At 35.5% G+C, this 71,269-nt stretch overlaps 6 protein-coding genes across 9 annotated transcripts; 2 read left to right on the top strand and 4 right to left on the bottom strand.

Moving 5' to 3' along the window:
* Positions 1–4,063: 4,063 nt before the first annotated feature.
* LOC149384781 (mediator of RNA polymerase II transcription subunit 11) lies at positions 4,064–5,144 on the top strand. Its single transcript, XM_089625555.1, has 3 exons — positions 4,064–4,174; positions 4,285–4,401; positions 4,776–5,144. Exons 1-3 carry the CDS (start codon positions 4,121–4,123, stop codon positions 4,950–4,952), a joined length of 348 nt encoding a protein of 115 aa, XP_089481681.1. The 5' UTR covers positions 4,064–4,120; the 3' UTR covers positions 4,953–5,144.
* Positions 5,145–7,129: 1,985 nt separating this feature from the next.
* LOC149384780 (uncharacterized) lies at positions 7,130–11,242 on the top strand. Its single transcript, XM_089625553.1, has 3 exons — positions 7,130–9,321; positions 9,421–9,839; positions 9,929–11,242. The coding sequence occupies exons 1-3, from the start codon at positions 8,880–8,882 to the stop codon at positions 11,027–11,029; spliced, it is 1,962 nt and encodes a 653-aa protein (XP_089481679.1). The 5' UTR covers positions 7,130–8,879; the 3' UTR covers positions 11,030–11,242.
* Positions 11,243–22,972: 11,730 nt separating this feature from the next.
* CYTC6A (Cytochrome c) lies at positions 22,973–25,927 on the bottom strand. Of its 3 annotated transcripts, none has more exons than XM_089626102.1 (6): positions 25,836–25,927; positions 25,593–25,761; positions 23,778–23,875; positions 23,646–23,677; positions 23,441–23,504; positions 22,973–23,357 (listed from the first exon to the last, which is right to left on the bottom strand). In XM_089626102.1, exons 2-6 carry the CDS (start codon positions 25,633–25,635, stop codon positions 23,214–23,216), a joined length of 381 nt encoding a protein of 126 aa, XP_089482228.1. In that variant the 5' UTR covers positions 25,636–25,761; positions 25,836–25,927; the 3' UTR covers positions 22,973–23,213. The 3 variants fall into 3 exon arrangements, with proteins under 3 accessions (XP_089482228.1, XP_089482226.1, XP_089482227.1); XM_089626100.1 differs by having other exon boundaries at positions 25,593–25,744; positions 25,836–25,921; XM_089626101.1 differs by having other exon boundaries at positions 25,593–25,751; positions 25,836–25,916.
* Positions 25,928–43,820: 17,893 nt separating this feature from the next.
* On the bottom strand, positions 43,821–53,215 carry LOC149384777 (early nodulin-like protein 7). Its single transcript, XM_089626161.1, has 4 exons — positions 53,145–53,215; positions 53,023–53,059; positions 44,225–44,387; positions 43,821–44,125 (listed from the first exon to the last, which is right to left on the bottom strand). Exons 1-4 carry the CDS (start codon positions 53,213–53,215, stop codon positions 43,821–43,823), a joined length of 576 nt encoding a protein of 191 aa, XP_089482287.1.
* On the bottom strand, positions 45,278–50,823 carry EMB2083 (AAA-type ATPase family protein). Of its 2 annotated transcripts, XM_089626098.1 has the most exons (11): positions 50,631–50,823; positions 49,250–50,540; positions 48,995–49,167; positions 48,781–48,882; positions 48,542–48,706; positions 48,308–48,448; positions 46,588–46,746; positions 46,389–46,474; positions 46,169–46,247; positions 45,928–46,050; positions 45,278–45,831 (listed from the first exon to the last, which is right to left on the bottom strand). In XM_089626098.1, exons 2-11 carry the CDS (start codon positions 50,277–50,279, stop codon positions 45,568–45,570), a joined length of 2,322 nt encoding a protein of 773 aa, XP_089482224.1. In that variant the 5' UTR covers positions 50,280–50,540; positions 50,631–50,823; the 3' UTR covers positions 45,278–45,567. The 2 variants fall into 2 exon arrangements, with proteins under 2 accessions (XP_089482224.1, XP_089482223.1); XM_089626097.1 differs by having other exon boundaries at positions 49,250–50,823.
* A 1,203-nt stretch (positions 53,216–54,418) lies between the features above and the next one.
* Positions 54,419–56,575, bottom strand: LOC149384776 (CASP-like protein 3A1). Its single transcript, XM_089626800.1, has 3 exons — positions 56,166–56,575; positions 55,067–55,202; positions 54,419–54,835 (listed from the first exon to the last, which is right to left on the bottom strand). The coding sequence occupies exons 1-3, from the start codon at positions 56,417–56,419 to the stop codon at positions 54,620–54,622; spliced, it is 606 nt and encodes a 201-aa protein (XP_089482926.1). The 5' UTR covers positions 56,420–56,575; the 3' UTR covers positions 54,419–54,619.
* Between the last annotated feature and the right edge of the window lie 14,694 nt (positions 56,576–71,269).

The raw sequence follows: 71,269 nt of genomic DNA, 5'->3' as shown, positions 1-71,269 counted from the left end.
TAAGGCAAAAAAGGAGATATTCCTGGAATTTTCGAGAATATAATATTCTTCTTTATTGTGTTCGCACTATGTGTTCACATTATTGGATTAATCTCGGTCTTTGGATCTCATTTTATGAATCCTACTTTTTCTCTCATCCATCAGATTAATATCTATGATATTTTATTTTCTGTTTAAATATGGAATATTTATTCATAAGAGAATAAATGAGAATATCGTATTTCCTTTTAAATATATTCTCTCTTCATATTCATGAGAGAGAATAAATGACAATATCTTATTTCCTTAATTATCATTCTCTTTCCTTTATATAAATAACTAAAGATAAAATATTGGTAAATACCAATATATAAAAATCGTTCATGAAGGCACACGACCAACATGAAAAAACGCAAATCCTAGTGCATGGCACTAGGAAATTCGACTTTCATCAATTGCAAGACCCAATAATTTAAAACTCAATTAATTATTCATTTACTTAGTCCAACAATAAACAAATAACTAATTAATTGATTATTTACTTGAATAAACGATTCTACTATAAATAAATTATTAATTCAGTGAATACCCGTTTTTTTAATTTAATGTTGTCAATACCCATTACAGCTTGTGAGATTGTAATAATGAAATTCATTATTACTAGAGAGTTCTTATTCGTCTTTATCAAAGCCGAATCGGGGATTATGGACTTAGTAATAGAAGCTTAACAAATCCAATGAAATAAAACGAAAAAGTATTTTCTCTTTTCCCATCGATTCGTCTAATCTTGGTCAAATACTCCATCATGTAAGTCAGGACTGAACCCTCCTTTCTACTAGAATTATATTTACTAATCGTGACGAGTGTCCACTGACCTAGTCAGTTCGTGATCAAGATCCTCCAGGTTCAACCCATATCGAGAAAGGTCAATTATTCCATTATACATTTCTTGATACATATATACCCTAACCATCGTTGCTTCCCCAGCGAAAAATTCTTCCGAACATTACTTACTTCGAAAAGTGCTAGTAATCTATCGGTTCTGGAATCAACCCTTAGATGAGTGCACATTAGCCTTCTTTCAGGAATGTTGGATTCCGTATCTGTCAACCATTTTCTTCTCAGATCATATTCCGAATTCCCAAGACATAAGTTTAATCAGCGTCTCAGTAGCCTGTAACGAATGAGTCAAAGAAACCAGCGATATGACCTAGAAGTTCATGATCACTTCAGGATTTAGATCAAGTCTCACTGTGACCAGCATAAGCGACCCCGACAAGTGCGTCGTAATGGTACATCTACAACCAAAGTCTGTTCGGGTCGTACACTTACTAAAAGTGTAGAATGCTCTCACGAAGTGATCAACCTTCACTCGTGTTCCACATATATGATTTTAGATACAGCTTTTCAAGCGTGTATCAATCATCGACCATGTTTTAGCTCATCGCTCGAACTCAGGTGCCCAACACGTGATTCAGTTTTATATAGAGGCTATGGAGATAGTTGTTACTGATTTTGATTTCAGAACTCAACCCACTAATCATATGATGCTAATAAAGTAAACTTCTTATCCAATTCAATAATCATTCATGTTTACTTATTATATTTCTAGCAATAGAAACAATTATATACTTGAAAAAAAAAATATAACGAAATTAAACAAGGAAAAGGCAATTCTATAATAGTACGATCTCAATTACAAAAGTGGAGCTCAAATTTTGAATGATGAATAGAGAGCTCAAAAAATACAATTAAGGAGAGAGAGAGAGAGAGAGAATGATGATAACGATAATAAGGAAAAGGCAAGTGCATTTATTTTTGTAATAAATGGATTTATAGACAGGCGAGGTGAAGTGCGCGATCCTCGGAGACACATATTGGTGACATCGTCATTCATTGCTTCTCGTCTCGCCATGTCATGTCATTGGTTGAATTGACTCGGTGAAAATCGTCAACATTCCGGTTCTCACTGCAAGATCGCACATTTTCTGCTGACATCAATTTTACGGACACTTCTAGGAGAATGTGGTCGGACTAGTGAAGTATATTTTGGATTACTAGGCTTTTCGGCCCATTATCGTTAAATTCATGGGGAAAACTCTACACCTATAATATCTACATTCAATTCCTAAACATGACATAATTATTCCGGTATTACTTAGCCTAAGCCTAATAAATGCAGTCTTGCCAAGAGGCCGGCCGAGATGGCTTGGCGAAAGGCCGAGAACGTGACCTTGACCATGGTGCCAAGAGCCTTAGAGCATTGTCTTCGCCATGTGTTTTTCCTCGTCGCATTCGTGTAATCTTAGTTGATGCGCCTTGGGATTTGTGCCATCTGTCATATATGTTTATGTGGTTCACGTCTCGGGACCCATGCCACGCGTTATTTTTCTTTTGGAAGGGTTATTTTTCAGTGCCGTAAAATGACGCCTTAACATAACCAATATTCTAACATCATTTAAAATATTCTCGGGACAAATAAAGAACGACGAGCCGAGCTATTTTTGGTTCAACTCATCATCTAGAACTTCCTAAGCTAAGCGAGTTATAACTTAGCTCGTTCCAAACAATCAAAAGAAGACTCAGTCAAACGGATTTCTTGATACAATCATCTCGAAGGCCAGTTGACCACAATCTCCTCGACTGTCCCTTCAGGATCACGTCAAGAGGAACACATGGCATACAATGAGAAGACAAAGAAGAATTCAACGCAACTTTTCCCTGAAGAAGCGGAGCTCGGAGATCCTCTTCAAGTCTATAAGTATAAGATCAAGGACATAAGTAAGGCACTTTTTCCTTACGCGGGCAATCTAGATTACATCTTCGAGTTATGTGAATCTCAAATCCATATTATTACTCCTTGGTATTTTCTTTTCAATTTGATTCAATAAAAAGGCAAAGCGCTAATATTCGTTATTTGAACTAGTTTTATTTATTTTTTTATTTAATAATTGTTCGAAGTTTACTTGATCTCGTAGCAAAAATTTGAGGCTCATTAAAAAATCTAAATCGTTTATCTCTTTCAAAACATCAAGATTACTTTAAAGTGAATTCTCATGTCAATAGTCCGTGTGAATCATATCATAGTTCCTAACGCACAAAGCTCAAACTTTCTTCTTTCTCTTCTCCTAAATTATCTTGACATTCATCATGGCCAATAACGCTGCATCAACTGCTGAACTTAGATCGGAAATGAACATCAAGCAAAAGGCTATGCTTGATGCCCTCCTCCAGAAGTCAAGAGAGAGTAATTCAATAGGCCCTTGCAAGTCAGCTCGAGAAGCCGAATGCAAGTCAGGCCAAACTAGAGTCTCGCGGTTTTAATCATATGACACATAATTTTCTGTCTTTTTTTGTTGAACACTTATTGACATGTTTATCAATAAATTCCTATATGTCAATACGTGTTCAAAGAATTTAAGAACTTGTTTGAAGATTCATTGACAGGTTTGTGAATAAATCTTCAAAGAATCTCGAAATTTCTTTGAAGATTTATTGACATGTTTGTTAATAATTTTCTACATGTTAGTGAATCTTTAAATAATCTGGTATTTTTTTAAATATTTATTAACATGTTTGTCAATAAATTTTTAAATGTTAATAAAAAAATAAATTAATAATTTTTTAAAATAAATTGATAGTATCATAAAAAAATTAATTTACAAATAAAAAAATTAAAAAATATCTATATGTATTCAAATGAAAAATAAATATTTAAAGTTTGAAAAAAATAGCAAATAAAAAATTAAAAAAAATAAATAGTTAATTTACATATAACGTTTTTCCTATACATCAATTTTATATATGAAAAGATTAGAGAAAATAAAATGAGAAAAGAGATGGAAAGAGAAAATAAAGTGGATATATAAGTAATTATAAAAATAGATAATCACAGTTTAAAAAATATGGTAATTTTTTTCTAAACGATCGTATTGAAATTATTCCATTGATTTGGATCAAAATCTTGGACTCTACTAATATCAACGTTTACCTCCCCACTATTCTAGTATTAGGGGCCTGAATTACGCAGCCTAGGCCCAATAAATGTAGTTTTATTAATTGAAGCCCGCCAACCCTTGGACTGTCCAAAACGGAACCACATCACGAGTCTTCCTTCGTCGTCAGAACGACCAGTTCGGTCATGGATTCCCAGACTCAAAACACGTCGTTGCAAAGACTCCAAAACGTCGAGAAGGTAATCGTCTCGTCTCAAATTCAGCCTAGCTGGTTCTTTATAGGTTACAGATCAAGATATTAAAAAACCGACCGTCTTATTGTTTCCGTTTAAAATTCGTCTTTGCACAGAGAATCGTCAAGGTTTTGGAATTGGCCGGAGGAGTAATGGACGAGCTTTCGAATCCCTTAGGTCCGAGAAAAGAATTCGTCAACAACCATTGCCTTGAGTTCATGCAATTGATAAAGGTCTCCTCATATTTCGATCTCAGACAGTATTATTGTGTGTGGTGGCTGTTGAATTGATTAATGTTGTGAATACTGGACACTTTTGTTCCATAATTGGGATTTAGAATATATATCCGGTATTTTGATTAAAGTGTTAAGAGTCTTGATTAACCTGTCCTGAACTTGACTGCAAAGTGTTTGATTAAAAGCCTAATAGAGTCAGAGATAACTAACATCAATTTTGCGTGTCTATAGTCTATCACATTCTTAATTCAGAAAAGTAATGAACGGCCAATACGAAGCCTGAGTTGTGATTTATTGAGTTCGTGATTTAGGAAAATGGGAATGGAAACAAAGAATTTCTGACATTTTCTGTAATGGGTATGTGAAATCAGGATATTCAAGTGTCTCTCAGGGAAGAAATAAAAAGCGCTTGCGATTACCGGCCCTTTGAGAAATGTGATTATGGTTCGAGGATTGCCAATGAGATCTGTTGCAAAAAACTGGAATACGTATTGTCTCAATTAGATGGAGTCAAACAAACCGTTGATGATTATCACGGCTCATCATGAAAACTCGGGTAAGAGAACCAAATATATATGTTAGCTTAATTCTATGTCGTTCTTATATGACTTTTGGTTATCCGTGTGTGATATTTTACGCCTCATATGTAACATCAATCCTGTCCTAGTTAGTAATTTTGCACTTTCGGATATTTTTCTTGGAAGTGAATACGCAAGCAAGTACTTCAGACTTCATAGGCAGAGGAGGCTTTTTACTTTAGGGATGTCATTGCTAAATAGCCAATTAAAATGAATAGAAAGTCAAGATTTGTCTAGTGAAAAGCTAAAATGCGCAAGTACTAAGTTTCAATAATATTTTTGACCGTGTGATTAATTTTGTTAAAAGTGATAAATTATTTATATAAATCGTCAAAAAGTTTTAATCAGTGTCAAATAATATTTTCACAACGTGACTTTGACTATTTTGCTGAAAACTTTTAACTTTTGAGTATTTTGCTATATCAAATTTGTTTCGAGTGGGTATTATATATAGTTTTTCTAAATTTAGTAGGACTTTATAAAAGAGAGAATGTGGAAAAATAGTAAGAAATGAACTTGGTACTACGCTATCTCATCTTTTTTCATCAAGTATATAGTCATATTTACACTTTTACATTGCTATATAGCCAACATTCCGTAAATAATAGGTAAATGCCACGTCCACGTATTTACACGTTTAAATTAACGTAAATATCTTACCTTTTTATTTCAATAAAAGGGTAAATCAGGAATACCACGTTATGTTTATGGTCTTTACCTAGTATTTACGAAAGGGTGGTTATATACTTAAATTGCCTAATTACCTAGTTTTTTGAAAGAAAAAAACAATTCTAACGTGATTATAAAATATTGCTAAAATTGATTGACGTTTTGAAATTTGAATCAAATTTTTGTAATTCCTCGTTCTCTTTACATATATGGATATATAAAATTGAGAGTCAGCATTGAAACGTGTAGAGTATTCTACCAAAAATAAAGACGAACTTTATATTTTGGTGGTTTACTGAAAGGAAAAAAAAGGTTTTTTATGTATGCCAAAATTGAATTGAATTTTTGTTGAAAATAAAAATTAAAGAATATTAAAAATAAAATAAAATAAGTAAAAATGTTCTATTTTAACCTTTCTAAATTCATCTTTGACATACTAAGGTAAAATCAAAGATATAAAAGTGAAAAATAATGAACGGTATATTAGGGTATGCTTGGAACTCAAATATGTTTTCTTTATGTTTGGATAGAGGAAAAGAAATTTGACAAGTGTAATTAGACTGTAAATTTCCATTATATTTACAAAATGCACTTTCTTTGTAGATAGATGATGCAAGTGATTAGGCATAATTCACCGTCACTTTATCTGCTGCTGGATCTAGAAGCACGTTTGACATTCGTATCTCTTTCTTAGTATATGCCAATGCTAATAGTTGGAGATTGGAAGGGAAGTTCCTTAAAAAGTGACTAAGCTTGCTACTGTTTCAAGATGACATTTTTTTAGAAAAGAAAAAAAAAATCTCAATTTCCGTGGCACCCAAGTGAGAGGGGTTTTAGTTTTAGATTCTAATAATTAAACACTGGAAGTTGAAGCCTCAAATGATCTTATTCGCAAAATATGTCGTGTTTAATGAGCGACGCAAAGTAGATAATTTCCAAGAAAAAACTCACGTATTTTGTATTGTCTTTAGGCTTAACTTTCCATATGTACGCGTCTTCATCTCATGCAATGGACTTAAAAGTCAAAAACGAAGCGTACGAGAGATTTCCCCTTCGAGGGGACAAATAAGCGTGTATGTTTTGGGCCCATGCCCGCCCTTATTTTATTTCCCAGCATCACGCTCTTCCATTTACACATAACTTCCATTTCATTCAATTTACATTTCAATGGGACTTTTGTCTTGTAGGCACGTTGGGCTAATCGCAACTTTGCCACAATGTATGCATAAATAAAAGGGATTATTAACAAATATCATTGTCAATAATTTTGGATCAAAATCTAATAAATCTATTTTAATTCAAAAGTATGATTATTCATTTTGTGTATTTACATTTTTAACTCTCTCTCTGCCCCTCGTGCATGGCTGATTTTTTTGTTTTTAGTCGCTGAATCCTCACGACGTTTACTTTTGTTCTCATAGAACCGTTTGAAGATTTCTTTATTTTTTTCATTTGAAGAATCTAGAAATTCATATGAAGATTTCTCGACATGGATGTCAATAAATCTTCAAAGATTATGAGGATTTCTTTAAAGATTTTAGAAATTCATTTGAAAATTTTGGGTCTGTTGAAGATTTATTGACATTCATAAAATTAATTGACAAATATGTCAATAATCTTCAAAGAAATTTCTAGAATTTTTATAAATTTATAGACATTCATGTCAATAAATCTTCAAATGGTTCTATGAGAAGAAAGTGAACGTTGTGAGCATTCAGCAACGAGAGAGAGAGAGAGAGAGAGAGAGAGAGAGAGAGAGAGAGAGAGAGAGAGAGAGAGAGATGTAAATACACAAAAATAGGTAGTTATATATTTAGATTTATTAGATTTTGGTCTAAAATTGTTGAGAAAGTGGTATAATCCCTAAATGAATAAATAAAATCGTCAATGCATGGATAAAAGAGGAAATTCCGTCACTAACTCAAAATGACACAAATTCCCTGAATAGTTTGCATTTGAAATCATTCATGGAACTTGATAAGCTAAATATCTGGAAAAATAAAATTATACTTAATCCCTACTAAATAAACTTTAAGCTCTACTTAGTTTTTGCGAATATTATCTTTGCTCTTGCATGGGAGTAAAGAACTTAATTTTAGAAAGAAAGGAAAAAAAAACGAATGTTAAGGATAGGGATGAAAATTTTACTCTTGTACTCACGTATCTGCAAGACCCTACTCGCCATGAGTAAGGTCTTACCCGAATAAATGTGTAATGGGTAAAGTACGAGTATTACCCTTTAAAAATTATATGGGTATGAGTAGCATATGATTTTTAAGTACTTTAACCGAGTCTCTACTCAGGGTTACCTTACTCGTTTAAAATTATTGCTATATTTATAAATTCTAAGTAAATTTTAGCATACATATTTATTAATTTAAGTATTTTTACTTTTTTTTATTAATAAATCTAATATTAAATGAGTTAAAAAATATTCATAAGTTGCTCTTCAGACTCATTAAAAATAGATGGATATGATTTTAAAAAATATTCATGGGTTGGGTAGGGTATAGTTTTGCAAGACCCTGTCCAGACTCCCTGTTGTCATTCTTATTAAGAACATATAAAAAAAATATTTACACGAAGAAGGTATTCTCAAAACAAAAATGAAAAGCTGACAAGAGTTGATCCAAATAATTTAGATATATGCAAATATAATGTGTGATCCTGACATCGCAGTGGAAACTCACGAAACTCGTCTGCAACACAAATATAAGAAAGTGTGACTTGAATCTTCTTTGAAGCTACTTGGAAGTTGGAACTTCATTATTTAGGAACGAAAAAAAAAACCGGAGGCAAAATCAACAACAGGTTTAACAACACACATTCGTGTGATGATCAAATACTCCTCGAAAGCATAGAGGCCTGGATTTAATTATCACTTGAGCAACAACGAAAATAATATCTCGTATGTACAAACTTAATGCAACCTTTTTTGTGGTGGGACCTTTCAGTAGGAAACTCATGTCCAAGAGCACAAATACAAGAGTTTTGATATGAATCTTCTTTGAAGTTGCTTGGAATTTGATTGAAAAATACTTTAAAAACTAAACATCAAGAGCTTCACTCACGTGGGGTTTGACAAAGGTGAACCGCCAAGATATACTCGTACGGTACTTTGTAGAGCTATAAAACAAAAGCAAAATCTGAACATTATAGAACCAGAAACATAATAACAACAACAACAACAAAAGAGAGAGAGAGCGAGAACAAATCAAGATTCGGATAATGGAGAGGAGTGTGGAAGAAACAATCCGGAGAAACGACGTGGCAGGTTTTATCAGTCTAGTTCAAGAGAATGAAGCGATTCTCAACCAGCGAGAACCAAACTCACTGAACACAGTCCTACACGTAGCCTCGAAGCTTGGCCTCTTTGACATGGCGACTTACATGATCGCCATGAGGCCCGACCTGGTTTCGGCGGAGAACAAGGACAAGGACACCCCGTTCCACGAAGCTTCCCGCTCAGGCCACGCCGGAGTCCTGAAACTCCTCTTGGAAGCCGATCCCGAGTCGGCCTCTAAGGTCAACACCGAAAACAGGACCGCCCTTTTCATGGCCTGCAGTTTCGGCCACGCTGACGCAGCCAGCCTTCTGTTGAATCGTCTGGGCGAGAACGACGTTCCCGATCAGAGCTGCATTCACGCTGCCGCGACAAATGGCCACAAGGGTAAGAAGCAAAAAACTTCATTCTACTTTTAAGGTGTAGAAATACAGATTCCCATTTATACATGTATATAAACATTTTGGGCATAAATTTGTATTGCAGATGTCATTATGAGGTTGGTAAATGCGTTCCCCGAGCTGGTGCAAGCGGTAGACAAGAATGGAAACTGCGCTCTGCACTGCGCGTGCGCGGCAGGGCAGGGGGAGGTGGCGGAAGCGCTCCTGAGGCGCGACCCGAGGCTGGCGGGAAAGTACAACGTGGCCGGACTCACGCCTCTTCACACGGCTGCAATCAACTACAAGTACCCGGTCGTCCGCGCATTCATCATGTGGGCGCCCATGTCTTCTTTCCAATGCCTCACCAAAGATGGGGAAACCGTGTTTCATCTCGCTGCAAAGCACGGCCACCGCGAAGCTCTCATTCTCTTGCGCCCACTCTGCAACACCCTTAACCTCCTCGCCTGTCACGATCGCCATGGTAACACCGTTTTACATGTTGCCGTCTCCGAGGGACACTATATGGTAACGAGCGCTTGGTGATACTTACTCAACATGAAGCTAAAAATTGAATTTTATGTCGAGCTTATCTCATGTTTCTTTTCGTTTGATAGATTGCGGAACATTTGATCAAGAACACAAAGATTGATATCAACGCTCGGAACGACAAAGGAGTTACCGCGCTAGAGATGGTCGAGAAGGGAAAGGGTTCTGAGAGCCGGTATCTCGAAGCCGTTTTCCAGCGAGCCGGAGGAAAAAGAAGCACGGAATTGTTGTTTCTTCCCCCAAAACCGCCAAGGCCATTGCCGCTAGAGAATGTGCCGCGGAGAATCCTCAAAGAGAGCGAAATGCAGCTCTTGTCGTCGAAGCGTCTCGTGGGTCGGACGGAAGAGGAGTTGCGTCACCGGAGTCTCCTTAACGACGTCAACTCTCCTTCATCGTCGACGACGTCTAGTTGCCTGTCAACACCTTCGCCCCAGTCGAGGTCCTCTTGCCTATCGTCGCCGCGATCACCGTTACAAGACCCAATCATTATCAAAGAAGATGCTTTCCTAGACCGAGCGCGACAAGAAGTCCTCATCGACATGCTAAAAAACGACACCAATGCGTGTGGGGCGAAGAAAAACCGCCGGAACAAGGTGTACACAGAGGCGCTCCAGAACGCGAGGAACACGATCACGCTAGTCGCGATCCTCATCGCGACCGTCACTTTCGCGGCCGGTATCAGCCCGCCAGGTGGCGTCTACCAGGACGATGATCACGGGGAAGGGATGAAGGGCAAGTCGATCGCAGCCGGGACAATAGCTTTCAAGGTGTTTGCGATCAGCAACGAGCTCGCTCTCTTCACGTCCCTCTCCATCGTCGTCGTCCTCGTCAGCATCATTCCTTACCGAAGAAAGGCCCAGATGAGGCTCTTGTCTGTGGCCCACAAGGCCATGTGGGCCGCGCTGACGTTCATGGCGATGAGCTACGTGGCAGCCACGTGGGTCATCGTCCGCGGGCCCGAGATGGTGATCGTCGTGGTTCTGGTGGTGAGCGCGGGGATGTTTGGGACGGTGTTTATCTACTTGGGAAAGAAGCTCGTCGACCACTGGCTAAACAAGAATCGATGGAAGAAGAGCCAGCGTGTTGGGGAAGAATCTCGAGACCCTGAATTGGGGAGTGAAAACTCCGACGTTGCGAGCTCTTACCACAAAGGTTATCACTCGTACTAGGTTTCTTTTTTCAAAGTCAAATGCATAGTCTTATTACCCGTTTGAAGGAGCAACATTGGTTTTAATGTTTTTCATTCTTTATTTCTGTAAACGAATTGTGTAGTATAAGAATTAGTAATTCTGTGTAGCATGTAATGATAATGTTTCAATACACTCGTGAACCATGTTTATAGTTATTATTCAGTTTTATAACTAAAAGAAATGTTATTCCCAAGCTAATTTTATCTTTTCGACAAATCACAACGCAAGATTGTGTTTGCTCTTTATATTAATACTAGGAATTTTTATTTTATATTTAATTTATTGAATATCTAACCCAATGGCATTAAATAAGGATGAATTCTCTTCTTTACTCAAGTTCACTACAATAATATTTTAATTCAAACAAATAGCATGACCAAGACTAGACATTGAACAATCTCATCAAGAGGACGGACAAAGTAAATTATCTAATTAGTTTACCTTCTTTAAAATTTGGGATTAATTGTTATCAAAAGGTCACGGTTCCTCAGGTTGCCCTCAAATTTTTTAATCTAAAGCTATTACATATTTTGTCTCTAGCGTTTTTGTAATGACTAATATTATTAGCCGTAATAATTAACATTATTGGGTGTTACAAAGGATTAACAATAGTGATACAAATATTAATAACAATGTAATTAATAAAATTAGGGTTATTAAGTTATATAGCCACACGGTTATAGTGAATTGGGATATAACCCACTTTTGGTTAATTTTTTGTAAATAGCCAAGTTAACTTATTAACATATTAATAAAAGACTTATTTAACTCAACCAAACATGTAAAAAAAGGTAGTTAATAAGCTCCCACGTATGCAAGTTGGTTATTTACAAAGTATTTATCAAATGTTGGCTAATTTACAATTCCTATAGTTTAGGTGGCTTACGTAGCCAATTTAACCGTAATTGTAACAAATCAACCGTAATGGTTAATAAAATTAACCAACATAGTTTATAATATTAAAAAACGCGATTTGAAGATTCATTGAGTTAATATCATTAATTATTTTGTTAGGTGCTAAACATTATTTTGAGCCGCTAAAATATGAATTGGATAAAGAAAATTGGAAGTTAAGCATCAATAATAACCGATAAAATTTTTTAAAACAAATTATGATATGGGCTATATTTTTATATCATTAACTAGAGGAAGAAGTAGAAGGTGGTTCCACAAAGAATCTCGGTATTGTTGGTTGTTGTTCGGTTCGTATTCTTTTCAAAGTCAACGTAGAGATTTGTGAAGGCTCGATGGCTTTAAAACAGTGGGGCTCATTATTGTTCAATTTTATGTTTTGTCTGAAAGGTATATGTATGTGTAAAAGCGCGCACGTGTTATGAGAAACCCGTGAGAAACCAAAAGAAAAAGAACAGTAACAACTAAAAAAGAAAAATCAATGGGAGAAAAAGAGAAAGTGATGAGAATTTATAATCTTTATAATCTCAAATTGATTTATTTTGTTAGTGAAACCCACGCAAGACGCACTGACGATCATGGCGATGAGCTTCATGACAGGTACGTGGGTCATCGTCCGCTGACCCGAGATGCTGATCGTCATGGTTTTGATGGCGAGCGCTGTGATGCTTGGGACGGTGTTTATCTACTTGGGAAAACAGCTCATCGACCACAGGCTAAAGAAGAATAGATGGAAAAACGAGCCAGCTGATAAGTACGATTCATTCACACTTATCTCCACCCTTTTATACGAGATGTAATGCTTGTTCTTGGGTTATTTAATAGTTTTTTGTAGTTTTAAGTGATTTTCAAGTACAAGAGAGCAAAAGAGGGTTATGGTGCGGAAACGGACTGATTTGGAGCTAAAATCACAAGAAACGACCCCCGAGAGCCATAGTCAAAGCTGGAGAAGAAGTCAAACACGTCTCGTGCGTCGCGCAGTAATCAGAGTGCGACACACTGGTAGACGTCAAGGGAGTGCGAATCGCATGATCATCAGCGCGACACGCAACCATTTCCACGCATCACCAGAGTCTAGAGCGATGGCCGCGCTGACCTCCACGAGTCGCGCAAAACGGCCCTGCGTGACGCACGGGACGACAGACCATTTTTTTTAAAAGAGCTCATTTGTGAGCTGATCTTGCCCCTTGGATCTCATCCAAGGCTTCAGAATGCTCCGAAAATATCTCTTTGGATACGATAAAGTTATAATCTGGACTAAATTTATCATCATCTCTTACATTACACAACACTTAAAGGTTTAGATCTAGAAACCCATTTTTGGATAGGAAAAAGCCATTGGAGCTCTTGGAGTAAAGAAGAAGAAGAAGAAGAAGAAGAAGAAGAAGAAGAAGAAGAAGAAGGGATTGATATCCCCTTCATCATCGTCTTCAACCTCACTCTTTGTAATCCCCTTACATTCTCCTTTATTTATTCTATTGTTTATTGAACAATCCTTTCTTGGTTTCTAAGTTTCTACTTGATTTTTATATTTTGGACTTTTGGATTCTAGTTTTGAGTTTGTTTCTTTGCTATTTCATACTATGATCTAGTTTTTATTGTCTATATGAATATTGTTGAAGTTAAATCTTGATTTGAGATTATGGATTGTTTATATTTTGAGTTTTGTTTGAATACCATGTCTCTTTACTTTCTAGCTCTTTTACTTTTGATTACTGTTATCTTGCTTTGTTTGATTTCATTATGAGTAACTAGACTAGTAGATGGACATGGTGTAGCTAGGTAGGTGATGTTGGTTAAATCTATGGGAATGAGTTGTATGTTATCTCTAGTTAGAGTAGCTTACTAGCTAGTGAATCCTTACGCGAGTTTTGAAACCGATAGGTAATAAACACCCGAGCTCTACCTCTCCCGTCACAAATCTACCTAGCTCTATAGAAAGACTAGGGGAGATAGGTGTAGTCGTTTGAACCCTGGGTGCAATGCGGTTCTGTGTTTTAATAGGACCCGGGCCGAGAGGTGTAAGTTCGTCACCCAATTAGATGCCTAAAGACTCGAGAAAGATTAGTGGATAATTCCGAAGGTTAAGATTAAGTTTCCAAGTTCTTTCCCAACCTAAATGTGAACCTAATAGCGAAACATATCATTGAACCAACGAAGTCATGTCCCTTGTACTTAACTTATTTGCTTGAATCATCTGAGTTAACTAGCTTGTTTTTATTTACATCAAAATCCTTTATTTACATCAAAACCCCCCATTGTTTACTATTATATTTTACATAATATGAAGTAAGAAAAAAGTGAAAGATTCCTGTATCGAGCGTCTAATTCTCGTGGGATCGAACCGTGCTTAGCACGCATATTACTTGGCTATTCATGCACTTGCAAAAGTATAAAGAGAAATCTCTCGTTCACCGGCGCGCCAAGGAAGAATCTCGAGACACTGAATTGGGGAGAGAAAACTGCAAAGTTGCAAGCTCTTACCACAAAGGTTATCACTCATACTGAGTGTTTTTTTTTCAAGGAAAAATGCATAGTCTTAGTACTTGTTATATCACTACTTTCGAAATATTTTTTGTACCAAAAAAAGACATCAACATGCCAAAAACGACCACTTAGAAATTACACAAGTGCAAACATGCTCAAAATCTACGGGCTCAAAGTCTATGGGCTAAAAATTTGATATCCCGATAACATCTCTGAAGAGTCCCCTCTGCCTGTCGGCGAACCATCTCATATCCCCAAGGACGAAAAAATATATGGCATAAGTGAGACAGAGTCCCTTCCAGCTGCCGGCGAACCGAGCACCCCTCCAGCCACCGGCGAACCAAGCATCCATCCAGCCCCCGGTGAACTGAGTCAGCCCTCTCTAGCCAACGGCAAACTGATGCAGGCGGAAGCTAAAGGCGAGGTGATAATTTCGATTGTTGATTCGGCGCACGAATACCCAACCAAAACTCTTCCAAGCCATTTTTGATTCGTCGAACGAATGCCAAAACTTGGGCAACAAAATTCGAATTCAAAGAAAACGAAAATTGGAATTTTTTTGTGAAATATTTCTTTCATTAAACTCCCTCCCAAGTCTGAAAACGGGGAGTAAATACAAACCAAAAGAGAAACCGAAAGGCAAAGAAAACCAAAAGACAAGAAAGCGAAAAGTCACACAATTAACACAAAACATTAAACTCGAATTAAGTGCAGTAAATGGTGTTTTTAGGAGCCGAGAAGTTATTGCCGACAGACTAAAAAACGGTTTCCATGCAGATAACGTTCGTAGCTTCAAAACAAATGGCGCCAATAGCAAAACTAATGCTCAAGTCAACCGGTGCGCCCCTTCAAAGTCGCGCGTGCTTGGACCATTTCTCAAATCGTTCCAGAAACGTCAAAGCATGTTTGATGTGGGGCTGGACTGCATCACGAACCTAGCACTACACTGCCTTCTCAAGGAGCGACGACGGCTCCATTATCAGATTACACGCTCTTGGACATGATGGACATACATTCTCCCATAAGGGTGTATAAAGGAGTTTGCAAAAATATTTGAGCATGTTTGCAATCACCAATCATTTTATGTTTGAGGTTAGAAAATCTATTACATAGTATCTCCACGTGATTTGTTATGATGTGATATGAACCACGCCGACAAGTACGACGAAACCTGTGGTTCACATAGTCTCCATGATCCTTTTTCTAGAATCAGATTCTCGAGGGGGTAAACCGCGACCCATAGCTTATAAAGAAGTAAGAACCTTGGTATAAGGAAGACGTCACAAACGGTAGTGTAAGCCCATTTGATAAGTCATTGTTGAACGCCACGGAAACTCTGATAAGTTCGACACGGTTCTTGAAGAACCCAAAAGAGACACACTCTTATTTTCTTAATTCATCATTATATATGTTTCATTATCAACTCATAAAATCTTTATATAGGCTCTTTACATCATATTACAATATGAAAAAAAAAAAAAAAAAAAAAAAAAAAAAAAAAAAAAAAAACTAATGACAATAACTACCAATAAAAACAATTTATAACAATAACATTTATTCATGACCATGATCACTAAAATGGACGTAACTTCTTCCTTACTCGAAATGGTCTGAAAATTCCACCATTAAAAACTAGACTTCAAGGGATTTAATTTGATATATTATATGCTCAATTTCATAACTTTTTCCCCTTCAAATGACGCATTAATGTGGCTGATCAGTTTTTTGTGTTTTGAATTTGACTTCTCTTGAAATGGAAGTTGCTCTTTGAAATGTCTTTGTTTCTCCATTACTTGGATCCCATCATGATGACTCTTGTAAGTGGACCATACGGTAGTTAGATTGAGAAAAACTCTATTATTTCATATAAGGTGCTAATATTGCCAAATTCAATATATTAATTATTTACATAATATAATGAATTATTTACTAGTTAGTCAAATATTTGTATGATTTAGTCACTAAACTATAGAAATTACTTACATGAATGTAACTCTGAATTTAGTTACATGAATGTAACTAAAATATGTAAATTAGTCACATGTATGTACATAATTGCTGTAAGCAATATTCGTTACACCATTGTAACTAAATTTTATAAAATAGTGACCAACCTTAAACTAATTAAACAGTATTAGTTACATTTATATAACTAATTTGTTATTGTGCCTAATGTTTGTAGGTTCGACTCTGAGCATATTTGTGCCTGATGTTTGTAGGTTCGACTCTGAGCATGTGTGTGAGTCTAACAAAATATTTTTCAATGTAAAAAGAGGTATCTCATGTAACCAAATGGATTGTATTGCAGATTCGGATACTTTGGAGGAAGATGACCATCGCAGAATCAACGGTATCGCATCGTCTTTCAGTACAGTGCATAATCTCATAGACTCCAATTTGGGTATGCACTTGTACGCCATACTTGCAAAGGCAGTAGAAAGGCTTCCAAATGAACCTTCTTGGTCTTCTCTTTTTTCACAAAGTTCTTCACGGTGACCATGAAGTGATCCCCTATAACAATTTCCCAGGGGAATCCGTTGAATGTACGGATCATCAATCATCTTTATGTATGATTTATTCTTCATGACAACTGTCTGTTGGCCCGAGAGAACCACATTGTATAGAAAGTGAAGATGAAGAAACTGGACTCACTTCTCGTCGTCCTTCTAGTCCTTGCTATCCTTAAATTCTGTGTTTTAGTTACATGTTTGTAACTAAAATCTGTGTTTCTATTACATGTTTGTACACATAATTTAGTTACATATAAGTAACTAAATTACTATGTAACAAAATCAAATATGAGTGTTTGGAATAAAAAAAAATTCAAAGTTATATTGACAAACAAATCAACTAATGATAAAGATTTAGACTTTATTATGCCTACATTCCAATTTCAACACCATCAGACCGATCAAATATGTAACTAAACAAATTCAACTAAACTCACAGGAATTGGGTTTCTTTGCCCTCGGCTCAATACAAAGTCATTCATGTCGCAAGGGGAATCAGAATCTTCACCATTGCTGGCTCTCAGACGCTTTGCATTGGGGGTTTTCATTACTATATATTTTTGCCAAGACCTAGACGATTCAGCCACGGCCTTCTTCATCTTTACAGGCTTCTTCTCCGGCTTTTTCAGTGGCGAAGACCCAACCCTATTACTCCGGCAGGGTGGAGTTTTGGTTTTTTTTTTTTTTAGTTTCCATGTTCTTTCGCATGGCTTCTTTTCGTCATTGTAGAGGCTGATTTGGGTAAAGTGTATAGGGTACAAGCTTCGGAGGATGGTGGTAGTTGAAACTTGCAATTTGGATGAGGTTAGGGTTTCTTTGTGGAACACACCTAGAAAAGAAGAGAAAGTGGAAGAAAAAGAAGAAGGAAAACATAGCACCCAAGATGAAGGACATACAAAATGAAGGTAAAGGGACATCTCGGCGATAATTTCCTAGGAGGTCTCTGTTAGGAATTCTTGACCACGAGAAGATTTTATTTTTTTAATTCTCGTTGAAATTATTAATAAAATAAAGTTCGACATTTATTATCTATTTGAATTGAAAGCGGTTATTTCTTATAAAAGATTTATCAAACATTCATCAATTCGAAGTCTCCGTATTAAACTGAATTGCATGTTGGGCTTCCGAGTTCGGGCGGTGAACTAAAACATGGTCGATGATTGATTCATGCCTCGATAGCTGAATCTAAAATCATATATGTGGAACACAAGTGAAGGTTGAATATCACTTAGTGGGAGCATTCTGTACTTGTGGTAAGTGAACAATCTGGCAGACTTTGGTTGTAGATGTGTCATTTTAGTACCGTTACGACAGACTAACTGTGGTCGCTTATGATGATCACAGTGAAACTTGATATAAATCCTGCAGTGATCATGGACTTCTAGGTCATATCGCCGAGTTCTTTGACTCATTTCGTTAAAGGCTACTGAGACGCTGATTAAACTTATGTTTTGAGAATCTGTAATATGATCTGAGCGGAAAATGATTCACAGATACGGAATCCATCCTTCCTGAAAGAAGGTAAATGTTCACTCACCTAAGGGTTGATTCCAGAATCGATAGATTGCGCGCACTTCCGAAGTAAGTAACGTTCGGAAGAATCTTTCGCTGGGGAAGCAACGGTGCTTAGAGAATATAAGTATCAATAAAGTTATAACAGCATAATTGACCTTTTTCGATACGGGTTGAACCTGGAGGATCTTGATCACGAACTGACTATATCAGTGAACACTCGTCACGATGAGTAAATATAATTCTAGTATAAAGGATGATTCAGCCTTAGCTTACATTGTAGAGTATTTGACCAAGATTAAACGAATCGATGGAAAAAGAGAAAGGACAATTTCGTCTTTTTAATCAGATTTATTAAGCTCCTATTACTAGGTCCATAGTCTCCGATTCAGCTCAGATAAAGATGGATAAGAACTCTCTGGTAATAATAAATATTTTTATTATAATCTCACAGCTGTAAATTGTTTAGCAGCATTCATTCGAAAATTTGTCTATTTGTCGAATTAAATATTTATTGTGGAATTTATTATTTATTGTTGGATCAAGTAAATAATTAATTGAATTTTAAGTTGGGCCTTATGGACACTGTAAAATTCTAAAATTCCTTGGCCCAGTACTAGCAATAATGGGCGCCTACTTTCGGTAGAAAAAACCCAATATTATCTCTTTAATTAGTTGCTAGATTTATGGAAAAGAAATCAAGTAACTAATTAAATAAGAGAGAGAATAATAATGGTAGAGATATTCTCTATTAAATAAGGAAATAAGATATTGTACTCATTATTCTCAAATATCTAGATTCCTTAGATATAGGAGAAAAATAACGAAATATAATATCATAGATTATGATCTGATGGATGAGTGAAAAAGTAGGATTTGTAGTCAAGATCCATTAGTTAATGCTTAACTACAAAATATGAAAGGATAAAGGATAATAAAATATATCTAGGAGATCCCTAGAATATTTCATTTCTACCATTATAAATAGGGGTCTAAGAGAAAGAAAAATCACTCAAGTGATAGCTAAAAGTTTTTACCAACTTCCCATGTGTTGGACTCTCTCTCTCCCTCTCCTCGGAATTCCGTGATTCCATTACCATAAACACGGTATGATCTAAAGTCATAAATCAGAGTCGTAGTGAGATTCAGAGTGTGCCCACACTATCTTCTTATTCGTGTCGGAGATTACGTTTTGGAAGACTACGGTGTCATCTTCTGAGTGCCATACGACAAGAGTGCTAAAGCCATTCCCAGAGATCTGATCGTGGAAGATAAAGCTTGAAGAAAGAGTCGAAGGAACTCGGAACGAAAGCTTGAAGAACGCATTCAAGATTCTGTAGCTAAGGAGAAACCCGTAAGTTTTTCCCAATGACTCTTATGTTTAATTCGGTTGCTTGATATTGCTCTCATGCTTATATTAATTAACGTAAATCTAGATCTGTTATATATGTAATCAATATTAATTAGCTTTTATTAGTGTAATTAATTTTCCGCATGGTTATATGGGTGCATAATCACCAACAGTCTCGGCGGTCGATTTTAGGGGAGTTCTGAGAAGATAGAGGGAAGCGATGGAAATGGTGAAAAGAAATGAAAAGTTATGGGTAATGAGTATTTGTAGGGGAAATGGTTGGAAAAAATAAATGAAAAAGAGAGAAATAATTAAAAAGGATGGCATATATGTAATTGTGCACTACTAATTCAAATGAGGAGTCTTAGATATGCCACTTTTAAAAAAAAAAATAGTTATTTGTCGATGATATGTGCGTTAATCACGCGTAAACTCCTATCTCCCGAGCTTAAATCCAACGACTTCCCAAGGATTTTTATTATCTCTAGAGTGTTTTTGATGGATTTGCAGGTCTATATGGGTTCTACTAGTATTTAGAGTCTCAATATGGAAGAATAAGCTAATCGGAGTCAAAACGGAGCGAAAACGAAGAAAAGAAGCGAAGAAAACACTTTTTCCAACTCCGCGCGCCGCGAGGTCCATTTCACGCGCCGCGCGGAGTAGGAATTCTGAAGCAAAAGCCACAGAGTCTTACGCGCGAACCGCGCGGAAGCGAAATGGAGGACCGCGCGGCGCGCATGGTGAAGCGCGCGGCGCGTGGTCATCCTGACAGACTTCGTGAACTTCAATTTTTTTAGCGATTCTCAGCCATTGGATGAGATTGGAAGGCTTAGATTGCTCCGAAAACAAGCCCAATATTCAACCTTAAAAAGACAAATCTATTCAGAAGAAGGCATGCATGGAAGAGGATTTTGTAGAATCTATCAAGAACACATTTTCTTTGTCTTAGCTTTTCTTTAGTTTTTCAAAAAATTTCCAGACTTGTTCATATTTTGTGGCTCGAATTTGAAGAGAAGGAGAGAGCTGCAGAGTTCTACCGTTGCTACAATCTAATCAAGTGTTCTATTCTCTAACTCTTACTATTTTTAATTCAAGTTTTTCATATGATCATGATGTCTCTTGATGTGTTGTTCTTGTGTTCATCTTTAAGTATTTTTATTGTCATGGTTATTAATATGAACTAGTCTCATGTAGGGCTATGGTGTAGCGGGTTCATTACGATGTAGGATTCATGATATTAGAATTGTTAGGTTGTTGTTTTTCTCATCACTTTTGCTTAATCCATAACTATGCTTAATGCTTGTATGAATGTCATGAAAGCATTGTTTTATGTTCAACTCTAATGCTTGAGAAAGATTAGGTTGTTGTGTTTTTGTGTGGATTACTAGAATTCGTTCCTAGGCTAGATATAGCTAGGTTGTTCTAGACTCGTGAGAATACTCTTGTTTTATGCTAGCCGTGCTTGTTAGGAGTTGAGATCGAAAGATGATATTCCGGTATCGGTTTAGGTTGTTAGATGCTTGAGAGAGATCTATCAATTCTATTAAAGTGAGTATGAGTAGTGAAAAGTATGAATCTCAATAGCTTGTTTCTTTTCCTAATTCAGCGAATCTAAGTTGTTTTGTGAACCCGTGAACCATAGTCCTTCCCTTTAGCCATTAGAAGTTTTTGTGCATCTAGTTATTTAATTTTGTGACATGTTAGTGAATTTTTGTGACAACGATTCCATCAACTATATTTAGTTCTATATTAGCTTGTGATTATCGGATTCCTCAATTTAGCTAGTCCTCGTGGGATCGACTCGTTCTTACGATTTATTACTATTGCGACCACGTGCACTTGCGTGTGCGAGAAAATTCGCAACAGTCGAATGACACTAATTTACTCCTACCCATGGCAATTTCTAAAACAACAATAACAACACTTTAAGAAAGAAAAATCAATGAGAATAAAGAGAAAGGGATTTGTAATATGAATAATCTCGGATTGTTTTTTTTTCTTGTTAGTGAAACCCACGCAGTACGTAGGACATTGTTTAGTTAAAAATAGGTAAAATTTCATGTTTTAAACTTTTTTTATTTAATTAGTTGTCTGAAATTTGGAGCCACATTAACTACCTATTGTTGTGATATTATATATTTCGTATTATGCAGGTTTCCGACCAAAATCGTTCCCATACATGCACTTGACCGAGATAGTTGTGGCGTTGACGACGACATCATTGAAGGTGAATGGTGGATGAGTGGAGAGGTACTAGCTCGGAAGCTGTACATTGGGCATCAAATCCTATATCACCGTCTTTTTTAGTGAAACCCTAAATCGCAAAAGCCAACCACGGCTAATAAGAGAGAGTTGAGTAAGGAGTTCGGGTGGGAGAGCAAAGACCAATAGTGGAGATGAGAGAGTAAGAGGGGTCAATATTTTGGATGGGAGAGAGTGAGAATCGTAAATAAAAAAGGAGTGAATTAATTTTAGTGGGTAAAGCTGTACAACACAAATTTATTTCCTCTCTTAACTTACTAATATAAGTGTGCTTTTGTTTTGTTGGATCTTTGGTGACATAGTTATATTTGACAAAACAAATTGTAACAGGCTTGTTCAAGTCGAAACATCAAGAAGTTGTTCAAGCAACTTACTGCAGGGTACTTATGTCTTTCCTCCCGCACGAAACAAAAAGGATAATTGATCACTATGATTAGTTTTCGATTTTCTTGATATATAAGATCAGATTTGAAAAGTCCGACTTATGAGTTGTTCACGAGAGATTAAGAAAACTCGATCATATAAAATCCACCTAGAGTTTATTTGAGTGACGAACACTTTTCTATTTTGGTTATTCACGTTACCATGGCTCTAAGTTTGCCTCTCTATTCTGGAGATCTTCGTCGAAAACAAACTCCGAGTAACTCATAGCTTTTGTACCGTCGTACTAAATGTGAGAACGTGTTTTGCATATTGACATGATGTGAATCTTCCGGAGAAGATTGGGTGAAAGTGAAAGGAGATCTCAAAGCTAAGAAGAGCATAAGTTACAAAGAACCCAGAACGTGTCAAAGGCGAAGGCGTTTGCGAAGGGGATTTTAATCAAACTTAATATTCATGTAATATGACAATTGATAGTGGATTGCTTTTCACCCGGACGCACCAATCTCTCTGAATAGGTGGTTTTCACCAAACATGATTACCAATCTCGTGTGTCTCTCATTGTTTTCATTTATATGTTTGATTGATCGCTAATCTTAATTATTTGGATAAAATTAATCAGTTTTCAGCAAGTAGTCACAACAACTTAGTTGAACAACCATTAAACTACTCAGGTTAGTTTTGATCAAAAACTTCATTTTCACTGATACAAGTATCCAATTTCCCAAAATATATCCAAAGCTTGAATTCAATCTTCTTGATTGGGCTCTAAGTTAGGCCAGCCTTGATCTGCTTGTAATTTCACAAACTCGGCCAGGAGCTTTATATCTTCGTCCTGCAGCCGAGCTCCAAATGTACATTGCCCTCTAGGCGTGCAATTTTCCCCAAATCCCTTTAGAATATTAAAAATATTATCAGCCAAATTTGTGAAAGAAAATAAAAGTAAAACAAAAAATTTAGCTAATAATTACTCACTGGCATTCTTCCCTTGCCATAATACGTGATACGGAAAATTTCTTCATCGGAGTCAACCCCATTTCTGTAATACAAAGTTGAGATTATGGGAGAAACAATCAATAACCAAAGGTAGAAAATGGAAAACTGATATATCGGTGTATGAAAAAGCACATGTTCTTCTTCATCAAATAAATAATAGAAACAAATAAACAAGGGCAAGTACCTCTGCAGATCTTTTAGAAAAAGTGTTGCACCCTGTAAAGAAAGAAATATAAAATTAAGAACATCAATAACTAAAAGAAATTTGGGCGGAAGATAATATATTGTATTTGAGCAAAAATAAGAGTGTTCTTACGGGTTGTATAATGTTTCCACCTCCGACATGACACCCAATGCAAGCTTTGCCAAACAATGAAGCTCCTCTCTGCACATTAATAGTTTGTCCCAATGAATCTGCGAAAAAAATAGTTAAATAATTGAACAAAAAAAAAAAAATACAACTAAGTAGAAAATATAGCTTAAATTGCATGTTACAAATAATGTTTTATACTTAAGTGGCAATCTAGAAATAGAGTTAATTGCAAGGTGTTAATGGATTCTCAATTTGATAACTGTCGATTTCTGCAGATGATTACTACAACAAAGTCTCATAAGTAATTGGGTACTTTGTTTTTCAGGTAATTTAGCAAAATAGCCAACTCAAATATTGAGAATTGTTAAATAGCCAAAGTTTTGTAAATATTAGGTAAATAATCACTTGGATGACGTGGACCTATCAGATTATTTTTTAATTCCGGAGATTTTCCTTTTAGATTTGAATCCGGAAATTATTTGAATTGTTCAGGATTCCCAGATATTGAATTTTGAATTGTTTCAGAATTCTCTAAATTAAGTGTGAACATAATTTAGGGTTTAATTTCGCTTCCTTATATGTAGCAACTGAAATTTACGTGGATGTTTTATTGTTATTTTGTTTCCTTATTTATTTCTTATTTACTAAATCCGAGTATACATTTTTTCCTTATTAGATATAACAATTTTAGGACTTAATATATTCTACAGTAAAAACATGTAAATAATCTCGTAAATACATGTAAATAATCTCGTCTGCAAATTTTTAGGGTTTAAGGCAAAAATCAAAGTTTTTGAATAATCAATACACGAATATTTTTAGCTTTAACCCAGATGAAGAAGATGAACCCAAAATCGATGTTATTCAATAATCGATCAAAAAACAAATAAGATTTTTTTTTCTTTTTGTGAGTAAATCTCTATCGAATATCAGTAAATACTAATTTAAATAGAAAAACTCTTTACATAAGCATACCAGTTATAACTTCGGTAGTCGAAATCGTTCGTCGGGGAAGATGAACGGATTTTCTCGTTGGGGAAAAAAGTAGAGCTTTCTTTTTTGGGGTAAACTCTCTTTTATTTTTTCCTAGATGTGAGAAAATGAACCGTCTGAAGCGGCTATCAATTTGAGTTTAATGACCTTGCATTGAAATCCCGATTCACTTGGATTTTTTTTTATATATTATCAGCATAATCGATTGGGCGGGAAAAAATTTGGGCATTTTAGTAAACTTAGATGTGTAATTAAAATCTGTTGGCTATTTACCTAATATTTACAAAACCTTGACTATTTAGCAATTCTCAACGTTTAAGTTGACTATTTTGCTAATTATTTGTTGTTTTTCTTTTATCCCAAGGACTGTGATTGAAAGTAACAGAAGAAGAATGTCCAAGCTCAGCCTGCAATCTGAACTATAAACTAATACTAATGTTAAAAGAAATATATATACTTTATCATGGACACTGTAATCTACACTTGACATTAAAAAAATTCTTTATTGTTTGAACTGGGTAAACAAAAAAAGATTGCATGATTTGGTTTGTTAAAGTTTTGTGCTTATTTATTGTTGAGGCATGGGATGGTGGTAAAGTTTGAAGCTTCTGCTCAAACCGACCAAAATTAAATACTCGTGTCGCGTGTGTTACCCATTCTCTAAAATCGGCGATAAAAACTGGGGCATAGCTACATAATCTTTTCGAATTGCCTTCTACACAACTAAAAAGAAGGTATTTCAATCTAAATATGTCCTCAAACATGGGTTTTAGGAAAATTATTCTGGTCAATTCGTCTAATAACAATAGGGTTCAGGACCATTACCTGGGATATAACCGATTGGAGAGAAAGTGAGAAGCGCAGTCATTAGAGGAGGAACTAAGTTTCTAAGAGGGTTGAAGTGAACATGAAGATCTTTGGGAAGTGGGACTTGGACTTTCTTCGCATCATAGCCTCCCTTTGAGAAGCTCACACATCTACACACTGAGCAGAGCTGAGAAAGCAAAGAAGTAAAGGAAAGAAGAAGACGAAAAAAAATGAGAGAGAGAGAGAGAGAGAGTTTGATACCTTGGAAAAACAGAAACAATGGAACAATTTGGAAGAATCTGCATATCTCTCTCTCTCTCTCTCTCTCTCTCTCTCATAGTGTATTTATAGAATAACTAAGGTCTGAAAACACAAAGCAATGAAGATAAGTGTGATGTAACAAAGCACACATAACTCCAGTAATTAATTTTTATTTAAGGATAACCCAAGTAATTAATTGCAATTGATAATTACAGCCATCTGTAATAATATATTCCTTTTATACTTTCACAAAACCATTATGATTTGTGGTAGCTAACTTGTTCAAACCCCAATGGCATGCAGAAATGCATGCCCCCTAGAATTTATTATAAAAATTATGTAATTTTTACTAATAGTGTCACCTACTTTATAATCTTGGCCGACAGTGTCACATGCGCTTTGCACTACTAATATACTAATATATTATGTAACCTTGATTGATAGTGTAAAAAAAAAAAACGTTATGATTCATGAATCCATGATGCATGAAGTGAAGACATAAATAATATCAATACATATTTTTCCCTTCATTGAGAAAAATATATCAATACATATTTTTGTATCATATTTTCTTGAAAATAAAACACACACAAAAGCCAATTTTTATATGTATCTAAATTTTCATGTTAATATAGAAAGACTCTTGAAAAAAAAAATTAACCTTGATTGATAGTGTCAAAAAAAAAAAAAAAAAAAAACGTTATGATTCATGAATCCATGATGCATGAAGTGAAGACATAAATAATATCAATACATATTTTTCCCTTCATTGAGAAAAATATATCAATACATATTTTTGTATCATATTTTCTTGAAAATAAAACACACACAAAAGCCAATTTTTATATGTATCTAAATTTTCATGTTAATATAGAAAGACTCTTGAAAAAAAAAATTAATTAATATAGAAAGACTGATCATAATTTGCAAAATACCAAAAAAAAAATTCAAATAATCAAAATTTGACACTATTAATAAACTTTGTAACACCGTATATAAAAGTTTAACGTTGTGTATGAGATATCTATTAAAAAAAAAAAAAAAAAAAAACCTGGCACCAATATTTATGAATTTTTATAAACTTTCCTTCTTCATGAATGGTAGACAATTATTTTGTTATTTTACAAATTTAATCATTTTCATTGATTATTTAATTAAAAGACCCAATTTATTAAATAACTATAAGTTATGTGTTCTGTCATTTTTCAAAAGCTGAACATTAATTAATGTAGTCAAAAGTCTAAAGAGATAAAAATAAAAAATAAAAAATAAATAAAAATACGAAAATTCATACTAAGTTCTAACTAACTACGTCACCCTAGAACGTTTAAATTGTATTTAGCCAATGTTTCAATTTTCCTTAAAAATTCTCAACTTTTTTATACGAACTAAATTTCACAAATCTTATGTTTTGATTTGGCTCGTTAGTAGAGCACTCATATAACGTAGAATATCTACAACTAAAACTCTCTTCAAAAAAGACAACTAGTAAACTCAAATGGTGTAATCAAATATGGGTTGACTATCTCCAATCCAATACTCCAAAATTCATTATATATTTTACTCTAAACAAAGTATCTTATATTTTAAATTGGAATATTTATCGAATCAAACTGTATTTTCCTTTTCCGATCCAATACTCTACTTTTAACACCAAAAAAATCATGTAACCCTGATCGATAGTGCCCCTATTAAAAAAAAAAAAAAAAAAAAAAAAAAAAAACGTTATGATTCATGAATCCATGATGCATGAAGTGAAGACATAAATAATATCTATACATATTTTTCCCTTCAAAGAGAAAATATATCAATACATATTTTTGTATCATATTTTCTTGAAAATAAAACACACACAAAAGCCAATTTTTATATGTATCTAAATTTTCATGTTAATATAGAAAGACTCTTGAAAAAAAAATTAATTAATATAGAAAGACTATAATCATATTTTGCAAAATACCAAAAAAAAAAAAAAAACTCAAATAATCAAAATTTGACACTATTAATAAACTTTGTAACACCGTATATAAAAGTTTAACGTTGTGTATGAGATATCTATTAAAAAAAAAACCTGGCACCAATATTTATGAATTTTTATAAACTTTCCTTCTTCATGAATGTTAGACAATTATTTTGTTATTTTACAAATTTAATCATTTTCATTGATTATTTAATTAAAAGACTCAATTTATTAAATAACTATAAGTTATATGTTCTGTCATTTTTCAAAAGCCGAACATTAATTAATGTAGTCAAAAGTCTAAAGAGATAAAAATAAAAAATAAATAAAAATATGAAAATTCATACTAAGTTCTAACTAACTACGTCACCTAGAACGTTTAAATTGTATTTAGCCAATGTTTCAATTTTCCTTAAAAATTCTCAACTTTTTTATACGAACTAAATTTCAGAAATCTTATGTTTTGATTTGGCTCGTTAGTAGAGCACTCATATAACGTAGAATATCTACTTACTAATTTACGAATCGTAAAACTAAAACTCTCTTCAAAAAAGACAACTAGTAAACTCAAATGGTGTGATAAAATATGAGTTGACTATCTCCAATCCAATACTCCAAAATTCATTATATATTTTACTCTAAACAAAGTATCTTATATTTTAAATTGGAATATTTATCGAATCATTTTTTCTTCGATCCAATACTCTACTTTTAACACACACAAAAAAAATCATATTTTCACATTCATTCTCTTTTTTTTTAAAGACTTTACAATTAAAAATAAAAATGTATAAATTTATAGGGTGAACTCCTTATAGAGGATTGTGAATAGTATAACTCCAAACTATGAATTAAAATATCTATACCGAGGTTCCGATTTCACTAGTATATTGACTATCAATTGGTAAGTTATAAATATTTCACTGGTATACCGAGATGTTTCTAGGCTAAATGTGTTCACTTTTAAGTTCACTTCTCATATTTACTTGTGACGAATTTTCTCATTTAAAATATTTTTTTACAAGAATATATTATTTCTCATTCCTATCCTATAAATTTCATTTAAAATATTATTTTTTACAAGAATATTTTTTCTATTAAAATTTCATTTAAAATATTGAAAAAAATCATCTGAAAACTTTAAAAAAAAAAAAATGCTTATAGAATATTTGAAATACTCAGAGAATCACTATCTTCAAATTATACAGTTATGAAATTTCCTCCTGAAAATAAGGAAAATTCATTTTTTAAATAAAATAAATTTACCAATATAAAATAAAATCCATGTCATAATTTATGTATATTATCTTTTCTGTTTTTTTCGGATGTTATTATTTTTTGATCAAGTTATATTGATAATTGTAGTTATATTTGTTTTAATAAATTTTACTTATTTTACAAATGATAAAAAAAACTATATTTTATAAAATACGCGCTTGGAAGCACGTTTGAAACTAATATATAGATAAATAATTCATTAGTCTAAATTAATATCATTTTTAATTTGTGAATGATCTATAAAGTTATATAGTAAAATGGATCAATATAAAATGTGATGATTTGTTGGGATTGAAAAATAATGAGTCCGATCATTTTTCTATCCACCCAAATTGTTAAAAATTACAAATTTATTCTACAAAAACGTAAAGTAATTTTAAAAATTAATCCATACTTATTTCTTTCTTTCATACCAATAATAAATATGTGAAATCCGTTCTTTTAGATTTCCTTTTTATTCCCTTGTTATAATCCATCCATGCATGCTAATTTCCTTCCATTACCAAACATTGTCTAAGTTAAGAAAAAAATAAGTATTTTTACACCAAATATGTATGTGCCTTTGATGTCACCTGATCAGTCAAGAGAAAAAGAAGTCTTAACTTAATTTAGTCTAGTAGATCTACAAACATAGCATATAATATAATATTAAAGTCAAGTAGTATTATATTAATTTTCTGTTACAAAGAAGCCAAGCTTATGATTTTTTTTTTCATTCATACATTCATATAGTATATAAAAACATTTAAGTTCATATAAAAAAATTGATTTCAAATACTGGCAACAAATTAATATTTCGAGAAATTGAACTCATGCACGCTCAAGATCTCACAAACAGAAAATAGTGCCACCCAAATTAAATAAAATTATACCTATGTTTAAATTAGTTATGGAATGGGGATTCGTCGATTTTATGCTAGGCGAACTGGGATATGGAGACCGATGGAGAAGGAATGTAATGGAGTGTATATCGACGCTGATATTCTCTGTTAGCATCAACGGCAAAATAGAAGGGACCATAGCTCCGACTCGAGGTCTACGACAAGGCTATCCTCTATCACCGTATCACTTCCGTATATGTGCGGAAGGCCTTTCCTCATTGATTAGGAAAGTGGTGATAGGAAGAAACTTGGCGGAATTTTCATGCAATCGAGGCCGTCCGGTTGGTCACCTTTTCTTCGCTGATGATTCAATATTTTTATGTCGTGCCAAGTTGGAAGATGTGGAGAATTTAAAGAAGATCGTTGAAAGTTATGCACGGGCTTCTAGTCAATGTATTAATTTTCAAAAATCATCTCTAACCTTCAGCTGAATGCCAACGCTGATTTGAAGTCACTAATTAGGGACAGGCTTGGCATCGCGGATATAGTTTCTCACTCCACCTACCTCAATTCATCGGCCAACACAAGAGACACACATTTCAGTCAATCAAGGACCGAGTGTGGAATCGGCTATCTTCTTGGAGGGGACGTCTTTTTTCTTAAGCGGGTCGGGAAGTACTATCAAGATGGTTGCGTTGGCTCTCCCAACATACTCGATGAGTATTTTCCGACTCCCATCGACACTTCTCCATGAAATAGAGGGATTGATGGCAAGATTTTGGTGAGGCAGGGACGCGCAAAAGAAAAAGCTTCATTGCAAGAAGTGGGATACGCTATGTAGACCCAAACAACACGGGGGGTTTTGACTACTTGTAGAGTTTAACCAGCTGATGTTGGCGAAGCAAGAATGGAGGCTGATGTTGAGGCCTGATTCATTGGTGCCAGAGTGCTAAGAGCTAAGTACCATCGCCATGTAAGCTTCCTAGACGCCCCAAAATGAGTATCAGCGTCTTATTTTGGAAATCTGTCTTATGGGGGGTTGTGTGATACTAGGAAAAGGGATACGATGAAGAGTTGGGAAAGGAGATTCTATTCGAATCTTCGAGGACCGCTGGATATCGAACACGTCGTCCCAAAAGCCGATTACAATCCCAAATGATGAGGTACGGTTGCTGACAGCTGCAGAGTTTATTACTCAGTCTTGAACTTGGAATGTTGATATGGTAGAGAGTGTGTTATGGCCTATTGATGTTCCAAATGTCTTGAGTATCCCGTGGGGAATGCGGAGAGCCATGATGTCCCTATCTGGCATTCGGATAAATTTGGCGAGCACTCGGTGAAATCAGGCTATGAGTTGATAACGGAAATCTCAAGTGTCATGATGTCGTCGATGGGAAGTGATTCCTTCTAGTCCTCGTTGTGGAGAATGAATATTTCGTCGAAGGTAAAAAAAAAAAAAAAAAACAACCTTAATGTTGCGAATGGATAATGACTCCATACCTACTCGTTATTCTCTTATTTGAAGGGGAATCCGCGGATGTGCGCAATTTGCTGTCGGATACGTGAGCGTGTCTCTGCAAATTTGTTCCACGTGAAGGAAATAAGGTGGCCCACAAACATTCCCGCGGAGCTTTTCTTTTCGTTACCGATGTATGCTGGTTATCTGAGTGTCCTTTATGTATTGAAACCGTTGTAACGACATGTTTTGTTGGTACTACTTAAATGAAAAAGGTTCAATTATTATTTAAAAAAAAAACAGCTCATATTAGTAAAAAAAAAAAAAATAGGGACTAAACTAAAAGAACCAAGTATCAAATCGGTATACTCGTTGAGGTACCATCAGGGACGAAGTCATGAATCTAAATTAGGGGGGCTAATTTGCAACAAAAAATTCAAGGGGAGCTGATTTGTAAATTTTGGAGGTAAAAATGTAAAAATAAAATAAAAAAATGAGTAAAAAATGCCAAAAAAAAAAAAAAAAAAAAATTGAGAGGGGGCTATAGCCCCCTCTCACTCCCACGCGGCTTCGTGCCTGGGTACCATGGACTATAGTCACAAACTTACAATGAAGAATATGTTCTAGCTAGTCAATCCCTTAGCGTTTTTCAAGATTCTAGTCAAAGTTTAATTTTATTGAAAAAAAATACCCCAACAGACCGAAGTAAATTAACTTAACTAAAATGGTTAATTTAATTTTCTTCGGCCTGATTAGTTATTTTCTTAATAAAATAAAACTTTGACTATTTTTTTTAAAAGAAGATGGATTATAGGCCACTGAGTTAATTGTTTCAACTTACAATAATTATTTAAAAACATAATTTTTTAAAACATACGCAATATATATTATTAAATCATACCTGGGTATGATTGTTGTCGAACAATTTGTCAGTTATGTCATTCTGAATTCTATTAACGTGTAGATTTTTCATGTAACGTTCATGTTAAGAGATTATATATAAATGAAATTTCCATTTATTTATTAAAAAAATTCACAAAATATGCATCTATATTTTCTTCAGTAGTATATTCGTTGTAAACATGATTTTAATTTTTTTTCTTCTTCTAAAAATTATCTCCCTCTAGAAGCAATATCTCTAATAAAGAGCACTGCTATGCATCAGCGCCAGACACATTTGTGGGACTCACGTATCAAGTGGAGCCCACTCCATGTGTCTGCATCAGCTCACTGACGAATATCATTAATGTAAAATAAAACCAGTGATATACGTGTGATTTGTATTGATATTTTAATCACATATCTCTGTCATAAAAATAACTTAGTTTATTTTATTTTCATTTTTATAATCGAACTCTTAATAATATATCCATAAAAATTAAAAAGATTTTGATTACAATAATTAAACTCCATGAAAAAAATTCAAATTTTTTTCAAAAAGAATATGAAAGGATAAAAAACACAATCAGAAATATGCAACAACAATAGCGAGTTACTAGTCTTTTTAGGTAACATGAATCATCACTTGTTGCCGATCGCATTCTAAGGGATCTTGCCTGATTGAGATTCACTCTACTTCAAATTTAAAGTTAATATGTAAAGAATATAATTAATAAAAGGGTCAAGCGGCTATATAGCCAAATAGAACTTAAGCTTTTGCAAAATAGCCATAGTTTGTCAACTATAAGCAAACTAGCCAAAATAAGATTAATCTAGGCTGGATTAAATTTAATCTCAACGAACTATAAAGACAGAATGTAAGCTTTATGAAGGCTGGATTAAAATTAATCGAGGCAGGGTTAAAAATCGTAGTACTCTCAATTGGCTATTTTGCTATACCTAATAAAACTATGGCTATTTTGCAAAAGTCATAGTTTGAATTGGCTATTTCATACCATTTTTCCTTAATAAAAACCACTATGATCAAAAATCCGATGATACAAAAATCATATTCATGTCTAGATTATAGAAACATGAAACCTAGAAAAATGAGAACGATAAAAAAAAAAAAAAAATTATATTGGAGACACTCGATCGATTTAGTGTGCACGGGGGCTCGTAGTGGTGGGAATGGCGACGACTATGAGCTCCAGATGACGACTGCGAAGAGTCAAAAAGTTCTATATGAAGACAATCTTGACGGGAATCGACGAAAATACATAAGAAAAAAAAAAGATAAACCCTTCACTTAGGATGAGAACCCTCTGATGTTATCACCGGAGTCTCAAGTCCCAAAGAAGGTGGCAACACTACAAATATTAACTGTAATAATTTTTTGGGAGGGAAGAGTGAGTTGGTTACCTTTTTTTAGAGGGCGATATGAAATTTTATTTATTTATTATTATAATTATAAAAGATAGAAAAAAAAAAAATATATATATATATATATATATATATATATATATATTCATTTCAATAAACCTCAAAGATATATATGCGTTACCTTGTTTTCATTGTCTATTTATGTATGCTTACTTTTATGTTCATTACGTATATTATCTTTCATATGCTAATATTGTAACGAAAATCTAGCCTAATTTTTATTTCTGTATATTAACTATCTATTTAGTATTGTAACGAAGATCTAGCCTAATTTTTATTTCTGTATGTCTTTTCTCTACATGTTTTTATCACAGAAGTTGCCTTATGTCGTCTGAGCAAATTATACATGGCATCGGAACTTCAATATATATATGCATATATACCATACTTCTAAGTTTTTCTTAAAAAAAAACCTTAAAAGATTACAAGTAGCCCACCTAAAAGTTCTTTTTATATCAGTCCCCTTAATTTATGTACGGCTTCATCTCTTATTGCACAATGTGTATGTTTAGTTTTAAGTTCACTACTCACATGGACTTCCGAAACACGGAAAAAAATCATTCACAATCATGGATTAAGAGAGAGAGAGAGAGAGAGAGAGAGAGAGAGAGAAAGAGATGCTTTAAGAAAATAATTAAATATAAACCCAGCCACATTAACTATATTAATTTCACGAAATGTAAAGAAAAGACAAAATAGGAGATAGATATAAAAGAGTCGGCGGATGAAGATCACCAAGCAACCAATACATATATGACTCTTCCTCGCGTTCATATATATACACACTCATGGTTGGTCAGTGATCTTCTTCACATGTATACCGAAATCTCTCTTTATTACAACAACAAAGCAATAAAACAAAACGAAAACCTAAGAAAAAAAAAAGTAAAGAAAACAAAGATTAAGACACAAGACTTATTAGAGCTTGTGCGGCTGGTTGTTGTCTGTGTATAAGGAATCTGGATCCTCTCTCGCCTTTAGTGTCTCACTTTGTACCTCCAATCAGAATGTTCGGGGCCACTTATAATGAGACAAAAAAAAATTAAAAAAAAGGACAGAGAGGATCTGGATCCTTGTGTGTGTAGGAGGGTTCTATGATTCAGCAGAACCCATGGCCGTGACCGAATCCGATATGGCCACCGCGGTGGTTATTGTTGTTGTTGGCGGCGGCGGGGGGGAAAGGCGGAGGGATTCCGGCGAGGATGCTCGCCATGTCGAGGGTCACGTCCCTGTTGCTGGTGTTGGTGAAAGTCAACACCTGGCTGTGCAAGTCAACCCCCTCGACGAAGTTGAAGGGCGGGGGGCCGGAGAGGGCGAAGGCGGCGGCGCTGGCGGCGGCGGTGGTCTGCATCATGATGCGGTCCGTGTGGTCGGCGACGGCGCCCTTCAGGTCCTGGAGAGCGCGGCCCAGGCGCCGCAGCCGGGCCTCGCACCTCACGCCCTCCACCGGGCCCCGCCACCACTCCCCGCCGGCATCCACCGCCGCGCGCCGCGCCCGCTTCATCTCGTCGCCGCGGCGGCGCTCCGACTCGACCTCGGCGGTGAGGCGCGCCAGGTCGAGGTTGAGGTCCCGCAGCGAGGCGGCGCGGTGGGCCTCGACGAGGCCCGGCGCGGCGGCGGGGGCGGGGGCGGGGCGGCCGGAGTAGCGGGCGAGGATGGTGTCGACTGAGGGGTGGCCGAAGGAGAAGACCTTGTTCCCCGGCGAGAAGACGATGAGAGCCATCTCGGCGGCGCAGAGAGTGCAGAGCTCGCTGGCTTTCTTGAACAGCCCGGCTCGCCGCTTCGAGAACGTCACCTGCAGATTGCTCTCCTTCTCCATCTTCACCATCTCCACTCTCTGCCGCCCTCTGTTCACCCTCGCCGGTCTCTCCCCCTGCCCCGCCATTGACCAATGAATGACTGATATTTGGCTTTCAGGAGTGTTTTGCCTTTGCTGTGTGTGTTCTTATGGAATATGGCTTCTCTTTATATAGGCAGTCCCTCATGTCACAGGATATCAATTTCAGTTTCTTTTTTTTTTTTTTCTTCTTTTCAATATCCTGACGTGGATATTCTGTTTCTAGATGGTTTTTATGCGTTTTGAGATTTGATTTGCTTTGGGGGGTGTTTTAGTCTTGTACTTTAAGGCGAGAGACCAAAGAATGTTTTTTTTTTTTTTAATATTTTTTATTTCTTCCTCCGTTGCTCTACTATTAATTATTCTTTTGTTTTGTTCTTTAGCCTCGCCTGCAGTATAATGGTGGTACAGCTTGCAATTGCATTGGAGGGATGTTTCGTGATGAATAGTTTAGTTTTCAAAAAAAAAAAAAAAAAATTCAATAGTTTTTTTAATTTTTTTTTTTGCACAGCTCTATTGGTTTTTTTTTTCTTTCTTTTTCTTACTTTTCTTATGAGGGAGGGGTTAAGAGATAAGAAATGTACCATTAAAGAATATATGCATGAGCATTAGTTTTTTTTTTTTTCCTTTCTTAAATTCTATTTTTCGTATACATACGCATACACACATGTACATGCATTCTCGTAAAAAGAAAAACACTGAGAATTAAAAGCGGGATATTTTCTTTTAATCATCGCTTTTATTTTATGTTAGGGAATCGCACTGGCGAGCAGAGAAACGAGACAATTTATTTTTAAGGTAAAGATAAAAATAACTATTACAACTTTCATTTATGCGTGCAAAAATCTCCATATACTACGTTATAGTTCATCTATATTTAACCATAGTAATTTCCATATAATTAAGTTCTACATCGACCTATCACAAAACGGAAATATTATTCTTTAAGTAAATCTTAATAGTTGTCGTCTTGTTATGATCATCTTATACACTAATGATTGAATTAAGTTACTTGCATAAAAAAAAATCGACATATAACGTAATTTTGAATAACCGTTACAAAAATTCAATTTCACTTGTACACATGACTTTTCTAAATTTCCGAAAAATGCAAGTTAGACTTGGCGATGATCCGCCACATACATATCATATAAAAATAAACGTTGTATTCCTAATTATGATACTTGAAAATTCATGATAATTAATATAATATATTTGAAATTGTACAAATATTTGTTATAAATTCTCCATTAGATATAATAAATATTGATTCTACAAGGCAGTGGAGATAAGTGTTATATATATGCTAGCCCTCTCTAGAAGTTAAATATGTAATTATCTTAAAAAAACAAATTTGTTGCATGATTAATAATCTAAATTTGTATTGCAAAAATTGTCTCTGTATTGGTGAACCTTTGACGTCATAAAATTAAGTCGCTCTTTTCCCGCGTTCCTAAACTAAACTTTTGTTTTTTACAGTCTAAAACTAATATAATAAGAGATGCATTTATGTATTTACGAGTTACGACAATACGGACAAAAGGAGTTACAAGTTCAGCTCTTCGTTGGACAAAGTAATTGTCATGTCTTTGTACAACATCATGAATGCAAAAAAAATCTTCAAAAAAAAAAGGCTCGGCTCATTCAAAAATCTTCATCTCTGGGAACCGAGGATTTCCTACAAAATAGTCAATGAAGAGATTGCGAGCAGCATGTTCCCGATCACGGTTTATAACTATATGACTAGGAATACATCCACGATAAGAACTTTCGGTATTTAGGATACGATTGATGCACAAATTTATATTTTCAATTATTTGAGATAACACTTGCTTTTAAAGATCTTCATAAAAATCATTATCTGAACTACGCTAAAATTCATCTTTTTATAAACTACTATTAATCATCTTCTACAATGTTCGTCTATTATTTTAAGACTTTCGTGTTGTAACTCTTTTTTTAATAATTCGGTGTGTCCATTTTCAAACAAACATCTTGGATTGTGGTTGGTCTTATAACTTAAAATTACATTGGTCGTTGACGATTATTGGATTAAAATATTTTTGGATATGGAGCTTGAGACCCATCTTGAAGAAAAAAACTAAAAACCACCAAATTAACAATTAGCAATGTTTTACAACAACTCTTCCTTGTCCATGAGTTATTTTTCTGGGTACGACAACTATTCCTCGTCCATATGCATGAGTTGTGGTACTAGGAAACATCATGTATACATTGTCCATGTGTCATTTTATTTTGTTGAAGCTCATGATGTATATATCTTTCGTCCATAAACACAAAAAAATTTAAACTCTAAAACCTATCAAAAATGGAAAACCATCATCCGAATGAGTTAGATGGAATGAATAAAATGTTGCTTGGAATGCAAGAATTCAATGCCTACATAGGTTCAAGGCTAAGCAAGATCTTGTCAACTTAATAATATCATGGAACAACACGGATTGGAGAGTTGCTCACAATAAATTGAAAGATATTATAGACATCAAAAGCAAAGAAACGTGTGATCAAGAACAAAGAGCACACGCAGAGCCGATAAAAGAAAAATATCATGAAGAGAGAAATTTTTCAAAATTAAACCCAGATGAGAAAGAAGTACTTTAGAAAACCAACCGATGTCTCATTATTTTACCAACTCTTTCACTAAATTATAAAAGCTCCAACACGAGGATCCATGATAAAGATGAAATACAATCAGAGATATTCAATTAGTGCATGACTCTAATAAGGGGAGATTTGTGCCCGATTTATACATTGCTTGCGGTGCTAAGCGAATTCTTTTGTTTTTTAACACGTCGCTAAACAAAGGTCCATCTATTGTATTAGATGGATGTTAATATATTACTGTCTGAAAACTAAGAAATCATAACCTACGTAAAAAAAAAATATAACGGATGAGAGAGTAGTTGTCAACAACGTAAGTTGGAACAATGCTGATCGAAAAAATCTTCATGATAAATTGAAAGAGATAATATACATTAAAATTAAAGAAATTTCTGATAAAAAAAACATGGAGCAACGAAGAGCCAAAAAATGATGAAAATTTATTGGGATTTATGACTACATCACACATTACACCACGTCATTTATGACTAGTATGTGAAATGCTAATTGACTGATTAACAAAGTAGAATAAAGCATTCTTTCAATAGTATATGTTCATGTATAATAGTTTACGTCATGAAAACTACTCACAAAGAAAGAAGAGTCAATGGTAGACTTTCAATATACCTTTTCTTATAAGTTTTAAACTAACAATCCCATAATCTATAGATCAAAAAGTCAATTGAATCCAAGTACTTATTTTTTGGAGAACTTTTGATGTCTGATATTGAGACATAAAGAGTTGTGACTTTATCCTTTAATGTATATATTGAATGATACTAGTGAAGTTTCAGGTGATTAAGCAAAAAATTGTTTAAATGATCAAAGCATTAATGTCACAAATATAAGGATACATTTGTAATTACCTCAATCCTGAAATGAGATAAAGTATAGTGACATTTCATATTCACTTAGCTTGTCAATGAGTGAGGTCTTAATTGGTGGATCAATACATTGAAAGTTTGTGAGACTTGAATATATAGAATTCATGTGCAAGATTATTGGAATGCAACGTACATCACCTAATGCTTAGTTCTTTAAGATGTGAATAAATTCATTTTGATTAAAGCATAGTGACATGTTAGTTGCATCTAAATAGTATGTTTTCGATAAGACTGTTAGCAATTTGCCCACTGAAGGGTATTATAGTAATTACTCTCAAGTGTGTTATTGTAATAAGCTAAAGATTACTATTAAATGAAAATATAAAGTCATAATCAATGATACAAAATTTTAGTTGCAAGCCTTTATAAGCAACATAATTCGACTTATCCATACCCCCTCTGCATTAACTGAGATTATATCTCTACATCTAATGTGAGATAGATATAAGTCTCAGGTGGTGCGCTTAAACTGGTTAGTGAGCTTCATGAACTCGTGAAAAAAGTTTGAAGAGTTTTCGTAAAGTATTAAGACTCTAAAATAAATTCATACTAACAAAGACATAGTTATATACTAAAGGAAAATGGACTCAATTAATGCCCCGACATGTTAGTTGCATCCAAAATTAAGTTAATGCCCTGAGTCAGTTACAAATATTTGGGCCATTGTTAAAGGCATTATTTTAAGTTTCATTTTTTTGGCCAATATTCTTAAGTGGAAATAGCCTACAGTAGCCGTTTTCGTATTTAATTTTTTAAGTGCCCATTTTTCCCTTAATAACTGTTAACCAGATTTCAATAATTATTAATCATATTTCAATAGTTGTTAATCATATTTCAATAACTGTTAACTAGATCTCAATATACCAATATTTTGAACCAGATTTCAACAATTTTTTTTACCAAATTTCAATAACCGTTGACCAGATTTAAATAAATGTTAACCAGATTTTAATAACTGTTGACCAGATTTGGAACACAATAGTATTTTTGTCTGGAGAAAAGGGAAACAGTTTCTGTCGAAATGTTTTGAAAATATGAGTGAGATATGAAAAATAACGCACATTTTAGACTAGTTATGTAATTTTTCTTATTCTTAATTCAAATTAAAATCAAAACTACTTATTCATTGCACCTAGCCTGAAGACTTAAAATCCCGTCAAAAGGCGGGTTTATTTTTCAGGTTCACTGTTTGTTGCCTTAAAGATAAGTCGTTTTGTTGGAAAAAAATTACAAATTTCTACTTTAGGTTCATTGCACATCGTGTCCGAGACTAATTATCTCGGGTGAAGCAAAAGCACGAGCTGTATTTTCTTAGGTTCCATCTCCACTCTCTATCGCCCTCTGTTCACCTTCGCCGATCTCTCCCCCTGACCTGCCATTGGCGAATGAATGAATGAGTGAGTGATATGTGGCTTTGAAGAGTGTTTGCCTTTGGTGTGTGTGTTCTTATGGAATATGGCATGTGTTTACGCGATGAATTTCAGTTTTTCCTTTCCTATGCTAACGTGGACATTCTATTTCTAGATGGTTTTTATGCGTTTTGAGATTTCAATTTGTTTCATGGTGAGAGACCAAAGAATGTTTTTATAATGTTATTTGTTTTTCTTTACTATTAATTGTTCTTTTCTTTTGTTCTTTAGCCTCGCTCGCAGTATAATGGTGGTACAGCATGCAATTTCATTTGAGGGTGTTTCATGAAGAATATTTGTTTTCCAATTTTTTTCTTTCTTTCTTTCTTATCTCATGAGGGGTTAAGAGATAATAAATAGAAAACAAAAATACCATTAAATAATATGCATGCGCATTCTTTTTTTTCTTATTTTTTTAAATTCTATTTTTCTAGCATACATTCGCATTCACACATGTGCATGCATTCTCGTAAAAAGATAAATACATAGAATTAAAAGCGGGATATTTTTCATATAATCATTGCAAATTTGCAAATCATTTTTTTTTATGTTAGGAAATCGCATTGGTAAGCAAAGAAGCGAGACAATTTATTTTTTTAAGGTAAAGATAAAAATAACTATTACAACTGTCATTTATGCGCACAAAAATCTCCATATATTACGTTATAGTTTATCTATATTTAACCATAATAATTTCATATGATTAAGTTCTACGTCGACCTATCACAAAACGGAAATATTATTCTTTATGTAAATCTTAATAGTTGTCATCTTGTTATCATTATCTTATACACTAAAGATTTACCTGCATCCAAAATCAATATATAACGTAATTTTAAACATGCGTTACTAAAATGTCATTTTACTTGTACTCGAGAGTTTTCTAAATTTCCAACAAATGCGAGTTAGACTAGGTGATGACCTGCGGTATACATATCATATAAAAATAAAAGTTACTGAATTCTTTTTTTTATCTGAAAAAATCATAATTATGATACTTGAATATTCATGATAATTAATGTTATATATTTTAAATTTCACAAATATTTATTATAAATTCTCCATTAGAGATAATAATACTATAAGGCAATCGAGATAAGTGTTATATGCTGGCCAATCTCTGGTAATTAAATATGTAATTATCTTCAGTTTGTTTTTTGCATGAGTAATCATCTTAGTTTGTATTGTGAAAATTGTCTTTATATTGGCGAACCTTTGACATTATAAAATAAGTCGCTCTTTTTTCCGCGTTCCTAAACTAAACGTTTGTTTTTTACGGTCTGAAACTATTAGGGCATGTGCAACCACACGGTATAGCACTATATTTGGTGTGAAATGACCTCCAACCATACAGCATAACCATCATCAAATTATACCGTTTGTACAGTATCACTTCATATATACCGTGTGACTGTATAACACGGTATAACTTGTTTTATTTTTTTTATTATTATTCTTTTGATACTTTATCTAATTATCACTTATATATATATATATATATATATATATATGTATATTCCATATAAATTTGTATAAATCACCAAAATAACATATTAAAATAAAATTCAATTAAAACATTAAAAAGTTATACATAAATTACAAAATTAAAATTAAACACACAAACTAAATATAAAAACTACAAATAAACTAATATATTTTTAAGTAATGTAATTTTTTTTTTTCAGAATTTTATTATTTTTATATTTAGTACATTTTTTTTTGTTAAATATTACATGTACGAAATAATTGTAATCAGTTAATTAAAAAAATATAAGAATTATAATTATTTATTGAAAGAGATTGTTTAGTTTTAATAATATAATAATACAAAATAGTGTTTTTAGTGTGAAATTTGGTGTTGTGGTTGGAGTAGAAAAAAAAATTGGTGCTAAAAACATATAAAAATAGTGTGATTTCAACACCAAATTTGATGTTAGGGTTAGAGATGCTCTTATAGTAAGAGAAGTTATGCATTTACGACTTTGAGGACTGTTTTTTAGGTTCCATACGCCTTGCTCGAAGACTAAATATAGTCTGGCTGAATCAAAAGCAATCGTTGTTCTACTAGGGGCATCTACGTTCTATTCTATAACTTTTTTTTTCCTAACAGTTTTTCGTTCTATTATTTCCAAGATTGTATCTACTAATTAAGATACACCTTGAGAGTATATAGTAGTGTATTAAATATATATTATATAATTACTATATTTTACTAGCTAAAATCCTTGTATTAGTATTATAAATACCATACTATAATCTTCAATATTTATTTATCAATCCAGTTCTATAGACTATTCCTATATTTAGGACCCAATGCACATCCATACATGCCTGGTGCGCTGCCAACATCCAGCTATAGAGATTTCCGTCGTTTTTACCATTTCATTCAATTTTAATGGTTCAAATGCCTTGAAACACACACACACACACACACACACACACACACACACACACACACATACCTATATTAGGTTAATTGCTCCAGTCACTGTTACGTTTTTCTTTTTTGTTTCAAAATTTCCTATTTTCGATCCATTAATATAAATGAAAGAAAAATGTATCAAGAAATAACACGTGTAACACATGGGAATGTAACCCCAATATAAAGTTGGGATTATTCCAAAAAATATATATAAAGGTGGGATTACTCTATAAACATTGAATAGTGTTTTTTTCAATATCTAATTGGATTTATTTATTCCAAAAGTATGATAATAAATGTCACTAAGAAACAGCTTTTTTAATGATATTTAATCATCAAATATAATTTTTCATTACTTCAAAATAATAATAAAAAATCATAGCTCCTTAGTAGTACTTTTGTGAATACTATACTCCAAATAAAGCATATTTCGTCGAGACTTCTTCTCGTCTACATTATTTTTTATGACTTTTGGACATTTAGAAACATTTTTATAAAATCGAAAAATATATGGTTAATCTAATTCTAATCGTCTGATATACTAAAATATATAGACCGGATAATTGGGTGGATTTTACCGTCAATTTTGCAACTCCGTCATTGTCATATTTGATATCCAATCTTATTAGGTCTTATAATTTCTTGTATTACTTAAAAAGTATTATTATTAAAATTTAAACTAGGAATAAAAATAACATGCATCACGTATTTAAAACATTATTGTTTCTCTTCTCCCACGCACTACTATCTTCCTAATCAATTGCTATCGCCCTAATTACGAAAATGCCACGAACATAAAACAAGACTACATGACAAATCTACTCATCAAAGAAAAGATGAACATATTGACATTAGTCACCGTTCTAATTCAACAAATCAAATGAGTGGACTTTCAATAATGAAATAAGAAGAAACAAACAGTCAAATATCTAAAAAAAAAAAAACCCACAATGATAATAGTCAAAACACGAGTCTTAAATGAAATACGATATAGCGATAAGAATGAAGGAGAGAGGCGCGATGATGGCACGTGCGGCGGAGCTTTGGGCGGGGGAAGGAGCGGAGGAAGGTGGGGCCTTGGGGGACATGACGTGGACGATCATGCGCATGCCACGTTTGCAGTGATCAACGGAGGCGCTGACGAAGTAGAACAATCCGGGCCGGTCAAGCCTCACCGTGCTGTTACCGTCGTTGAAGCCAATCAGGGGCTGCGACGTGTCGCAGTGGTAGTACCCCCATTTCTCCACCTCCACCACCGTGTCATTCTCGTACTCAAACACTACACACAACACATTATGCATATATATAACAAAGTAAGGACCACGTGATTATTGTTATTATTAGTTTGTTAAGAAAAGGAAAGAGAGTGATGACCAACCGAGGGTGTCTCCGATTCGGAAGCGATGCGCCGCGGCCCACTGGTTGTACCACGTGGCGTTGGTCGGCGGAGGCTCGAGCCATCCCAAGTCACCGCCGACTTTGAAGTCGCGAGCAGAGACGAGAAGCGTTGAAGAAGCGATCAAGACGGCGAGTGAAATAATGAAGAGAGACGAGGGATGAGAAGAAGCCATAGCGTATGTGAGTTTTGTTTGGGTTGAGGAAGAGGGTTTTTGGTTGCGGTCTTTATAGGATGACAGACGTGGGATGATTTTTGGCGGTTATCTTTTCTCTACAGAACGTGTTTGAATTTTTTGGGTATGAAACGTGGTGTTGTGACTTTACTGCTCCTGTTTTACAACACCCGCGTCGTCCTATATTTGAGGAATCAGATCAATATTTTTTTTAAAGACATAAATATTTTAAACCATTTAATAAAAATTTATTTACAGATTTTTACAATTCTATTTTCTCTATATAAAGTAAACTACCATACAAAATATATTTTTTTGTTTGTAATTTTTACATTGTTAAAATCATTTTTCATACGCAGGTTATTAAGTATATGCTAAAAAGTCATCCCCGAACTTTGAGCTCTGATACTGGGCGTGTTTGGCACAGCTTTTTTAAGTCTGTTTTTGCTGTTAGTAAAAACCAAACTGCAATCTTACTGTTTGGTAAAACAGTTTTTAGAAAAAATTTCAAAAACAATTTTAAAAATTGTACATGAGTCACAAAAGCTACGAATCTTAGCTTTTAGAAAAAGCGTTTTTGTATTTGATATAAAATTACTTTAATATCTTCACGTGATTATCCATAGCACTGTTAAATATTTATTTTATGTCTATTTTAGTCTTTTTACTATAATATATTTATTTTACCAAACGCAAAATCAGTTTTTGTTACCAGCAACAACTGTTTTATAAACAGCTTACCAAACACTTGTCAGTTTAAAAAAAAACAGTAAAAACATTTTTTTTTTAAAACAAAGCTGTGCCAAACGATGCCACTATTATTTTCTGGAAATTTAAGAAATATTTGTGATCGACTTGACAATAGAAAATATTTACATGACATTTTGCTAATATAAAAGAAGTTGTGTTTATGACATTTTCCTCCTCTTTTTTCTCTCATTATCTGATACATAAAAAGAACATAATTCATAAAAATTAATAAAAAAAAAAAAAAAAAAACTTGAAAAAATTAACTCATTTATTCCACCAAGGAGAAAGCTTTGTAGGAATCAAAATTGTGCCTCGCTGGTTCTGCACCCAACTCAATTTTCTCTATTTGACAAGACTAATCTCCTTAAGATCGCTCTGCACACTACAGGACTTTGTTTGGTCATACTTTGGCTGTTTTAGTTTGTTTCATCAACAGCTCTTCAAACTGCTTTCGCTTCGCTGCTCGGAGATCAAGAACACTCGGCGGCGTTGGTTCGAGGCAGCCATGTTGATCCACCAGTTTAAGGAAATCTTGTTTCGACAAGCTTTTCTTTTCCACGAGTTCATCGACCACCGCATCCATCAACTTCCGGTTTCGATTCAGGATCTGCTTCGCACGTTCGTAACACGTGTTGACGATCTGCAGCGCCTGTGAATCAAGGTCCTGGAGAAGAGAATAGTATTTTGGTCTTATCATGAGATTTTTCAGTAATGCTCAAGGTATTGAATGAGAATTGCTAAAATAAAGGAGTTCAGTTACATTGATTCGATCTGCAACCCAAAAATTCGATAAACCGTGATGTTTATCAGAAAGTCCGCCAAGAACACATGTTCGTGCGGCTGATCGAGCGTTGTCTGCTGTTTCAGCCCATATTGTACTCAACTGCCCAAATAGTCAGATTAGCATTTGCAGTACTGAATTATGAATATTAACATTATAAAAAAAAAAAAAAACAAAGGTCAGTAAGAGTATTGTTAAAAAAGTGATTGAATATCCATACCTGATCCTCACCAAAATAGATTCCATCGGCTGCTCGTGGCGCTAATTGGACAGTGATGTGATCGAGTACCGATTGTCGACTAAGCACGGTCATGAAAAGAAAAAAAAAATTATAATAACTAATGCACCGATTGCTGGAACGCCAAAAAAAAAAAAAATAAAAAAAAAAAAAAAAACACCGAGCAAAAGAGCCGGCCTATAAAACGAAAATGGTTTCTTACGTAAGCATTCCTTCATTAAATCTGACGGGGTCCATTTTCATACGGACATATCCAAGTTCTCGACCAGCTCTAGGAGCAATAGTTAGCTGCAAATGGATCAGATGAATAGTTTTTAAAACAAAATTATAATACAAAAAATCACGGCTGCTCGATGTCTATAAAATAAAATGCTGACAAAAGTGCGAGTTCAGGATCATACAAACTCGACATTCTTAAGATCAGGGAAATTGACAGAAGCAACAGCAATCGCGGCTTCATTTATGGCTAATCGTCTCCAAGTTTCGAAGCTCCTGTCTTTTCTGTCCAGCATTCCCCTTTCCTCCATTTGTGCCGCTTGTATAAGATCGTCTGTCGTTATCTAAGAAAATATTGAGAAATAAGAAGAATCTATTTTCAGAACAGTATAAACAGCATGGCACTCACCAATTCGAAGCTGTTTTAAATCGAGAGCACTAAATTATTAAAACAATTCCATAAAAAGTTGCATATTTTGATATTTATGGCTTCAAGTCATTCTCCACAATCATATTTATTTGGTTCTTAATATTCGTTCTAGGATATTACTAGAATTGGTAAGCTCGGTTCACATTTCGAGAGGTGAGGCAATCTCTCCGATTACACTACTCTACGACCATGGGAAATTTTGTAACTAACTTGACAATTCCACTCATCAACCATATCGCCCCTCTAATTACTTACTAATGCACCAGACTAAACAAATGAATTTTACTGATTTACCTTACTAAATTAGGAGTCAAACAAACATTCAAGGCGCAATCAAATTGTCCAGTTATACAAGCATTCAGGGGGTTCTGTTCAGTATTAAAATTACAGTAGTAGATAATAGACCAAATAAAACCCAATAAAAAAAAATAAAAATAAAATAAAAATGGCTGCACACAAAAAGAAAAAAATCTAAGATGATGGAAACACAAGACAATGAAAGCGGCCACATTCTGATTCCCAGTCAAGATTGTGGTTGAACCGTTGAAGGCAATTTCAAATCGATGAAATATGTGCAAAGAGTCTGGATATTAATTAACAATAACATAATGGTGGATAATAATAATGGCGGCTAACCATGAAAATATAGAAGGCGGTCAAGGTTAACCTTAACCATTATATCGCGGATAAAATTAACCGCAAACCATCAGCCCACCACTCATATCTTATATCTTGTGATGTCAGGAACTACAAGGTTTACCTCATTATTATTTATTATTTATATTTTCTAATTATTTTGGTATTGTTTGATTGCTAGTATAGGAGACATTCTCATAATCTCAGAAGCAAATTCAAGCGAGACCACCAAGTATGAACACGATAATGGACATACCCAAGGAAGCAAATCAAACTGGGTTAAAGGAACTGACTAACTGGTTTTCCTCTACTTGATGATCAATCAATCTGATTTAACTTAGGCACATGTGACCATTTTTTAGGTTTGACTGATAAGAGTACAGCGCATTTGAGAATTTATCAGATTCAGAACATAAGAAAAACATGATATTATATTATTAGTAACGTTAAATCTTTTGGAAAAAAGCAAATTTAGACAAAAGGTGAATCCAGGTATGCGTTCTAGTCATACTGAATTACCTTCTAACTAAATTTTATTTAAATTGTCAATTTTCATCATTTTTAGTCTATGCCATTTTATTTTATCTTTGGAAAGTCCCTTAAATTTAGTTAGTGGTTTCATGAGTAATTTTAGAATTTCTATTAGGGGTTTTTGTGGGCCAAACCTTTATTGTTATAGAACTTATCCTTGTTAGGCATAAGGGTTAAACTTGAGATGTCAACTATTAAAGCGACGCACACAGATTTTTGGTTTCAAATCGATAGGCTTAGATACTCTCTCAATCTCAGGCATAAAGGTTACAAGATACCTTTTTGCTGTCTATCAAAAAGCCAATTACCTCGGTTCTTTGGTCGCGAATCATGTTGATAGCAGCAACTTCAACAATGTTAGCCAGCTCGGCCCCGACCATACCGTCAGTCATACTAGCGACAGCCAAATAGTCCACATCCTCGGCCATTGGCTTCTTTCGAGCATGAACCTAAGAGCCACGACACAGTGCCCGCATTGAAAGACTATTCCTAGGGAATCAAGTGCCAGAACAATTTCCAATTCACTAGTCAGTAAATTTTACCTTGAGAATTTCAACGCGGCCGATTACACCGGGCTTGGGGATAAATATCTTACGATCAAACCTTCCTGGTCTAACAAGTGCCGGGTCAAGAATGTCAGGTCTGTTTGTGGAAGCAATAGTGATCACCTCACCTCTGCCCTCAAACCCATCCAAGGATACAAGGAGCTGAAACATGGATGAAAATATTAAGCATCATAATCATTATTAATATGAATTCATAAATACGTTAATCAACAAACCTGGTTCAGGGTCGCATCGCGTTCTTGCCCACCAGAACCCTTAATCAGACCACGCTCTCTGCCAACAGCATCCAACTCATCAATGAACACAACGGACGGAGCCTGTATAAACATAAATACGGAACCAAACAAGAATCATTTGTTATTAAAAAATAAATAAAGCAAACATAGCAGAGCACGTAGACACGTATTTGTATAAAGGTATGGCATGTACATTTTCCCTTGCTTCTTGGTAGAGTGCTCGGACACGAGAAGCACCGACTCCGACGTATATCTCAACAAACTGAGAAGCCGAGATCGAGAAGAAGTTGACCCCCGCCTCACCCGCGACAGCTTTGGCAAGCAAAGTCTTACCCACCCCAGGTGGGCCACAGAGAAGAATACCACCTGATTCACAACATACAACAAACTTGGTTAGTTCTTACAAACTATCAATTGCTGAGCTAGGAAGGGTATAATAGAAAGAAACCGGGTATTTTAACGCCCCGCCTCCTGTACATCTCGGCGTGAGTGAAGAACTTGACGATCTCCTCGAGCTCGAGGCGGATCTTCCCGAGCCCGGCGACGTCCTCGAACTTGACGTCGACGCCAGTCTCGAGGTACTGGGGGAGCCTGCGGTTCTGGGCGCGCCTCACGCGGGCGCCGGACTTCATGAACTGCATCGCCATCTTCATGTAGGGGTTGTCCTCGCCTTGGTCCCCTTCGGAGGCGGCCCCGTTCATGTGCCTCTCGAGCTCCCTCATCTTCTTGCGCTCGTCGGCCTCGGCCTTCTGGATCTTGAGGCGGTCCTCGTAGTCGCGCTTCTGCTTGCGGTAGCTGAGCACGACGGTGCGGTAGAAGATGTAGAAGAAGAGGAGGCCGAGCCCCATGGCGACGTTCTGGTCGTTGGCGAGCTTGTCCCAAATGTCGGCCATCTCCTCGTAGTTCTGCCGGGCCTCCCTCAGAGACTCCTGGCGCTTCTTCGTCAGCGCCGCCCGCCTCGCCCGCCTCGCCTCTTCCTTCTTCTGCTTCCTTATCGCGCTCTCCATCATCTCCGACTCCTTCCTCATCCTCTCCAACCCCTCCTTCTTCTGCCGCCTGTACTCCTCCCGCACCCGCCTCAGCTCCGCCGCCTTCTTCGACTCCTTCTTCGGCTGCAGCGCCGACACCATCAGCTCCGGCACCCTCGCCAGAAACCCCAGGTACGGCCTCGGAACCTCCGGCCACTTCACCGGAGGCGTGTACGCGTTGATGCACAGCGAGTCCAGCCTCAGCCCCTCCCATCTCTCCCAGAACTTCCTGTCGCTCTCCACCGAGGGCAACATCGTCCTCACCACCCTAGAGTCCGAAAGGACCACAAGGACCGCCTCCGCTTTCTGTTTCAGCTCCGCTCCCGGGGGCTTGATCACGTGCTTCAGCTCTCCCTTCTCCGTCAGTTCCAACACCTCGCTGTACGGAATCCGATTCTCCACCATAGGAAGCCCCTGGGACCACGATTTCAGCTCCTGGGCCGACATCATAGCTTCCGGCTTTTTCTTCGCTCCACCGCGCTTCCGCTCCTTCACGGCGGCGGCGACGGCGTTATTCGGCCGGACTAGGGAGGCGGAGATTACGGTCAGAGTCGCAGATAGCTTGAGGAAGTCGAGTCTAGGTTTGGCTTTCGCTGTCCCGCCATTTTTCCGGTCTTCGCTATCTACAGTGGATTGGGCCGTAATCGAGGGGCATAAGCGGAATTTATAAGTGCGGCGAGAGGGTTTGGGTTTGGAATCGGCATTGAGGAACTGAGAAGACGAAGAAGAAGACAGTGAAGAGGCTAAACGGAATTGACAGGCCATTGCGTATCTGTGAAAAAATGGGATCAGAGTATTCACATTGGTTCGGCGAGTACCAAGGAGAAGAAGAAGAAGAGGGCGAGTCGGAACGAGTCACTTGACTCGGTGAAACTTCCCTTGTTTCCCTTGCTCGTCTATTCTCTTCGCCGTGAAATGTTTAGCAGACCAGATAATGGAGTTTGTCGGAAAGCCGCGATTCTAACAAATTTGATCTTGCTCTCAGCAGCATGTCGTTTTTGTCTTTCATTGTTCTTTTGTTGCATGTCGTTTAAAAGACAGAGCTGAGAACTGTCCCAATTTTTTTTTAGGGTAACGTAGCTAAATAACCAATTTAAAGTTATGAATTTGCAATATAGCCAAAATGTGCAGTAAATTGGCTTCAAAAAATTTTTAAACCCAAGATTAATTTTTTTGAAAGTGATAAATTGCTTATAATAATCGTCAAAAAATTTAATCTTGGCTGTCAAAAAAATTTTGAAAACGTAAATTTGGCTATTTTGCTGAAAAGTTGAAACATTGGCTATTTTGTTAATCAATAAGTTTCAAATGATTATTTTGTACAATTTTTCCTTTTTTCAGAAAAATTACACCGACTAAGTCACTTAAAATGTTGAAATTGCGATCTAACCAATATTTCAACTAAGTTTTAAATGTAGCCAAAATTGATGACGTGACATTATTATTCATATAGCAAATTACATGATTAACTTTTGTTTTAAAATCGGATGATTTGATTTTATTATTCATGTAATCCAATTAGTTGCACTGAATCATTAATTTGATTTTTATTGACTTTCTATATTAATTTACACGTTAATATCTTTTAACGTTGAAATCTCCTTAATTATGGAGTAGTTATGTTTTGTTATTTTGAAAGTAGAAAAAAATTCGGTTATAGTAAGTAATCTGGTCATTTCCGTTAATATTAGTTTATTTTACATGCGATATCAAATTTTTTTTTTTAAGTTCAGTAAATTTTTGTTTATTTTACACACTGGCCGGAATGAAAGATAGTAGTTGGTTTCTATGATCTATGATGCATAAGAGTATTTCCGATATTTTCTAATTATTTATTTATATAAATAGCTAGATTACAAAATTTATTAAACTTTGACTAGATCCTTAAAAATATGTTTGAGATTAGCTACGTTGTCAGATCACCCTTTTTTTAGAAGTAGGCATTTGAGTCTCATTACACATTTATCGAAGCAATGGCACACAAAGCCATTTCCTCTGTTTTTTGAGGGCCTCTCCCAAACTTTGTCTCCAAATCAATGCGTAAAATTATAACTCAAAGAAAAAAAATGGGTAAAATTATAAATTATTGTACAAAATATAAGGGTATAGAATTATATCCTAATTTTAAGTAGGGACATATCATAAGCGTTTAGTGGTATTTGTGGATTTTTATATGAAATTAACGGTGTTTGATTCAATTATTTTTACCGATCGTTCAACTTCCATTCACTTGACAAAATAATCGATTGCCACAATTACGACTACTTGTCACCCTGGCGCAACAGGGAGCTTTCTAATTAGGTGCACCCTTCATTTTGCAATGGTCGTGCAATAATGACCCAACACAAGGGCGTCGGTAATCTTTTCGGGACATGTGAGAACCGCTTTCATTTGTCGCATTTGCGCACCTATTCGCGGGCAACTTTCTTTGAGGTCGACTAGAATACCATTGTTCGAGAGTCCTTTGCATCAATAATTGTCTTGCCACGTGATTTTTGTATACTGTGTCATTCTAAGGCCGTGTATGGTGATTAATATAGCTTTAGGTCTTAAAAAAAGTGAAATTTGTTGTAACTAGCCAAGTTTGTCATTCTTATTGGGGGAATAGCCCAAGTTTCATTTTATTAAACAAATAGCCCATATTTTCGGCTCAGACCATAACGCCCTTGGTAAATTCGCGAATAAGTTAATTTAATTAACTTACTGGAGTGAGTTAGGTTAATTAATTAACTTATTGGTTGAATATTAGTTTAGGTTCTGATTTGTTTGTGAGTAAAGTTAATTTTCTAAATGATTGAATTCGGAATTAGGTTAATTAATTGAATGCTTTGAATATCAATTTACTTAAGTTATGATTTTTGTAAATTTTTTGTGAATTTCAAATCATTCACGAATCAGTTAATTAATTAACCTAACTCACTCTTAACCGATTCGCGAATTTACAAAGTGCCTCTCCTCAATCCCCTCCATCGCCGCCGATTTCCTCTCCGCCGCCGATTCCTCTCCCCCCGCCGATTTTCGAGTCAATGTGAGCCTAAATTTACTCACAAAAAAATTCAGAATCTAATCTAATTTTTTCAACCAATAAGTTAATTTAATTAACCTAACTCACTCCAGTAGGTTAATTCAATTAACTTATCGCGGATTTGTGGGTTCTAGGGTTCGTTCCTGGCAATCTCAACGCAGACCAAGTCAACCATGCCCAGAAAATCCCTAATGACGACGAAAAGCTGAAACGGCTCAGCTCAGAAGACGTCGTCGCCTCCGTCGCTGACTCCGACGTCGGCTCCGACCCCGACGCAGGAGGTCGTCAACCTCACGGAGCTCCTCAGCGTGGCCGGACCGTTCAAGACGTTCCTCGGCCACCTGATCTCGACGAAGGTCATCGAAACGGTAAATCAGGCCAACAACATGGAGGAGGGAGTGACGATCTTCATCCCGAAGGACTCGACGTTCTCGTCGCAGAAGAATATGCTGGAGAGAGAGAGAGAGAGAGAGAGAGAGAGAGAGAGAGAGAGAGAGAGAGAGAGAGAGAGAGAGAGAGAGAGTTGTGTGAAATGGTAATTTAGGTAGTTTAGATTAGTTGGACTATTCCCTTAATTAAATGAAACTTTGACTATTCTCTTGATATTAGTAGGTTGATTTGGTTATTTAGCAAAATAACTCCTTAGAATCGATTTTTTTTATATGCTTCCAAAGTTCGATTCGGATGGAGAGTTCATTAGGCCAAAATTGTCGCATAGATTGTTACAACAATTCTTGTTACAATTTTGCGAAAAAGCCTATAACATTTTGTTTTTATATTTCTTAATTATTTTACCCATTACTAAGCCAATAAATATACAGAAATTGCAAAAATAATATTTTTATAGTGTAACATTTTAAAAATGGCTAATATCTCAAATCCTTTAAAAAATAGCTATTTTTCAAAGGTTAATTTAGCAAAATAGCCAATTTAAACGTTGAGAATTGCTAAATAGTCAAGGTTTGGTAAATATTAGGAAAATAGCCAATTTTATATATTTACAAACGTAAATATTAAGTAAATAGCCACTACCATATTAAGTCACGTCATCATTTATGGCTATATACCTAATATTGACCAAACTTTGGCTATTTATTTAGCAATATCAAACGTTTAAGTTGACTATTTTTCTAATTTTTTGTTTTTCAAATGGTAGAAAATTATTTTCCTTCCAAAGAGTAAATAAAATTAAATAGAGTCCAAAACAGGAAACAATTTTTTTTTAAATCTAAATTGTAAACATTTCGAGTTTTTTTTTTTTTTTATTTTAAAAAAACTATCTTTGTAATAAAAGCTTTAAACATACTATTTTTACGGAAAAAAAAAAAGAAAAGAAAAAAAAAGAGGCTACCAGAAGCAGCACTCTTTGTTAGTGGACCAAAACGGCTTTAGAAGAAAATACAGATTATTAGTTAATACTTTGCATTTCTCCGCCAAGCTCAATAGAATAAATAAGACGTTCAGGAGTGGTAAATCGACCGTGTTTACTGCAAGTGTGTGTATGAGGAATTGATCTGAGTTTGAGTTAGAAGTCAAGCTAAGGAATCAGCTCCAAACATTATGCTTCTACACTGAAAGAAAATATTTATACTAATTGATAATCATACTAGCAAACCAATTAACAAAAGCATTTAAACCTCACTGGCGTAAGGACACTAGAGCGAGAAAAGGTAACAGAAGAAAAGAGAAAAAAAAAGTCTGAAATCATAATTATTATATGAAATAAGCACAACTAAAGAAAGTAAGTTGAGTTGATATTGTTTGATCAATTGTTGGAGAGGCAGAAGACGGCGTGAACAGCAGAGGCGGCGAGCATTAGGGATGTGAAGAAAGCAAAGGCGATGGCAATGGCAACATGGTCACAGAATATGTGCAGCGCCTTACAGAAGTCCGGCAGCGCAGTGTGCTTTATTCCCGTGCGGTTCAAGTTCCCAACTGCCGACGCTGCCGACCCCGCACTTATCATAGCGTACGCAAACACCTACACGCACAAAAGGAAATTATATTATCTATGTGTCACAACCATTTAGCATAAAGGTTGTCTCATTCATTGACAGATATATAGAGGTTTCTAGTGTAAATTAATTAAGTTGCAAAAAAACAATTCCGTAAAATACGCAAGTTACAAAGCTACGTCTAAGTGACAAGTACGTGATTCATGACAAGATCATATGATTCATATCACAATTGAATGATGGATATATAGACATGCCTGGTCAGCAGCGAAAATGACCCATGCATGGTTTCTGGAAGGAATGACGGAAGAAGCTCTGAGGAGCCTGGTCGAGCTCATTACTAACTGCACCAACGAGTGAGCACCCACAGCTACACACACTCCAACCAAATATCTGCAAATTAAATGGAAAAAAAGGGTCGATTGGTAGCTTAGGATTAACCGAAAAACGAAAAATTCAATTTAAGCTCTAATATTTCAAGAGCATTTGATAGTTACCTAACTTAAATTTCAAAACATATAGGTCGAGATTGAATCATGACTTTGTCCCTTAGAACACCTAGGAGCAGAATTTGAGTCCTTTGAATTTGACATATAATTTATTAAACCACCGTTGAGCTGGAAGATGAGTAAGGCATTATAGTTGTTTTGTTCTTCTATGAAACTTTACCTATATTATTATTATGAACTTTGTCTGTGGTACTTAACATATAAATATATGCTGATAGTTTCACGCCACACCTCTAAATGAAATGAAATCGTAGGTTCAATCCTCCAAGAAAAAAAGAAAAGAAAAACTTTGTCTAATATAATATATAAAACATGCATGGGTTTGGAACTTTTTTTTTCTTCCCGATTTCGATGCATACACATGAAGTGACTCGGAATTGGTATTGGAATTGGAATTGGACGGCAATCACCTTCCCACTAAACCCCATTTCTTTAACTTGCTCTACGTACACGACAAATGGAAGTTGTTTTACTCTCCATAAAATACTGGCTTCAAATCATTTCCAAGTGAATATGGAAACTTGTTGCATAGTTTAGCTGGTAAGTTATCATTGGAGCGTTAAAATAAAATCATTAAAAAAGAGTGGCACTATGTCACACAAACAGTCGAAGTACGCCTTAAAGAGACAAAAGTAGGAATACTATTACATTTATGCATATTATATTATATGCATTAATAAAGCAAAGCCAGTCACGGGTCTGATTCTCATTTTTGGTTCATCCAAATGCCATGAAACTGAAAATTCATGATAGTAGTCCCAATGGTTTTGTTGTTACGGGAGGGCATATGCGTCAAATATGTAAGCAAAAGAAAAGATATGAGGGGCACTATAGTAATTTGACTCACTCGAAGGAGTCAGAGAAAGACCACTTGGAAGAGACGGGAAGAGGAAAGCCGTAGATGGAGACAGTGCTAGACTCACTGGCTGTGACCATCAACACCACGGCCGTCGTTGAAGTCGCCACGCACAGCGCCCTCACCAACGCCTGTGCCACGTCAGCTTTCCGGAGCCCGGCTTTCCGGCGACCACTCTCCACCGAGAGCGCGTGGACGCCGGTTTCCCCCGCCTCCAACGACGCCGCTTTGTGGTCGCTCACCATTTTTTTTAGTCCTTTTTGTTTTTGGTGAATGAGAGTGGAACAATGTTGTGTTGGGCTGTTTGCGTGGGTTCAGACTTCAGAGACGAGTGTAGGTATATGGGAAGGGAAGGACGTGTGAGTGGGGGGTTTATAAAGTGCGAATTTCATGCTCCTGCGGTTTAGTTACTTCTCTAATATTATTATAGACCCCACGAGGTGAATAATAAATGTAAAGCAAATATGAATGGTAAGTTTGGTAAATAGGAATATAAATTGTTTGGTGATCATTTAGAAGGAAATTATCAATATTATCAAATATCTCTATATTTAATTCTTAATTATATAAAAACAACATTATGGTCATACACATTCATATTCATATTTCAAGAAATAGTGGCATAAATTCTTAATATGTTTTTGAAGTTATTATATACTTAATTTTTATTTTCAGTAGTTAAAATACATAATATTACGTTTTATCAGCATCTTATTCGCTGACGGAGGCATGGTGTGCCCAGATGGAGCTGAAGCCCCTCTTAAAAAAAAATTGCCCATTTTTTTAATTCTTTTATTTTACCTAAAAAATTTATAAATTAGACTCTGTCCCTTATCCTATTAGTTTAATATCATATCAAATATCTCAACATTTAACTCTTTATTATATAAAAAAATTATAAGTAACTAAACCATCAAAATTTGGAGATTTGCTAAATAGTCAATCTTTTGTCATTATGGTGATGTGGCATTGTTTGTACGTTTTCAGTATTCCATTTATGTAATTGGAGTCTGATAATTTATTTACAATTGTTAATAATTATTTACAACTATTAATGTCTTTTTGGATTTGTTAATAAAATCTCGTGATTATTTACTTAAAATATACTAAAAGTTAGTTATATGGAAAATCTTAAGTTTTCATATGGCTACATATATAGAGCGCCCTAAAAAGAAATAGTGACATACTACGTTTTCAGTATGGTCACACATTCGTATAAGAAGAAATAGCAACATAAATATTATTTTTTTAAATAATATTATATACCTTATTTTTCGACAGTAAAATACATAAAGTTACATTTTATTTGCACCGTAAATACCCATGCTATTAAGTTGGATGAAAAAACATGTGTCAGCCTTAGATTTAAAAAAAAATTAATAATATTTTCTTAAAAAATAATTAAAAATTAATGATATCATTGTATAATACAAAACAATAATAAAAACAAAAGAAAAAAAAAAGAAAAAAAAAATCATGCGAAGATAGATCCAGCAATGGCCGTGGAAGAGGTTGTCGTCGAGCCTGATGGCGTGCGTGGAGTATATACAATCCAAGGTGAGGCTGATGGCACCGATACTCATGGCCCGAGGAAGGGCGGCACGGGGCTAGAGGCGGCAGAGAAGAGGGATACATATAAATTGTACATTTAATTTGACACATATATATGAAATAGACTCACTATTATACATAGAATATGAACTAGGGAAAATAACACATTTATACCCTGTGTTTTAGTGAAATGTCGAGTTTAACCCTCGGTTTTCAAAAATGTCGAGTTCATACCCTCTGTTTAACTAAAATGACAAAATTATACCATCTGTTTAACTAAAATGACGAAATTATACCCTGAAATGAATAACAGCGTAACAAATCTCCCTTTCATTGATATTAACTCTTATATAAGAAAAACCAAATCAAATCTAAATCAGTGTCCGCGCACTTACGGCGCAATTAAAACATAATATGAGGTATTTTTGCAGCCGCTGAAAATATTAGGTGTATCGGTATGATTTCAAAAAAACATTGGGTATGTATCCGCCATTTCTTTCTAAACTTGTCACTCAAACAATCTCCAACTCACACCATCAAAAGTAAAAATTTGTCAATTTTAAACTATAATATAAGGGTGTTTTAGGTAAATAGTCAATTGAACTTAATGGATTTTCAAAATTGCCAAGGTTTGTCTAAAATTATTGAAATAGCCAAAATGAAAAATGATCAGATTTCAATAATTTTGTTGTCCCTATAATTAGAATTTTTTTAAAATAGATAAATTGCTTATGTAAATCGCCAAAAAATATAACCACAAATGGAAAAAAAAATTAAAAAAAATCTTTACAACGCAACTTTGACTATTTTGCCAAATGCTTTAGGCTTTAGCAATTTTACTAATTAGTTAGATTCAAACGGCTATTTTATACAATTTTTTTTTAAATTTTATCTTCAACCTATCCATTTCTAACACCAAAATATAAATATTCTCTTTTAAATATTATTTTATTATTATTCGTAACTTGAATTGATTGGATACTAATAAAATAAACTAAAAATGCATCAGCTGTTTTTGTACATTTTTTTTTTGTAAATAACCACCTCAATTTATTTAGGACACTCAAAAAGATAAAAATACCAAAAAACATTCCCACCTATTTTTGGGTTTTTTTTTCTTATTGAGTACCGTAAATAAGTTGAGGTGACTATTTACAGAAAATTTACAAAAGATTGATTATTATATAAAACGTTATAAGTCAAATAGGTATATAGCTAAAAGACTATTTTAATATTTCTCTTAACGTCCTTTATGCTTATTTCTTAGGTGTAATTTCAATTTCTATTGTGAAATTGAACAAAATTCAACAAGTACGCATTGAATGGTAAGAATTAAAAAGTTATGTGCATTTTTACAAAAATACTCTTATTTTATCAATCCTAAACAATTGACCGCAGCCCGCCGCAATCTACGGCAGGTCACCGTAGCACTCCACAAGTCATCGGAGAAATGAACTCATTTCTCAATTCTTTTTTTTAAAAGACAACAACTCTAAAAGGAGTTGTTGACCATTATTAAAAAGTAAAATGCAAATGCAGGTTGCGGTTACATATGACAAGTGATATGAAATAGCCGATTCAAACTATGACTTTTGCAAAATAGCCATAGTTTCATTAGGTATAGCAAAATAGCCAATTGAGAGTACTACGACTTTTAATCCTGCTTCAATTAATTTTAATCCAGCTTTCACAAAGCTTACATTCTGTCTTTATAGTTCGTTGAGATTAAATTTAATCCAGCCTAGATTAATCTTACTTTGGCTAGTTTGCTTATAGTTGACAAACTATGACTATTTTGCAAAAGCTTAAGTTCTATTTGGTTATATAGCCGCTTGACCCTTGTTACAATAACTAAGAGTAGTCGTTGTTGTCCATTTTCAAAAAAATAATACGTGTTGTATGTACAATCGGCTACGGTCACTAGCGTAGCCAGCTAAAGACCATTGGCAAATGCCGTTTTGACTTTTGAAAATTATAATTTGTACTCTAAGAGTTTATCATTTTTATTTTTTAGTCCAAAATTAAATTGTTTTAAAAAAAACTCCCCTTAATTTTTTTTTACAGATTTGCCCACTTGATTGATTGCAGTTCTTAGCTCCTCCACCGATTACGGTTCTGCTTTGGGTTGCGCCGGGTTGCGATGGTGGTTTATGAGACATAGAAATATTTATATCAACATACTTATATTTTCTATATTTTTAATATACAATACATATAACATATATTTATTGAATTTTGTTAATTTTACATATAAAAACTGAATTTACAGCTCTTTCCTCATGGAGGTATTAGGTCATAGATTCTCTCACCTATTCCTTTTTAACAAAACATTGTCTCCATCTCTAATTATTGAAACCAACATTAATGGCCGCAGAGGAATAACATACAAAATGCTTATCTAAGAATATCAAACATTAAATTCACGATCGTGACTCAACGCCATCATCGCGCAATATCTGGTAATGTGGGAAGGAAGCTCGACCTAGACGCTTTTAGTGTGATCAGTTTTGCAGCGTTATTAAATTCATATAACATCATTCTCCTCATTCCCGTGAACATCGTTTTTGGTTTAGGCCCTCTTTTAGACACACGTAAGCTTTTAGCATAAATAACAGATATAATAAACTAGATCAAGACACGCTCTTCTTCGACTGACGTCATATGCGATTTTCGATTCCCGATTCCAGATTTTGTGACCTTTCGCCTAACTGTGTGACACTGACAGGGAGTAAACTCATTTATGAAATAAAGAAATTTTTTTATATTCGTTTAAGCCAGTGATTTAATTGCATAAGACAAATATACAAATCGGCATCTGAGAGTATTGACGACGGCTTATTTATGAAGGCATGGACAACTGACTCTAACTGATTCACTGGAAAGGCTGCAAAAATATAAGAAATCTTCATTAGTAAGTTTTTTAATATACCAAGTTTCTTCTTGAGAGTAAAAATGATGCGTAGAATGTAGATGCTTGAAAGTAGGGTTGATAATTTGGAGCCGTACACGAAACACGGCACGGTTACGATACGGTGTAAATGAGTTTGGGTCGACCTTAAATGGATTTGGGTCCATCCGTGTCGAACACGATTAACACGATTAAATAACGGGTGAACACGACACGAACACGACAACCCATTGAGGCCCAATTAGACACGAATATTAAATGGGTTGTTAATGGGTAAACACGATCAAGACCCATAATGATCCAATGGATTGTGTTTGAACTTGTCTTTTGTATTAAAAATAGGGTTATTAAGCTATATAGCCACAATGATATAGTGGATTGAGATATAGCCCACTTTTAGTTAATTTCTTGTAAATAACCAAGTAAACTTATTAACAGATTAATAAAAGACTTATTTAACACAGTCAAACATATATTTTAGGTAGTTAATAGACTGACACATATGCAAGTTGGCTATTTACAAAGTATTTACCAAAGGTTGGCTAATTTACAATTCCTATAATTTAGGTGGCTTATGTAGCCAATTTTTTATGTTGGTGGTTTAGTTGATTATATGGAGTATTTTTATTAATTACTTATTCTGACTAATTTGTTATTTAATTTGATTTAGAGAATTTCAATATTTTGAAGTAAACATGTCTACGGGTCTAAACCGATTCGCGCGTTCAAATGAGTTTAGTGGTCTAAATGGGTCTGTGGGTTCGTGGGTTACACGGTCCATTAAGACACGATTACTAAATGGGTCTTAGTGGGTTGGGTCTGGGTTTGGCAAAAAAATAGTGGGTCGTGTTTGGGTTTTGCTCCTAGACACGATTAATAAATGGGTCGTGTCTGGGTCTGTCAAAAAATACATGAAAACGAATAAGGCACGGCACGAACACGACACGTAACCCGAATTGCCGCCCCTACAGATCAGTATGCATGTAACAATTATATTATTGAGTCTTAATTTCTTGAGTTTTGATACCTTATAGCATCTCCAATGCAAGCAACTAAAATTGTTTTACATGTACTAAAAAATAATATTTTATAATTGAGTTTGGTCTCATTCAAACAAAAATAGTGGTTATTTTATATTTTATTAATTTTTTTATGAGAAAAATGAAAAGTATCGGTGTCAAAAGTGGCTACAATGCCATAATCATTACTATACATATAAGCATAAAAAAATGATGTGTCAATTACACATAAGCAACAAAGCAACTTTGATTGCTTGCATTGAAGATGCTCTTAGTAGTCTGGGTATGAAATCTATCGTACTAAAATAAAGCGCCCACTTTTCAGGTTAAAATAATAATTTTTTTTGTCTATTAGGTATATAGTCATAGTAACACTTTTACATTATCAATTCTTCACATCTCGAAAAGTATATAAATTAGGTTCAGGCCAAGTGTGCAAGTCATATAACTTAAAAAAAAAACCATGGTTCACCTAGTTGACCGGGTTTTGCTCTGATATCACATTGTGACATCCGTCCCCTAGGAGCTTCTCTTTTACTGTCTAAGGGATGTGCGTCAACTTCTCTTACTATAGTTTGCGGAAATATATGTAAAGATTTGCACTGATTTTTTTGTAATACTTTGTAATAAATAATAATACTGATACTATTTAAATACTACGAAAGTTTTAGTTATAAAATATTAAAAACATTTTGACCTTAATGTTTCGAGACATCGAAAACATAATGGTACACAAGTTGTCACAAAAAATATTTACAATACTAGGTTCAAAAGATACATTAAACAACTACATCAAAATGCTTAGAAAAACCAACGGCTTGTTTATAAAATTGACTTACTAGTAATCGAACTAGATGTATCAAATTGTGTAGTCGCACGAATCCACATTGATTTAACGAGTTGGTCACCCCTCCATGGGATTAATCAAACTCCCCGTCCAGGTGGCTGGGTAAATCAATAGTCGAATTCTTAGTATAGTCTTAGGAAGACCTTGGATCCATGGAATGAAAGCGGTTCCCTCCACATATCACCAGTGTGTCTAATTCCCAACTCCCAAAGGGATTAAGGAAGTGAGAAAAAACCAAGAAGCATCCCGAATATGCTACACGAGCAATTACAAGATTAAAACGTTAAAGTCCGATAATGATCAATAGCAATTAATGACCATCGGGGCTCAACCGAAACCCAAGATACGAAAGCCGAGGAAGAATGCTTGGAGGAGCAAGACGCCCGTATCTCGAAATGGTTACTCAAGTTCAGCTCGATGGCTCAATCCCCGAACACTACATAGGGATCAGAGCAGAGCCGGAGAGTAGCCTAAGAAGGGAAATAATAACCTTCTTGAAAAGAAATAAGAAAAAATTAGCATGGACCACCGAGGACATGCTTGGCATAAGTATCGACATTGCGTCTCACCAACTCAATGTCGATCCAAGCTTCAAGCCTGTAAAACAAAAAAGAAGAAAGCTTGGCCTTGATGGAGCCAAGGTTATTAACGATGACGTGGAACAACTTCTGAACGCATGATCAATTTGAGAAGTCAAATATTCAGATTGGCTGGTCAATACAGTCGTGGTAAAGAAAAAGAATAGGAAATGGTGCGTTTTCTTTGATTTCATCGATCTAAACAAAGCTTATTCCAAAGATAGCTTTCCTTTACCTCACATTGACCAACTTGTGGAGGCTACAACAAGACATAAAATGATATCATTCATTGACGCATTTTCGGGGTACAACCAAATCTGGATGCATCCGGTGGATCAAGAGAAAACAACATTCATAGCAGATCGAGGGATCTATTACTACAAGATAATGCCATTCGGACTAAAGAAGGCTAGAGAAACCTACCAAATAATCAACCCTGCCATGTTCATTCGGGGTTTCTTTGGGAAAATTTCTCGTGTATCTAGTTACTCAAAGCGGAATCGAAGCAAATACTGACCAAATCCATCCATTACAAGATATGCCATCACCACGACACAGGCGAGAGGTACATAGGTTAACAAGAAAGATCACAACACTCAACCGATTCATATGTCATTCAACCGATAAATACCTGCCTTTTTTTATTGTCTGTTAAAGGCGAATAAAAAAGCTTAATGGAATGAGAAGTGTCTGGAAGCTTTTGAAAAACTTAAAGAGGCAACCCCACCGATACTTATGAAACCCATAAACGGGGAACCCATATACTTGCACCTCGCAGTGTTACATGCGAAAGTAATCGGTGTACTAGTCAGGGAAGATCGAGGTGCCGAAAACCAGTGTTCTACATTAGTAGGTCCCTCGTCAACGCTAAAACTAGATATCCCGCAATGGAAAAGCTAGCTCTCGCATTGGTCACAACGGCTCGAAAGCTAAGACTGTATTTCGAGTCACACACGATCATCGTAATGACAACCCAACCAGTGAGAACTTTCCTTCACAGCCCCAATTAGCCAGGAAAACTGACTAAGTGCGCAGTTGAACTCAACGAATATGACATCAAATATTGTGCTGGAACATGTGCAAAATCACAAGTTCTAGCCAATTTTCTCATAGAATTACCATGTGACAAACCCGAAACAAAATCCAAAAACAAAATTTGGTAGCAGAATGTGGATGGAGCCTCCTTAAAACAAGGAGCCAGCATAGGAATCCACATTATATCACCCCAAGGCGAAGTCATCGAACATTCATATACACTAGAATTCTCTGCCTCCAAAAACGAGATCGAGTACGAAGCTCTCATTGCAGAAATGCAATTGGAAAAAGCTTGTGGAGCAGAGCAGGTCAATGCATATTGTGATTCGAAACTTGTCGCCAACAAGTTTAGCGGAAAATTCGAAACAGAAGATGATCGCATGGAGATCTATGTCAAGATTGTATGAGATTTGAAAAAAAATTTGATACCTTTGAATTCACCAGAATACCCAGAGGGGATAACACTCCAGCCGACGCATTTGCTGCACTGGCATAGACTTCGGATCCTGAACTCACAAGAGTCATTCCAGTCAAAGTCATCAAACAACCTTTTATCGCCATTTCAGTCAACTCAAGAATGACAATAAAAGTGGGGGACAAGAGACACAAGATCTTCAGATATATCACAAACGGAGACGCACCAAAGGACAAGCAAAAAAGGCGCCAAATTCATTCAACGATGTGCTTTTCAAAAGAAGCTTCACTGGCCCCTACCTTTCCATGCGTCAATAAAGACGAATCAGTATGCATCCTCTTCGAAGTTCACGATGGATAATGCGGAAGTCACGCAGAAGGCAGAACCTTTGCCCTAAAAATAAAAAGACAATGCTACTTTTGGCCCTAGGTCAAAGATTGCGAAAAGCATTCGCGACGTTGTGATCGATGTCAAAAGCACGCCCCAAACATCAGGCAGTCGACCGAAGAACTATATTTGATCTTGGCTCCATACCCATTTAAGAAATGGTCTATGGAACTTGTAAGACCTATGCCCATCGCCCCCGGTGGACTAGAATCCCTCTTAGTCATAACCAACTATTTCTCCAAATGGGTCGAAGTATGAGCTTTCCCACTAGTAAAAGCGTTGACGTCCAAGCCTTTGTCTGGAAAAACATAATCTACCGACACGCCGCTCCACGAGAAATCATGGCCGACAATGGCTCGCAGTTCATATCTAAAATTTTCAGACAATTCTGTTTCGACCAAGGGATTGAACTTTGTATGTTAAATCCTAGATATTCTCAAGGCAATGGTCATGCCGATGAACTGTTTAAACAAAAGACTCACGGGAAAAATAGTGCAATGGACGATGAACTCCCAGGAGTCCTCTGGGCCTATCGTTCCAACCCTAGGCGCCCCACTAGTGAAACGCCATTTTCTATAGTCCATGAGTCGAATTAGTTTTACACATGGAGAACAAAATCCATCCAATAGGAACAATGTATGCTCATGAAAACGAGCATGCTAACAACGAAGCCCTTCGCGACTCACTCGACTTCTTAGATGAGAAAAGAGAGAATGCGTTAGTCATAATGTCATAGTATCGACAAAGCATTGCTCGATACTACAACAAGTATTTACTGCAGCGGAACATTGATATTGGACATCTTGTCATCCGAAAAGTTTTCCAGCATACCACGGATGCTAACGCTGGGAAGCTTGGCGCAAATTGGGAATGGCCATACCGCGTAACAAAGGTGTTTCACCCAGGTGATTATAAGCTTGAGACCTTAGGAGGTATCCCCATCTTAAGATCTTAGAATATCATAAACCTAAAAAATACTATGTCTCGGCTTGATCCCATTCCTTGGGTACGTAATCTTGTGCAGAAAGTCATGCCCCAATCTTAATGACTCACGAATCCCTTACAGGTCAAACCCAAACTCATCACGCGGGTTACAAACTCTTGACTTCGCTTGAATACCTTTGCTAAGGTACTCGACCAAATCATAAATCTAAACGGGGGATGAGATCGAACTTGTAACCCCTCGAAGCATCAAGGCTCTCGATTTATCTAAGTAAAACTCAAAATAGAGAGGCTAACTTAGATATACATCATAAACTAGTACGAGAACACAACTCCACTGTTGGAATAGATCTAGGATTAAGAATAATTTATCGCTTCTAGTAAGCGGCAAAATATAAAAAAATTCTTTAAAAACACGTAAAACGATTTTACTACGTAGACAAAGTGCATGAGCATATAATTTTATTTTTTAAAACTATTATGAGTTTTCACTCAGTACCAACCTTGATTGAAGCTTGAGCGTTGAGAAGCTTTCGGAAAGGTTGAATCGCTCGTCTCCTTCGTGTCTTCTTGAACCTGAGTAACCACGATAGTTTCTACCACTAGAGTCTTTCGAGTTTGGTCAGGATTTAGTGTGTGGGCACTTTTAAACACTATGATTTAAAAACTTGTCTTTGAGCCAAAGAGCTAAAACAAAACGCTAGGTCTAATGAGAACCTAGGTGCCAAAACAAAAGAGCAAGAAGAGAGAGAAAGAGAGGGGTGGGCGGCAAGTCTAGAGAGAGAAGCTCTCAATCTCAAAAATTTGTGTATTCAACATTGTGAATGAGGTGTGGTATTTATAGGAGGATTGCCTTGAAGAGGTAGTCTCCTCTTTTCTATTGAATATCACATATTCTAGAGCACAATCTTTATTTCTCATTCCTATCAAAATACCAAGGTTGGAAATTTCCCTTTTTCTCTACCTCTTGTTCGTCCACTATCACATGGCTTACGCCATAAATTTGTTTCCTCTTTTTCCTTTTGGAAATTATCTCATACATCAATGCACAAAATATATTATCTCTTTCTCTATATGGAGGGCCACACATTTTTTTGATCTAGAACAAGCTTCTAGATGTTTCTTTATTTGTTCATGCCCATGTAGAATTTTCACATAAAATTCCATAAAATGAAATTCAATCCTCAAGGCCCAAATATTATTGTTGGCCGTGTGGATCAATTTACATTATCATCATATGACAATGTCCAAAATCTTATTTTGACATTCAGACCATCTTATATCCTTATGGACAAAATTACCCTTTAGACATTTTTCGTAAAATTCATCTAGTTCAACACTTGAACTTGTTTTGACTTAGCTACTAGTTTAACAAATCCTACTCTAATGACTTATGGTAGTGACCTCATGGATCCAAATGAACAAAACTTGAGCTAGCATGCTTGGACACAAAAGTTCACAAACCTTTTCCAAGTTCTAGCTTAATGTCAACTGACTCCACTAAAGAGTTGACACTGAAAATCTCTCGGTTCAAATGAATGTGTTTTCTACTCAAAATTCTTCTTAATTGTGATGAGTGGATCCATTGAATATTATCTATGTTTACCCTTCATGAATATCATCGGCTAGATGGGATTTATAAAATTACCATTTTACTCTTCTAGTTGTTATTTCCTCAACTCATTTGTCACTTGTGAATAAGTTAGAAATAATGTATTGACGAGGAGCTAACAAGTCACATTAATTCATCCAAAAGAGTCATGACTCAATTTGGACACTGGCCAGTTCATTTATTCACATTCCAAGGAACAAAACATGAGGTGATATACATTGCATTTCAGAAATCTTGTACATGAATTCCATATCTATGAGATCTTCACAAAGTTACTCATGACATCTTCATAACTTAGTACTTCACCAATAAGTCTTGTCTATATCACATAGTGAATCTAGAACTTTGACTTTTTCAAATGAGAGTATGCAAGCTATGAAATGACATGTCTCTTTTCAGGATTGAGGTAAGCACGATGCAATTCATACATAGTGACTTTGAGACATAAGGGGTTAAATGGTTTGTTCTTACATTGTCTCTGGAAGTGCACTGGTTAATTCAGTATCTTCAAAAGGTACCTAGGAAGAACTATTGAGTCTCAAACTCTCTATGTCTCATAATCAGACATCATAGGTTCTCCTAACAATCATACTGAGATCAATAGCCTTTTGATCCTTAGATTGTGAATATACTGTTTTAAGCAAACCATGAAGAGTTTGTTCATGCAAATCTATATCTTCATTTGTTGTTACGTTTGTTTAAGGACTAAAGACTAAGGTTTATCATAAACCTTCAACAAACAAGGAAGAATGAATTAAAGTTTCAACCCTTTATTAATTATTCAGCCGTTACAAGGAAGAGTCTTCGTAAGACTTTATTACATCAAATGTATATAAGTTATGACTACTACTCTTCTTGTGGGCACCAATGGAAACAAACTCCCACTTGACTCAAAGAAGATGTGAGTAGTCCTTCATGCCTAATCCCTCCCGATTCTGGTCGAAGACCTTGTTGGCTAAAGCCTTGGTGAATGGATCTGCCAGGTTGTCCACTGTCGAGATCTTCTTCACCTCCACGTCTCCGTGCTGCATGATCTCTTGAATAAAATGGTATTTCCTCTCAATATGCTTAGAGCGCTTATGGCTTTGAGGTTCCTTTGAGTTAGCAACAACCCCAGTGTTATCACAATAAAGTGTCATGGGCTCGTCGATTTTCGGAACGACTTCCAAATACTTAAGGAATTTTCTAAGCCATACAGCCTCTTTAGATGCTTCACAAGCAGCCACATATTCTACTTCCATAGTGGAGTCAGTAACGCAAGACTGCTTGATACTCTTCCAAACAACAGATCCACCATTTAGGATGAACACAAATCCTGAAGTGGATTTCCTGGAATCATTATCCGCCTGAAAGTCGGAGTCGGTATATCCCGTCATAGTCAGGTCAGTACCTGAGTATGTAAGCATCAAGTTCTTGGTTCTCAGAAGATACTAAAGAACATGCTTAACATAAATCCAGTGCTCGGGTCTAGGGTTGGACTGAAAATGGCTTACTACGCCACTGCAAAGCAGATATCTGGTCTAGTACAAACCATAGCATACATTAGACTTCCCATGTCTGAGGCGTAAGGAATTTTTCTCATGTCCTCAATCTCTTGTGCAGTCTTGGAAGACTGGTCCTTAGAGAGTGAGACTCCATGCCTAAAGCGTGTTTGGCCCTTCTTGGAGTCTTGCATTGAGAAGCGATCCATTACCTTATCAATATAAGATGCTTGAGAGAGTGACATAGTCCGGTTCTTCCGATCTCGAAAGGTTTGAATCCCCAGAATGTACGCGACTTCTCCTAGATCCTTCATATCGAATTGCTTTGCTAGCCAGATTTTAACCGCATATAACTTACCCACGTCATTGCCTATGATTAATATATCATTGACATATAATACCAGAAACACAACTTTGCCCTCGTGTATTAACTTGTAAACACAAGGCTTATCTATCGACTGCTCAAAATCGAAGCTCTTCACAGTTTCATCGAATCTGATATTCCATGACCTAGATGCTTGCTTTAATCCATAAATGGACTTAAGCAACTCACAAACCTTGGTCTCTTGACCTTCTTCCAAGAAACCATCTGGTTGAGCCATATAAATGCGCTCGTCAAGATTGTCATTCAGAAAGGCAGTCTTAACATCCATTTGCCAGATCTCATAGTCGAGAGCTGTAGCTATGGATAGAAGTATGCGGATGGATTTAAGCATAGTGACTAGTTAGAAGGTATCCTCATAGTCAATACCTTCCTTTTGGGTATAACCCTTTGCCACTAGTCGTGCTTGAAACGTCTCGACGTTCCCATTCGAACCCATTTTCTTCTTGTATATCCACTTACACCCTACGGGTTTAATCTCTTCGGGATGATCTACAAGTTTCCAGACTTTGTTGACGTACATCAAGTGTATTTCAACTTTCATGGCGTCAAGCCAAAGGTTTGACTCAGAACCAGCCATTGCTTGGCTGTAGGAAATAGGGTCATCCATGTCAGAGACGGTAACAAGAGTATCTCCGTAAGACATGTACCTGTCAGGCTTTTGAGAAACCCTCCCAGTACGTCGAAGTACTACCTGACGAGATTCTGATGAGTTAGGTTGTGTTTCAGTTTGGGTAAGAACAGTTCTTACAGATGAGGTAGAAGCATCCTTACCCAACTTTTCTTCAAGCACAATTTCGCTTCTAGGTTTTACATCTTTCATAAAGTCCTCCTCAAGGAAACGAGCGTTCGTGCTAACGAATGTCTTGTTGTCTTTGGGACTATAGAATTTGAAACCTTTGGTTTCCTTTAGATATCCAACAAACAGACATAATTCTGACCTACTAGGCCTTGCTAGTATTTTGCCTTAGCACATGTGCATGGCAACCCCAAATTCTGATGTGGCCTAGATTTACTTTACGGCCAGTCCATCGTTCATAAGGAGTACCAGCAACCGTTTTATACGGGACTTGGTTCAGAATGTAAGCTGCTGTTTCGAGGGCTTATCCCCAAAAGGAAAGAGGGAGTGATGAGTAACTCATCATTGATCTAACCATCTCCATTATAATTTTGTTCCTTCTCTCTGACACTCCATTTTGTTGAGGTGTGCTAGGTGCTGTTAGCTGATAAGTGATACCTTCTTCTTTAAGAAAGTCATCGAACTCTCTAGACATATACTCACCACCTCGATCGGATCGAAGGGTTTTGATTTGTTTGCCCGTTTTCTTTTCCACTAAAGCCCAGAAGACATTAAATACGTCAAAGATCTCGGATTTGTGTTTGAGCAAAATAGACAAAACCGTATCTTGAGTAATCATCGATGAAGGTAACAAAGTATTCGTATCCTCCCTGTGCCTGTGTACTGAGCGGATCACATACATCAAAATGTACGAGTTCCAACAACTCAGTGGCTCTTCGACCCTTAGCAGAGAAAGGTTGTTTAGTCATTTTTCATTTTATACAAGATTCACAAGTAGGCAATGAACCTATTGCAGAGGCTTGGAGTGGACCGTCACTCACAAGTCTCTTAATCCAGTCTAGACTGATATGACCAAGTCTTAAGTGCTAGAGATATGTTGATTTTATTAGATCGGAGGAATTAGAAAGTTTGATCCTCTTAGGATACCTAACTAGATCACTACTACATATATGGTTTTCCGGTGCGGATGACTTTTGGGTGCGACTATTCGCACCTAAAAGTCGCACCCAAAAGGACTTTCAGGTGCGAATAGTCGGACCCAAAAATCAAATAAGCGCTGGAAAATTTTCGCGAATTTTTGTGAATTTGGGTGCGACTAGTCGCACCCAATACTTTCTCCAACGTATTAGGTGCGACTA

This window comes from Urtica dioica, chromosome 9 (genome assembly GCF_054948205.1).
Source record: "Urtica dioica subsp. dioica isolate 48M chromosome 9, U.dioica_male_clone48M_v1_H2, whole genome shotgun sequence".
Taxonomy (NCBI): Eukaryota; Viridiplantae; Streptophyta; class Magnoliopsida; order Rosales; family Urticaceae; genus Urtica; species Urtica dioica.
Note: the sequence above shows the minus strand (reverse complement) of the source record. Positions and strands in the feature narration are given on the sequence as shown.

What these genes read in the sequence shown, in the direction of transcription:
- EMB2083 (XM_089626097.1), bottom strand. Translation starts at nt 50,594, where the DNA reads ATGGCCTGTCAATTCCGTTTAGCCTCTTCACTGTCTTCTTCTTCGTCT. An exon ending in ACCAAGAAGCAAGGGAAAAT is followed by an intron (nt 48,883 to 48,994) that starts GTACATGCCATA and finishes ATGTTTATACAG; the next exon opens with GCTCCGTCCGTTGTGTTCAT. An exon ending in TTCGCGACCAAAGAACCGAG is followed by an intron (nt 46,747 to 48,307) that starts GTAATTGGCTTT and finishes ATATTTTCTTAG; the next exon opens with ATAACGACAGACGATCTTAT.
- LOC149384780 (XM_089625553.1), top strand. Translation starts at nt 8,880, where the DNA reads ATGGAGAGGAGTGTGGAAGAAACAATCCGGAGAAACGACGTGGCAGGT. An exon ending in CGCGACAAATGGCCACAAGG is followed by an intron (nt 9,322 to 9,420) that starts GTAAGAAGCAAA and finishes TTTGTATTGCAG; the next exon opens with ATGTCATTATGAGGTTGGTA. An exon ending in TCTCCGAGGGACACTATATG is followed by an intron (nt 9,840 to 9,928) that starts GTAACGAGCGCT and finishes TTCGTTTGATAG; the next exon opens with ATTGCGGAACATTTGATCAA.
- LOC149384776 (XM_089626800.1), bottom strand. Translation starts at nt 56,419, where the DNA reads ATGGTGAGCGACCACAAAGCGGCGTCGTTGGAGGCGGGGGAAACCGGC. An exon ending in TCTTTCTCTGACTCCTTCGA is followed by an intron (nt 55,203 to 56,165) that starts GTGAGTCAAATT and finishes TTTAATTTGCAG; the next exon opens with ATATTTGGTTGGAGTGTGTG. An exon ending in TCATTTTCGCTGCTGACCAG is followed by an intron (nt 54,836 to 55,066) that starts GCATGTCTATAT and finishes TTGTGCGTGTAG; the next exon opens with GTGTTTGCGTACGCTATGAT.
- CYTC6A (XM_089626100.1), bottom strand. Translation starts at nt 25,912, where the DNA reads ATGAGAGAGAGAGAGAGAGAGAGAGAGAGAGATATGCAGATTCTTCCA. An exon ending in GTGGAAACATTATACAACCC is followed by an intron (nt 23,678 to 23,777) that starts GTAAGAACACTC and finishes CTTTCTTTACAG; the next exon opens with GGTGCAACACTTTTTCTAAA. An exon ending in TTTCTAAAAGATCTGCAGAG is followed by an intron (nt 23,505 to 23,645) that starts GTACTTGCCCTT and finishes TTTGTATTACAG; the next exon opens with AAATGGGGTTGACTCCGATG.
- LOC149384781 (XM_089625555.1), top strand. Translation starts at nt 4,121, where the DNA reads ATGGATTCCCAGACTCAAAACACGTCGTTGCAAAGACTCCAAAACGTC. An exon ending in GACTCCAAAACGTCGAGAAG is followed by an intron (nt 4,175 to 4,284) that starts GTAATCGTCTCG and finishes GTCTTTGCACAG; the next exon opens with AGAATCGTCAAGGTTTTGGA. An exon ending in AGTTCATGCAATTGATAAAG is followed by an intron (nt 4,402 to 4,775) that starts GTCTCCTCATAT and finishes ATGTGAAATCAG; the next exon opens with GATATTCAAGTGTCTCTCAG.
- LOC149384777 (XM_089626161.1), bottom strand. Translation starts at nt 53,215, where the DNA reads ATGACCTTCGTCGAGATCAGGTGGCCGAGGAACGTCTTGAACGGTCCG. An exon ending in GGATTTTCTGGGCATGGTTG is followed by an intron (nt 44,388 to 53,022) that starts ACTTGGTCTGCG and finishes TCGTCTCTCTTC; the next exon opens with ATTATTTCACTCGCCGTCTT. An exon ending in CCGAATCGGAGACACCCTCG is followed by an intron (nt 44,126 to 44,224) that starts GTTGGTCATCAC and finishes TGTTGTGTGTAG; the next exon opens with TGTTTGAGTACGAGAATGAC.